The following is a 72,089-nucleotide window of genomic DNA, read 5'->3' on the forward strand; positions in this document are numbered from 1 at the left end:
GTCACGTGACCAGTGTTAGGAAAGGACCTCCCTGGTGCCTTCCCCACAGAGTTCTCTCTTGGTCCTGTGGGGGCATCAGTGTGGTGTGTAGAAAGTGCTCCAGGGGACTCTAAGGGGAGGCCTGGGTTAAGGATGTGGCTCCTGGTCCATCTGTGAGAGCTGAGGCCTGGCTTCAGGCTGAGGAAAGGCTGCAGGGTTGGTCTAGCTGGATTTGGACTGGGGAAGTCAGTCAGCTCACATCATCTGTGTGAGCAGAGGGTTAGGAGCTCTCTCTGAGGAGAGAACAATCAAGAAATAAGTTCACAGGCTGGTCTTCAGGTAGGAGGTGATTGTTTCTGAATCTTTCCTGAAACAGGACAGGAGAGGTGGGTCTTTTCAGGTTTTCAAGTCCTTCTGTCTGTAGGTGAAGTAATTGCAGGTTAAAGAGCTGTGCAGATGCCTTTGAAGGTATTTTCTCAAGATGCAGAGGTGTGTTTGCTACATAACATCCCCAGAGAAGACAGAGCAGGAGGAAGAAAAGGGGGAAATGGCAGCTTCTCAGGTCCATGTTCTGTTCCGGGCCTGGGGCTGTGTCTGGTTTTCCTCCTGAAATGCCTGGACTGAGAATCCGCAAACCTTTAGTTCTCTGTTTCTAATTTTTCTGCCTGGGGTGTTTGTTATCCACTTCTTCTTTTTTCCTTTTCTTCTTATCATAGTGAAGACCGGCTCTTTAGACCACCTCTCCCTTGTGTCCCAGATCCTGTTCTCCATTGTCTCTATCCTGGCTTTCTATAGAACATGATGAATTCCCAACCTGAATGAGTGACTTTCAGCTGGTGAACATATTCCCTTTGTGAGAGATCAACACGGAGAGGCACTGGTATCCGAGATTCCCACTGGGACGTGGTTCAGTGTTGGGATCTTCGGGAAGTAGGGGAAATGCCATGATGAGTTCACACATGGATATAATTCAGCTCTTTAGGAGTTAGAAAATGCCCTTATATATTGAATCAAGTCAGTGATCCAGAATTTTTCAGAAAATGCCCAGAAATGAAAAGAAAACTAGGAGACACTGTCCTCTGTAATGCTAAGGCTTACTAGTTAAACACACTGTTAGGATACAAAACAGAGGAAGTATATATAAAATGAATTTTGCATAAAATTGATATCTGTTTGTTAGGTTCAAGTTATAATTTCCTTATTTTTCCCTAAACGCCCAGGCTCTGATAGTGCATCTTCCGAGTGATCCATTTACACCATGACAGATGATGTCCACTGGCTCTGGTGATTTCTCTGAGATTATCAGGCTAGGAAGTTCATTTTTTCCCCTCTGTCTTTAAACAAGGCTGTGGAAAAATGGAGTGTGGAATGTGTGAAAACCCTCACAGTTAATGGAGAAATTCCACATCTTTTTCGTTTCTCTTTGCTTTGGAAAATGAACGCTCACTCTGTTGATGATAGACACTGGGTTTGGGGAGTGGGCATTTTCATCACTCAAGCCCAGGTGTGATGTTTCCAGTACACTCCACACTCATATCACACATAGTCTTCTTATTCACATTTTCTTTTCAAAATGTTTGCAATAATCATAGCGGTGCTAATCTGTTTTTACCTGTGTTGAATTTCTAAGATACAGCTCAACAAAATGATGCAATTTGTCAAGAAATTAAAGTTTCAGAACCAAGAGCTCTAATTTATCTTATACCGTTGTATATTTTTGCACCCTAGTGTATTTAAAATATACAAAGAATGTCATTCACAAGTAGATGTATATATTTTAACCCATTAAAAATGATCTTGATTTTATTGACATGAATCAGTTCAGTTCAGTTGCTCAGTCGTGTCCAACTCTTTGCGACCCCATGAACCACAGCACGCCAGGTCTCCCTGTCCATCACCAACTCCGAGAGTTTACCTAAACTCATGTCCATTGAGTCGGTGATGCCATCCAACCATCTCATCCTCTGTCGTCCCCTTCTCCTCCTGCCTTCAATCTTTCCCAACATCAGGGTCTTTTCAAATGAGTCAGCTTTTCGCATCAGATGGCCAGAATATTGGAATTTCAGCTTTAGCATCAGTCCTTCCAATGAACACCCTGGACTGATCTCCTTTAGGATGGACTGGTTGGATCTCCTTGCTGTCCAAGGGACTCTCAAGAGTCCTCTCCAACACCGCAGTTCAAAAGTATCAATTCTTCTGTGCTCAGCTTTCTTTATAGTCCAACTCTCACATCCACACAAGACCACTGGAAAAACCATAGCCTTGACTAGAGACCTTTGTGGACAAAGTAATGTCTCTGCTTTTTAATATGCTGTCTAGGTTGGTCAGAACTTTCCTTCCAAGGAGTAAGTATTTTTTTAATTTCATGGCTGCAATCACCATCTGCAGTGATTTTGGAGCCCCCCAAAATAAAGTCAGCCACTGTTTCCCCATCTATTTGCCATGAAGGGATGAGACTGGGTGCTGTGATCTTAGTTTTCTGACTGTTAGCTTTTCTTTAACACTCTTAATAAGTATATAGTCTCATTTCAATATATGTCTGTAGGCATTAAAATGTCAAAATTATAATTTTTTCTTGTTTTGGTATTCTCCCCAGTTATATAAAGTTCTTAACAAATACACATATTTTTGTGTTTGGCCAATTGTGTCTTGGTCATGGCCTGCAGACTCTTGGAGCCGTGTGGGAGGCTTTGTTGCAGCAGGCACACTTTAGCTGTGCTGTGTGGGATCTAGTTCTCTAACAAGGGGCTGAAGCCAGCCCCCTGGCTGGGGAGCTCGGACTACCAGGGAAGACCCTGTAAAAACTTGCATGAACTTTCTTTAGTGTTGTCTCTGTGTATTTGTGTTTTACTAGTTAAATTTTAGTTCATATAAACTGAAGCAAAATTCAAGATCTGTCATTTAATGGATGTTTGACAAAATATTTGCAAAAGGGGGAACAACAGTGTTGTTGATTTTATATTATTTATGCGGTGCATTCAAGATTCTGTCAAAACTGTTAGACAGACATATAGTATATACTAAATAGTTAAAGGATTATTGCTGCTATGGGTACTATTCTATCAGACCCATCAATTTTGTAAAACACTTAAAATTCAAAGTTAAGTATAAATTCTTACCTTCCTAGTCTACCTCTTTGCTATTCAGAATGGTCATTCATGCGTCAGAATTTTCAACATTACTAGTTAAAATAAGCTTGTTAAAAATGTGGCACATTGGCCCCACTCCAGAACTCTTAGATCAGAGGATGCTTTTAAAAAATATGTCCTGTTTCCTTGATAGGGGCCTTCCCTGGTGGCTCAGATGGTGAAGAGTCTGCCTGCAATGTGGGAGACCTGGGTCCGATCCCTTGGTGGGAAAGATTCCCCTAGAGAAGGAAATGGCAACTCACTCCAGTATTCTTGCCTGAAAAACCCCATGGACAGAGAAGCCTGGTGTGCTACAGTCCATGGGGTCAGAAAGAATCAGACATGACTGAGTGACTAACATACTTTCCTTGATAGACAGTTTATCCTGTGTCACACGAGTACAACTCTCCAAAATAGATAAGTCAGTGTTGATGTGACTCTTTTATAATTTCTCTTCCAGATCCGGACAGTTTCTATAGTGGTCTGTGGATCATATCTCATTCTCTTTTCCTGGGTTGGAAATACAATGGAAAATACAGCTGTATCAAAATTATATTTTTGTGTAACACCAGACATTCTAAATCAAAACCATTTCTCTTGCTGGTTTCCTCTTGGGTCACACTAGGAAGTCTTCCCATGTCCACATGGCTCATGTCCTTTGTATTTCAGGGACGGCTGACATTCGAGGATGTGGCCAAAGACTTCACCCAAGAGGAGTGGGAGTGCCTGGACCTCCGTCAGCGGGAATTGTATAGGGATATGATCTTAGAGAACTACGGGAACCTGGCCTCCTTGGGTGAGGATAACTGCCTTCCAGAATCCCTTAAGTACCTTCAGGGTTTTGGTTCATTCATTCTAGAATGTCTCCTGGAATTTTCTGCTTTGTCCAATAGAGGTTCAGATCCTGACTTCCTAGGGGGAAAAGGGTATTTGTGACATTTGAAAGAAAGACTTCATTATGGGTTATTATAACTCTAACCTTCTTCCTCGATGTAATCTGCCTTCTTGTTGTTCAGTCGCTAAGTCATGTCTAACTCTGCCATCCCATGGAATGCAGCAAACCAGGTTTCCCTATCCTTCGTTAACTCCCAGAGTTTGCTCAAATTCATATCCATTGAGTCAAGAACGCTATTCAATCATCTCATCCTCTGACGTCCCCTTCTCCTCCTGCCCTCAGTCTTTACCAGCATCAGTGTCTTTTCCAATGAGTTGGCTCTTCGCATCAGGTGGCCAAATTATTGGAGCTTCAGCATCAGTCCTTCCAATGAATATTCAGGGTTGATTTCTTTAGGATTGACTGGTGTGATCTCCTTGCTGACCAAGGGACTCTCAAGAGCCTTCTCCAGCACCACAGTTCGAAGGCATCAATTCTTTGGTGCTCAGCTTTCTCTGTGTTCCAAATATCACATCCGTATGTGACTACTGGAAAAACCATAGCTTTGACTAAATGGACCTTTGTTAGCAAAGTGATGTCTCTGCTTTGTAATATGCTGTCTAGGTTTGTCATAGCTTTTCTTCCAAGGGGCAAGCATCTTTTAATTTCATGGCTGCAGTCGCAATCTGCAGTGATTTTGGAGCCCCCCAAAATAAAGTCTGTCACTGTTTCCATTGTTTCCCCATCTACTTGCTGTGAAATGATGGAACTGGATGCCATGATCTTAGTTTTCTGAATGTTGAGTTAAACTAACTTTTTCACTCTCCTCTTCCACTTTCATCAAAAGGCTCTTTAGTTTTTCTTCACTTTCTGCCATAGGGGTGGTGTCATCTGCATATCTGAGGTATTGATATTTCTTCCGGCAATCTTGATTCCAGCTTGTGCTTCATCCCGCCCAGCATTTCTCATGATGTACTCTGCATATAAGTTAAATAAGCAGGGTGGCAATATACAGCCTTGATGTACTCCTTTCCCAATCCAGAACCAGTCAGTTGTTCCATGTACGGTTCTAACTATTGCTTCTTGACCTGCATATCCTTCATTCTAGGTGAGTGGTAATTCTATAAGTTCTGTGGTATAAAATAGTGCCACTCTCCTCTTCAAACCGGATTTCTACTACTTGCTTTTGCCTTAGTAGTACTTGAGCATAATATCAGAACCTGATTTTGATGCATTTGTCTTTTAAAGGTGCTTCCAATAAACTATTTGGTAAAATCACTTTTTAAGGCTATTTTAACTTTCTTCCTTGACTTCTCTCTCACCTGAACACATATTGGGTTGGGAGTTGATGAATATCTGTGAAGACACATATTCCTTTTTCTGATGAACAGGTCTTGTGGTCTCTAAGCCAGACCTGGTCACGTTTCTGGAGCAAATGAAGGATCCCTGGGATATACGGAGAATGGAGATGCCAGCCGTACACCCAGGTATGTGTCTCTGGATGGAGCAGATAACTCAGGTGAGAGGGACAGGCATCGTGGAGGAAGTCATACTTTGTCGTGTGGTTTGGGGAGATCGGCTTCAGTGGAAATGATTTTGGATTAGCCTGGGTTTATTTCTGTCACTGTCATAGAGGGTCATCTCCTGACCCATTCCTGATTTTTTTTTTATCATTTATGTATTTTTCTCCAGTGGTTAATTTTCACATTCACGGTGAGAACCAAAATACTTGTCTGGCCTGGGACAACCTGCGTGACCTGATAGCTCTTCCATTTTGGGGAGGTTTTAGAAAATCTGTTCATATTTCTGAGTAACTATATTAAGCCCTTTTAAAAGTTCTGATTCTGTCCCGAGTCAGAAGAGTGTGGGTGGAGTTGTGAACAAATTGCCACACTTCTAGGAATACTGAGGACAAATATTTTTTGTTTTCTACCCTATAATTTCCAACTCACTAGGAACTACACATATGACCTTATAAACTTCATACTCAAATTCTTTCTTCACTGCATAATACATTTTGCTAAAATGAGAAAATGCAAACCTGAATTTTACTTTAAAATTCTCTTTTTTTTATATGAACAGACATTAAATGTGTTAAGTATATTTACCCAAATGCCTTAATGCTAAAATACTTTAATATATTTAACTCATAGAGTTTTTAAATAAATTACTGACATGGGAATTTAGGACATTTCCCACAGTGTTTTTTTCTGATTGTTCTTCACTATTAAGCTTATAGATTATATAAAGAAATCTTTAAAAAGAAAATTTTCTGTTCCAATAATGCTATTTTACAATGTTGTTAGTTTTGCTGTACAGAAAGAATAAGTGGCATGGGGATGATCCAGAGAGACGATACAGTGTGGGAGGTGGGAGGGGGGTTCAGAATTGGGAACTCATGTACACCCGTGGCTGATTCATGTCAATATATCGCAAAACCAATACAGTATTGTAAAGCAAAATAAAGTAAAAATAAAAATTAAAAAAAGAATACGTGATACATATACATATTTCCCTTCTTGATTAGATTTCCTTCCTGTTTAGGTGACCACAGAGCATTGAGTAGAGTTCCCTATGCTCTCACCATATTTTTCAAGTCTCACTTCTTATTTTATTTCTTAAGAACTCTTATCTTATTAAATCTATCTTGTTTGTTATGAAACATCCCAGGACTTGATTGCTTATGTCACCTATTTCTGATTAGTTCTAGGTCAATATCATTTACGATTTTAGATTCTATTGAAACATGCTCAGATAACAACATGAGTGGTAAGAAGTGGGTTAAATAATTAGTAGGCATTAGTATTTGTGGAGAAGGAAATGGCAACCCACTCCAGTGTTCTTGCCTGGAGAATCCCAGGGATGGGGGAGCCTGGTGGGCTGTGGTCTCCGGGGTCACACAGAGTCAGACACGACTCAAGCGACTTAGCAGCAGCAGCGGCAGCAGTATTTGTGAAAATGTTTTGTTTGTAAATTTGATTACTTAAAGGTAAAATGAATCACTACATTGCCCAACTGCTCTTCATTTAGTTATTCCTGTAGGTTTCTATGTTGACTTCTCCTCAACACCGTACTCCTTTGTCATCTCATTTTGTCCAGTGTTCTGTGTTTGTGGTCTCTGTTCTGCAGGCTGCAGGTCCTAGTTCCTCTTGCTCTGGTGTCTGCCCACTGGTGGGTGAGGTGGTCCAGAGACTTATGCCCTTATCCCCTTGATAGGGAGTGGATTGTTATTATTGTGAGCAGAGCCTGCCTGAATATTGAGGGGATCTTTGTCTCTCCTCTGTGGCTGTCACTGCCCTGTCAGGGGTGGGGTCTGCTCCCTGATTAGTGGAGTAGAGTCCCCATATCTGTGTCTTAGCTGTGCTTAGCTTAGCTGATCTGTGGTGCTTCTGATCTAGTGGGACTGGAGCACACCCACTGGGAGAGAAGCCACTGAGGATTGCTCCTCTGGGGATGTGCAACTCGGAGCATGCTCTGTGGGTCATCTTTCATGTGTTGTGTGAGCTCTCATGTGACCCTGTGCTGGCATTGATCTTGGCCCCACCTGAACCATGGGCATGATGGCACTTGATCCTGGTATCTCTCAGATGATGTTTTCACCAGGTCACCAGCATAGATCCATTGTAGTCATGTCGCAGGTGTACATTGATTGTGGAGCTGGACCCCCTGCAGTGCTATGGGGGCAATTTAGACTGTGACCTGGCCCAACCGCCTCATGTGCATGCCTATAAAGTCTACAGTTGCTAAAGCCAGACTGATCTTGACTGCCAGAGCCTCGTTTCCATCCAGATGTTCTGTCGGGGCTGAGTTTATAAAGCCAGTTGTGGGGTGTAACACCATGGTTTGTACAGCTGCAAGGAGAGATCTCAGCTTTTCTTTCTTAGTGGCAGGGCCTGGGGCTCAGCTGTGGTTTCAGTGCCATCTATACTTTGGGACCACCCACAGGCATGTGCTCTGAAGGTGCCCCTGGAGCCCATGGGTCTACCCTGGTGGGGAGGGGGCTAGGGAGGAGGAAGCAGCTGTGGGGGTCATGAGATCACCCACCTAGGTGGGAGCCATTCCTTGTATCTGGAGAGGCAGGGACAGGCACAGGGGCAGGGAGGCTGCAAGGGGGTTCTTTCCTTCGAGTATCACTCAACAACACTGCTCTGCTTCTCTGGTGGTTCAGGCTTCCTCCACAAGCATCCTGTTTGCAGAGCTCCTCCCTCCCTCCTGTCCCCCCAGGATGTCTCCTCACAGCCAACCGCAGTCCTCTGCCTGGGTCTGCTCTCCAAACCCCACATTCCAGCACCCAGCCCTTGTGTGCAGCAGTGGACATCCTCTCAGGCTGGGTGGGCAACGCTGGGGTCAGCAGCCTGTGTACAGGTCTCACTCTGTCCTGCACACTGGTTGCCGTGTTCTCTTCCCACAGAGAATGAGTCTCTCCTTCTGTCCCAACTGGGCTCCCCGCAGTGAGGGGCTTCCCTGGATGTGGAGACCTCTCCTCTCTTCAGATCCTCCCAGGGTTTTGCGGGTCCCATCCCGCTTCTTTTCCTCCCTCATTCTTTTGTCCTACGTGGCTCAGCAGGAATCTTTCTTGTCGTTTCAGGTGTCCAAGTTCCTCTGCCCGTGTTCCACAGGGCTCTGTGAGAATTTTTCCACTTCAAGATGTCCTCCTGATGCTTTTGTGGAGAGAGATGAACTTCACGTCTTCCAAATCCTCTGCCATCTTGACTCCTTCTATCTCGGTTTGAGGCTGAATCTAGCCAGCGTATGCCAATGTTATGTAAATTGTAAAATATATGCCCCGAGAAAAGTAAGCAGAATAACTTATTATTTGGTATCTTTCAGCTGTGTCTTCTCACGACACCCAGGGTTTGAGGACCCAAAAGCCAGGCTTAGAAGATTTATTCCCAACAGCAAAGCTAGGAATATATGAAAGACTTCACCTTGGAAATTTACATTTAACCAAAGACTGGGAATATATGAGGGCATATAAAGAGCAGAGAGCATGTTATGATGAACAAAACCATATTAGTACAGTTTCCCATAATGTAAACATTACCGCCAAAAGAAATCAAGGATGTGAATCAAATAGGGAGAACCCAATTTCAGATGACCAATTTCAGTCATCAACATCTGCAGATAAGTGTTTATTTGTCCGCAAAGACCCATATCATCTCTTGTAACCTACACGTTCTCTGAAGGGAAATGTGGAAAATCTGGAAAGTCATCTAGTTTCTACTGCAAATACTCATTCAAACAACTCTGAGCATAGATGTCTATTAAATATACATCAAACATGTCTGGAAACCAGAAAATTAAAAATGAGGGGGAAAGTTCCCAATATAATCAAATTGAGGGATCCTTTAACAAGGGTTTATTGTTCTTCAACCAACAACTATTTTCTCCTTGTTCCAAAATCTGTAATGTTGATAATAATGGGAGAGACCTTATTCAACCATGGTTGTTCAATACATATGGAGGTATAATTAGTGTGGAACAACTTTACAAGCATAACAAAATCAGTAATGCCCTAAGCAGGAGCTCTACCCCCAATAATTACACGAGTATACATGATGGAATGAGAAGCTCTTCATGCAATGACACTGGGCATAATGTTGACCAAGACTCATATCTCATGAAACAACAGGGACATCAGTTTTCAGACAACAATTCTAAACATAATAGATATAAGAATATATTTTATCAAAGCTCAAATCTTACTATTAATATGTATAAGAGTATTGATATTGGAGAGAAGACTTCTAATTGTTATGATTATGGTAAAGTTTTTAAGCAGTCTTCAAAAGTTATTCAACAGCAGAATATTCAGACTAAGCAGAAATATTACATGTGTAATACACGTGGAAAAGTCTTTAGTAACTCACCAAATCTAAGTAGACATAGGAAAATTCATACAGGAAGGAAACGTTTCTAATGTACAGCATGTGGCAAAGCCTTTAATCAGAGTTCATATTTAACCGAACATCAGCGAATCTATGCTGGGGAGAAACCATACAAATGTACAGAATGTGGCTAAGCCTTTATCTGTTGTTCACGTGTTACTCAACATCAGCAGATTCATACTGGGGAGAGATCTTATAAATGTACAGCATGTGGCAAGGCTTTTAAGCAGAGTTCAACTTTAACTGAGCATCAGCAAATCCATACTGGGGAGAGACCTTATACATGTACAGAATGTGGCAAATCCTTTAACTGGCATCTGAGTCTTACTGTACATCAGCGAACTCATACTGGGGAGAAACCATACAAATGCAAAAAATGTGGCAAAGCCTTTATCCATTGTTCACATCTTACTGGACATCAATGAATCCACACTGGGGAGAGACTTGATAAATGTATAGACTGTGGCAAAGCCTTTCCCCAGAGTTCAGGTCTTTCTCGACATCAGAGAATTCATCCTGCAGAGAAACCCTAGAAATGAATCAGTGATAAAAAAGGTTCGTCCTAAATATACACTTTTGAAGCAACGAGTGTTTACTTTGGAAAGATACATGAATGAAATACAAAAATGTAGACAAGTGTTTAATCCAACTTCAAAGGTAAATCAATGCCAGAGAATTCATACTAGAAAGCATTTCATTCGTACCGCTTTTGTTGAATTACTCTAAACAGAAACACTGTAGCAAGTATTCCATATTTAAAACATGTACTAAGTTGATATGTTAGTATGGATCACAAGATGAAGGGGTGGATATTCACAGAGATATAATTATTAGTCATGTATCCTTGTTTATATTAACGTTATTTGAGATCATTAAGGATCCAAAACGCATGTCATTCAACTCTCAAGTAACTCTGCTGTGATTTGTTTCTACTGTATATATGAACATCTGTTTTTGATGTTGTTACTTCAATTGTAAGAGAAGCCCTTCTATATTAGGTGGGAATCATTTATATTTATTCTCCAATTTACAAGATTAAGAACACAGTAATGTTATATGCACACTAAACCTCTAAATGGAGGTATTTGTCACTGATGTCAAACATCTGTGTTGTCACCATGATGTAAGTGTTCAGGAAATAATTCAAAGTAAGACAGAAGTTTGCTCTAAGTTTTCAATAATTATGTCAATTGCTTTTAAAGCATAAACCAAGGATTGTTCATTAAAATCGAAAGTCTTTTTATAACATCAACATCAAGAAATCATGCATATTACCTGGCAGGCTTGAAGTAAGGACACCTTCTCTTCTACCTGTTGTAAGTATAGAAAACTCTTTCTGGAAAAGTCATATTAATATAATTACTGTCCATCCCTGTTTACTACATTAGCCTCCATTTTGTAAACCACATAAATCACATTCACAGATCATTTCATCAGAGAAACAGGAAAGTTTTTAGAAGCTTGTAATCTGTATTTTAATCAAGGATCAAACAACAGTTGTAAAAAGTTTTATTCCCTCTGTGTAAAATTAATGTATGTTCATTAATAAAAGTGAACGGTTTTTTCGTGTTACAGTTGACGTGGAATGAAGGAAGGGTGAACGCACCACCAGCATTAACCTCTCCCACCTGTTTAAGGTTGCAGGAAAGATAACGTTATAAGAAACTATTTGTAGCACAGGGGGATGGCATCTGTAGAAATTAGTTCCTTACTGGTGTTAAACTCTCATAAATTCATATATTTCCCACCATTTCTATGTTGTATCTCCTCTCCCATTTTGAAAGTACTCAGACATTGTGATGGTTCGAATAAGAAGGATCATGCAGAGTACTGTTGAGAGCTTCCCTGAGGGCTCCGTGCTGTTGCTGCCTCAGCGTCTGTCTAGGCAGTGTTAGGTAGGTAGAACAGGGAAAATGAATCCAAGATGGCGGTGGCTCCAAGACAAGGAAGGGAAAAGCCTGCGAAAATGACACAAAAGAAGGTCTGAGGACCGGAGTGAGGACCTCAGGTAAAACAAACAACACTCCTGGCTGGCCCAGTTTACATAGGACAGGCCCAGGGAGAGATAAACATATAAATAGAGGAGCCAGAGCCAGCTGTCTCTCTCTCTCCCGTGCGCTGGAGCGCTCTTCTTCTCGTGTCTTTAGATAGATGTGCCCTCACGCCTTGAAGACAGATTTTCCTGTTATCTTATAAATAAAATAAAGCTGTAACACTGAGCTGTAACACTGATTTGTCTAAGAGCTATAACATGGTCCATTCGAGACCGGAGAGCTATAACATGGTCTATCCAAGACCTGAGAGCTGTGACACGCTGAGGGGGCTTTAAGGTCCGTCAATTCAAATCTTCGTTGTGATGAGACAAAGAATCGAGGAACATACACGCGTGACAACAGCAGGCAGCCTGCAGGTCCTTGAACTCCCACCAGCCAGTCCTGTGAGCACCTCCACTAGATGACCCCCTTCCTTGAGACCTGCAGTCTTGCCAAACCCCAGGGTCTACTTCACAGGCCCCCCTTCAATGACAACCTCAGAGCTCACCAGACTCCTACTCCTCTGGTTTGAATGGACCGATCCACACTCAGCCTGGGAAGCCCACAGCACTTCACCCAGGGCCCCTTAGAAAGGCCTGAACCCCAAGTAGTGGACTTTTCTCTGCCTGGTTCTAGCCTTGACCTTCCTCAGGGGCCCTCAAGGCTTCCTGTGAATTCTCTCAGGACCTAGAGTCATAAACTCACCTGCTTCAATTGTCCTTTGTTCTTCTGTTAGCTAAAACTTCTCAGGGGCTCATTTAAGCAAATGTCAATTTAACAAAGTCACAAAAAGCATAATTAAAAGCCATGATGGGAAAGTTCTGAGCCAAGATTTATAAAATCTTCCCCTGTATAATTCTTAGCACAAGTTTCTTGTCTAGGCTTAAAGGAACTGTTTTCTCATGGCCTTGGCATACTTTGAATGCAATATATAAATATCTGAAGATATATACATCATATAATTTATATAACACACATTGAATACAATATATAAATATCTGAAGGTATACACGTTAGCACTGAGAAAACCAAGCAATATGTGAGTGTATGTGTATTCATACACATTTAACTTAGAGAATTTAGAAATGCTAGATCAAAACTGGTCATTTTAGAATTGCAGATGATTGACTAAAGACTGCAAAACTTGTCAATTTGTCAATTAATCTGTTTTGTCTATTTTTCATGGAATTCATTTCCTTAAATGTCAGGAGGTTACATTTTTTAGGGAACTTCCACACTGTGCTCCCCCCGTGACTGCCCCAGTTTGCATTCCCTCCAGCCGTGTAGGAGGTTCACTGATCTCCAAGCATCTTTATGATATTATTAGTGGGCTCTTTGCTAATTGTTATTCTGACTGGCATGAGGTGATGCATGATTGTAGCTTTGTTTTGCATTTCTATTGTTTAGCACTGGTGAGCATCTTTCATTTGCCTCTTGCCCATCTAAAACAGCAAGTTGCCCCACCCAGGCTCAGCAGTTGTGGGGCACAGGCTTAGTTGCCCCACATGTGGAGTATTCCTGGACCAGGGATCAAGCCCGTGTCCTCTGCACTGTCAGATGGATTCTCCACCACTGGGTGACCTGTCTGTTTAGCTTTGTTTCCTTTTGAGATGCATATATATTTTGTATTGGAATATAATTGCTTTACAATGTTGTGTTAGTTTCTGCTGTACGACATCATCAATCAGCCATAAGTACACATGAATCTGCTCCCTCTTGAACCTCCCTCCCGTGATCTCCATTTCACCTCTCTGGTCAGCACAGAGCACCAAGCTGAGCTCCCCGTGCTATCCAGCAGCTTCCCACTAGCTCCCTGTTTTAACCATCTGTTCAGTTCAGTTCACTTGCTCAGTCACGTCCAAGTCTTTGCGACCCCATGGACTGCAGCACGCCAGGCCCTCCGTCCATCACCAACTCGCAGAGTTTACTCAAACTGATGTCCACTGAGTTGGTGATGCCATCCAACCATCTCATCCTCTCTCTCCCCTTCTCCTCCCCACTTCAATCATTCCCAGCATCAGGGGCTTTTCAAATGAGTCAGCTTTTCGCATGAGGTGGCCAAAATACTGGAGTTTCAGCTTCAGCATCAGTCCTTCCAATGAACACCCAGGACTGATCTCCCTTAGGATGGGCTGCATGGATCTCTGTGCAGTCCAAGGGCCTCGCAAGAGTCTTCTCCAGCATTTCAGCTGCAGTGGTGTATGTGTGTCAGGGAGGCTCTTCAGTTTGTCCCCCTCTTCTTCTCCTGCCGTGTCCATACATCTGTTCTCTATATTTGTGCAAATGTTGTCTTAACAGATATATATGGAATCTAAAAAAATGGTGTTGATGAACTTATTTACTGAGCAGGAATATAGGCGCAGAGGTCGTTCTTAAGCTTTTGGATGTTAGGCTTTCAAGGCATAAAATACATGGACAATCATTCCATGCATTTTACGAAGTGAAAGAAGCCCATTCAAAATGCTACAGAAAGTAGGAATTTTACAATATGACACTTTGGTGTAGGTAAATGTTCATATGTGCTCAGTTGTGTCTGAATCTTTGTGATCCCAGGGGCTGTAGCCTTCCAGGCTCCTCTGTCCATCGATTTCCCAGGAAAGGATACTGGAGTGGGTTTCCATTTCTTCCTCCAGGGGATCTTCCTGACCCAAGGTTCGAACCTGCATCACCTGGATGTCCTGCATTGGCAGGTAGATTTCTTCCCACTCAGTCACCTGGGAATCTAGTAGGAAATATAGAAGAGATTAAAAAGGTCTGTGGTTGCCATGGGTTTCAAAGGAGGGACTATGAATATCCTAAATCTAGAGAACTTTCAGGACCGTGAAATAATTTGTGTTAAACTGTTGTGATGGACACATGTTATTATACATTTATCCAGAGGTATGCAGTGCACATCCCTAAAAGAGAAACATAAGGGTAAACTAAAGAGTTTGTCTATTTACTATCCTTGTAGATTCATCAGTGGTAGCAAATGCTCACTGTGGTGGGGAAAGGTAAGGAGGGAGATTGTCCACGTGTGGGAACAAGAGGTATATGGGAAACGTCTATACCTTATCATCAATTCTGCTGTGAAACTAAATCTTCTACAAAGTTGGTATTGGTGCATGCACACTGAATATTTTTTAGAATATATAATATTAGAAAGATGGACATGCTTCTAACTTTAATTTTTCCTTAGTCATTATACTTTAAAGATGTGAGAAAATAGAGCTCTCTAAATGGCGCAGACAACAAACTGCAGCAGTTGATTCATAAAACCTAGAAAAATGCACACAGAGGAAGTAGAACAAGGCTCTCACGTGTTAATTCATGTTAATGTAACTTAAACGACAACACCGATCATTATTTCCTTGGTTGGTCATCAGATAGCATTTAGGGCATCATTTTCAAAGGCATTTGTCTCTGCCCACACACACTTGTTAACCTAGCGTGTCCTGCTCAGTTCAGTTCAGTTCAGCTGCTCAGTCCTGTCCTACTCTTTGTGACCCCATGGACTGCAGCTCGCCAGGCCTCCTGCGGCCTCCGGTTTATTGTCAAAAGAAAGCTGTGTTGGAAACACCTCCAGGCTCCTGGTCTCTGAAGTTGGAGGTGCCACACCTGCAGAGAGGTGGTCACAATGCAAATCATTTTGTGAAAACCTGTGTCCCCAGGCTGCAGATGGGGGGTGAAAAAAACTAACGACATCTTAGGGAAGAATTCTGCAAGTAAAGCCTGGCAGGAACCCAAGACCCCCAGGTGATTCCCACCAAACACTCACCTCTCCCCTCCCCTCCCCCAAGGGCACAGACACAGGCCGAGGACTGCCACACCCATCCTAGAAAGAGCCCCTCCCCAGGGAATCAGGTTGACCTTTGCTTCTAGAAGTTCCCTCCCTAAATCCCTCCTTCCTGAGGTCTCAGATGTGCCAAATGTGAGGTTTCCCTCAGGGCCCTGAATGCAGGTCTTCCTCTTACATTTTTTTCAAGACCCTAGTAAGCTGGGTCAGGTAGCCCAGAAGTAGGGTCCATTGTTTCTGGTGAATTGTTCTGCGGCCTGCTCTCTGTAATGCAAAAATGAAGGAGAGGAACTAGCCGGGAAGATCTGCAAACAGAGTGGAGCAGCAGGATGTGATTAGCATATCAGGTTAGTCTTGATTGCCCACTACAGATCAGGAACACAGAAAGTTAGCAAAGAGCTCAGAAAAGGGTGAGAGAAACAAGAAAACATTTTCTTCTTTTTCACTGCAGCAGTTGCAGGTTAAACGGCTGTATGGATGCTTTTGAAGGTATTTTCTCAACATGCAGATGTGAGTTTGAGATGTCGGATTCCCACAGAAGACGCAGAGCAGGAGGAAGAGGAGGAAATGGCAGCTTCTCAGGTAATTGTCCTGTCCCGGGTGTGGGGCTGTGTCTGCTTTTCCTCCTGAAATGCCTGGACTGAGAATCTGCAGACCTTTAGTTCTCTGCTTCTAAGTTTTCTGCCTGGAGTGCTTGTTATCACCTTCTTATTTTTTTTTTTCCATTTTTTTTTTTTTAAATAGTGAAAATCAGCTCTTCAGGTTTCGTCTCCCTCATATTCCAGAGCCTTTTCTTCATTGTGTGTATCCTGGCTTTCTATAGAGCATGATGAATTCTCAACATGAAATAGTGACTTTCAATGTTGAATACATTCCCTTTGTGAGAGATGAGTACGGAGAGGCACTGGTATCTGAGAATCCCACTGGGATGTGGTTCAGTGTTAGGATCTTAGGGAAGTCGGGGAAATGCTGCGATGAATTTACATGTGAATGCAATTCAGCTCTCTAGAACAGGAGTAAGAAAATGCCCTTGTTAATAGAATGAACTCAGCATTCCAGAATTTTTCAGAAGTTAAAGTAGCAGAGACAATCCTCTATACCGATAAGAAAAATATACTAATTAGATGGACTATTAAGCTACAGATCATGGGAGGTATATAGGAGGTGGAATTTGAAGAAAACTGACATTTTTCATGATAGATTGAGATCATGGTTTTCCTAATATTGCCAAGACGCCTGGCAGTGATAATGCATTTTTCTATGTACTCTTACCCTGTGACCTCTGATGTTCACTGCTTCTGTGAGATTTCCACGCTATGAAATTCATTTTCTTTTTTTTCTCTTAAACAAGGATCCTGGTAAGAAAAAGTGATGGATATGCCTATCACAGTTAATGAGGAAATGCCGTATCTTCTTAGTTACTCTCTGCTTTGAGAAATGAACACTGTCAGCTAAAACAGATGCACAATTTGAGAGATGTGAATTAAATTTTATCTGGGGCAAAATGAGGACAGAAGCCCAGGAGACAGCATCTCAGAGAACTCTGAGAAACTGCTCCAAAGAGACAGTGGGGGAAGGTCAGTACGTGCCTTTGATGAAGGGGGAGTTCAGTGCAATGAAGCACTTACTTTACAAAAGGTTTCCTGCCAGTCGTGAGGAACTGAAGTCATCATTTAGTGGTTTAGTGCTTTTCTAGATATGAAGAGATGCAAGGATTGGGATCATGAAAGCAGTTCCTGAAAATATCGGACTCTAGAATTGATGCTTTTGAACTGTGGTGTTGGAGATGACCCTTGAGAGTCCCCTGGACTGCAAGGAGATCCAATCAGTCCATTCTGAAGAGATCAGCCCTGGGATTTCTTTGGAAGGAATGATGCTAAAGCTGAAACTCCAGTACTTTGGCCACTTCATGCGAAGTGTTGACTCATTGGAAAAGACTCTGATGCTGGGAGGGATTGGGGGCAGGAGGAGAAGGGGGCGACAGAGGATGAGATGGCTGGATGGCATCACAGACTCGATGGACATGAGTCTGAGTGAACTCCGGGAGTTGGTGATGGACAGGGAGGCCTGGCATGCTGCGATTGATGGGGTTGCAAAGAGTCAGACACAGCTGAGCGACTGAACTGAACTGAAAGACCTGTTCCACCAGATTCCCTGGAGCAGAGTGCCTCAATCCACCCTGAACTCCCTCGAGGGGATTGAAGTAAGTTGCAGCACCATAGGGTTCATTCTCCCCAGAGGCAGGTGGCAAACGCCCTTGTTGTTGCTCAGTTCAGTCACGATGTACTCTGCATTGAAGTTAAATAAGCAGGGTGACAATATACAGCCTTGACGTACTCCTTTTCCTATTTGAACCAGTCTGTTGTTCCATGTCCAGTTCTAATTGTTGGCTCCTGACCTGCATACAGATTTCTCAAGAGGCAGGTCAGGTGATCTGGTATTCCCATCTCTCACAATTTTCCACAGTTTATTGTGATCCCCACAGTCAAAGGCTTTGGCATAGTCAATAAAGCAGAAATAGATGTTTTTCTGGAACTCTCTTGTTTTTTCCATGATCCAGCAGATGTTGGCAATTTGATCTCTGGCTCCTCTGCCTTTTGGAAAACCAGCTTGAACATCAGGAAGTTCATGGTTCCTGTATTGTTGAAGTCTGGCTTGGAGAATTTTGAGCATTACTTTGCTAGTGTGTGAGATGAGTGCAATTGTGTGGTAGTTTGAGCATTCTTTGGCATTGCCTTTCTTTGGGATTGGAATGAAAACTGACCTTTTCCAGTCCTGTGGCCACTGCTGAGTTTTCCAAATTTGCTGGCATACTGAATACAGCACTTTCAGAGCCTCATCTTTCAGGATTTGAAATAGCTCTAATGGAATTCCATCACCTCCACTAGCTTTGTTCATAGTGATGCTTTCTAAGGCCCACTTGACTTCACATTCCAGGATGTCTGGCTCTAGGTGAGTGATCACACCATCATGATTATCTGGGTCGTGAAGATCTTTTTTGTACACTTCTGTGTATTCTTGCCATCTCTTCTTAATATCTTCTGCTTCTGTTAGGTGATACCATTTCTCTGTTTTATCGGGCCCATCTTTGCATGAAATGTTCCCTTGGTATCTCTCCTTTTCTTGAAGAGATCTCTAGTCTTTCCCATTCTGTTGTTTCCCTCTATTTCTTTGCATTGATCACTGAAGAAGGCTTTCTTATCTCTTCTTGCTATTCTTTGGAACTCTGCATTCAGATGCTTATGTCTTTCCTTTTCTCCTTTGCTTTTCACTTCTCTTTTCACAGCTATTTGTAAGGCCTCCCCAGACAGCCATTTTGCTTTTTTGCATTTGTTTTCCATGGGGATGGTCTTGATCCCTGTCTCCTGTACAATGTCACAAACCTCATCCCATAGTTCATCAGGCACTCTATCTATCAGATCTAGGCCCTTAAATCTATTTCTCACTTCCACTGTAAAATCATAAAGGATTTGATTTAGGTCATACCTGAATGGTCTAGCGGTTTCCCCTACTTTCTTCAATTTAAGTCTGAATTTGGTAATAAGGAGTTCATTCTCTGAGGCACAGTAAGATCCTGGTCTCGTTTTTATTGATTGTATACAGCTTCTCCATCTTTGACTGCATAGAATATAATCAATCTGATTTCGGTGTTGACCATCTGATGATGTTCATGTGTAGTCTTCTCTTGGGTTGTTGGAAGAGGGTGTTTGCTCTGACCAGTGCATTTTCTTGGCAAAACTCTATTAGTCTTTGCCCTGCTTCATTCTGCTTTCCAAGGCCAGATTTGCCTGTTACTGCAGGTGTTTCTTGACTTCCTACTTTTGCATTCCACTCCCCTATAATGAAGAGGACATCTTTTTTGGGCGTTAATTCTAAAAGGTCTTGTTTAATCACTGGCAATGCTCTTGGCAAATGCCGATATGTAGTTGACAACACTCCTGTGTGTTTAGTAGAGATGCTGGGATTTGGGAGTGGGGATTTTCATCACTCAAGCCCAGGTCTGATCATTTCCAGTACACTCCATGCTCACATCACAGATAGAGTCTCATCACATTTCTGTATTTTCCAAAATGTTTACAAGAATCATATTACTGCTAATCTATGTTCAACTGTGCTAAATTTTAAAATACAGTTCCATGCGAATGGTAGATTTTTCAGGAAATTAAAAAATTCAGAACCAGAGCTGTCTATTTTTTTAATCACTGTGTATGTCTGCACCCTAGTCTATTTTAAAAAATTAAAATAATATTATCACACGAGTGTATGTTCCTCGGTTCTTTGTCTCGTCACAACAAAGATTTGGAGCTACAGACATTAAAGCCCTCGGTGCATCACAGCTCTCGGGTCTTGGACAAACTGTGTTATAGCTCTTAGTCAAATCAGTGTTACAGCTCTATTTTATTTAGAAGATAGCAGGAGAATCCATCCTCAATGCGTGAGGGCATGCCAACCCAAAGACTTGAAGAGAGGAAATTGGAGGAGCTCATGGCGGAGGGAGAAAGAGAAAAAGAGCATAGACACGGGAGAGAAAAAGAGAAAAGGTTTTGGCTCCTCCTTTTATATGTTTTTTCCTCCACCTGGGCCTGCCCTATGCAAATTAGGCTTAGCCAGGAGTGCTGTTTGTTCTACCTGAAGTCTTCACTCTGGTCCTTGGACCTTCCTTGTCTTTAAGCCACCGCCATTTTGGACTCCTTTTCCCGATTCTACCTACCTAACAATATCATCCTCAAATATTTATGTACATTTTCAGTCAGTTAAAAATTATCTTGATTTTATTGACATGACCATTTTTCTCTTAATAAGTATACAGTCCCATTTTAGTGTATGTCTGTAGGCATGAACATGTTAACATCATTTGATTGATTTTTTCTTTTTCTTTTTTGAAGATTCCCTGAAGCAGGGAATAGCTACCCACTCCAGTATTCGTGCCTTGAGAATCCTGTGGACAGAGAAGCCTGGCAGGCTACAGTCCCTGGGGTTGCACACGACTGAGTGACTAACACTTTTCTTGTTTTTAGTATTATTTACAAATACAGAAATTTCTATAAACTTTCATTAGAGTTAGCTCTGTGCATTTGTCTGGGTTTGATTAAAGTCTAGAGTCACAAACTGAAGTAAAAGTTGCTGCTGCTGCTAAGTCGCTCCAGTTGTGTCTGACTCTGTGCGACCCCATAGACGGCAACCCACCAGGCTCCCCCGTCCCTTAAGCTGTCATTTAAAGAATGTTTGTTAAAATATTTGCCAAAAGATGCTACAGCAACATTATTGATTTTAAATTATTTCTGTTATACATTCAAGACTCTGAAAACTGTCAGAAAAAAAAGTAGTATATACCAGATCATTAAAATGATTCTTGTCGCCAAGGTTACTATCCTATCTGAACTCTAAAATCTATTAAGCACTTAAAGTTCAAAGTTAAATATGAATTCTTTGCTTACTATTCTACTTCGTTGCTGTTCACACATTGTCACTCATGGAACAGAACTTTCAACATTACTAGTTCAAATAAGCTTGTGAAAAATGTGGCACATTGAGCCCACTCCAGAACATTTGGATCAGGAAGTGCTTTGAAAAAATATTTCCTGTTTCTTTTCATAGTTTATTGTCTGTCAACTGAGTACAACACTCAAAAATAAATATGCCAGTGTTGATCTGATTATAATTTATCTTCCAAGTCAGAATAATTTCTGTAGTGGTTGATGGATCGTATCTCATCCTCTTTTCTTGGGGTTAAAAATGTGGTAGAAGATACTACTGTGTAAAAATTATATTCCTGTGTAACACCAGACATTCTCCTAAATCAAAACCATTTCTCTTGCTGGTTTCCTCTTGGGTCACATTAGGAAGTCTTCCCATGACCACATGGCACCTGTACTTTGTATTTCAGGGACGGCTGACATTCCAGGATGTGGCCATAGACTTCACTCAAGAGGAGTGGGAATGCCTGGACCTCGGTCAGCGAGAATTGTACAGGGACGTGATGTTAGAGAACTACAGGAACCTGGCCTCCTTGGGTGAGGATAACTGCCTTCCAGAATCCTTTATGTACCCACTGGGTTTTGGTTCCTGTATTTCTAGAATGTCTCCTAGAATCTTCTGCTCCTTTTAATAGTTTCAGATCCCTGCTTTCTATGGGAAAATGGATATTTATGAGTTGAGAAAGAAGACTTCATGATGATTCATTATGATTCTAACTTTTCCTTGATGGAATCTGCCTCCTTCTTCTAGGTTAGTGGTAATTCTGTAGGTTCTGTGGTATAAAAGGGTGCCACTCTCCTTTATAAATCAGATTTCTCCTACTTACTTACTTTGGACCTAGTAGTACTTGACTAGAATCTCAGATTTTTTCTTTAAGTATTTGTTACTTATAAAAGTGCTTCGATAAAGTATTTGGGGATATAATTTTCTAGGCTATATTCACATTCAACCATGCCTTCTCTAGAATGTTAATAATGTAATGAGCAAGATTCCAGTCATGTCTGACTCTTTGTGACCCTATGGAATAGTCCATGGAGTTCTCCAGGGCAGAATACTGGAGTGGGTAGCCGTTCCCTTCTCCAGAGGATCTTCCCAACCCAGGCATCAAACACAGGTCTCCCACAGTGCAGGTGGCTTCTTTACCAGCTGAGCCACCAGAGAATGTTCATACAGCTTAGGAAATTGTGTCCCCAAATATTTTAGTTCTAGGCTCTATTAACATTCTACCATGCCTTCTCTGGACTTCCCAGGTGGCACTCGTGGTAAAGAACCTGCCTGCCAATGCAGGAGACATAAAAAAAGTGGGTTTGACCCCTGGGTTGGGAAGAACTCCTGGAGGAGGACATGACAACCCACTCAGTATTTTTGCCTGGACACTCCCATAGACAGAGGAGCCTGGCGGGCTACAGTCCACAGGGTGGCAAAGAGTCAGACATGACTGGAGCGACTTAGCACATGTGCCTTCTCTTCTCACTTGAATACATATGAGATTGGAAACTGATGAATCTCTAGCAAAACAAATATTCCTTTTCCTGATAGCAGGTCTTGTGGTCTCTAAGCCAGACCTGGTCACCTTTCTGGAGCAGATGAAGACTCCCTGGGATGTAAGGAGACTGGAGATGCCAGCTCTATACACAGGTAGGTGTTAGTGAATGGAGCCGATGAGTCAATGACGGGTCCAAGGATTAGTGAGCAATTCATCCTTTGTCATGTGGTTTGGGAAGATCTGCTTCAATGGAAATGATTTTGGAGAAGTCTGGGTTTCTTTCTGTTGCTGTCATAGGCGGATATCACCTGCCCCATTCTGTCCCTTTAAATCATTCCTGAATTCATCTCCAGTGATTACTTTTCTCAGTCACAGTGAGAACTGAAATCCTTTTCTTGGCCTGTAACAACCTGCATGAATCGATTACTATTCCATTTCTTGGGTTGGGGTGGGGGTCCTAGGAAAACTGCACATTTCTGAAAAACTCTAAGACGCTCCTATTAAAATTTCTACCTCTAGATGGCAGTGTGTGAGTGGAATTGTAGACATACTGCCAAAGTGCTAGGAATACTGGGGACAGAGGTTTTTTGTTTTTTGTTTTTCTGAGTTATAATTTCTAAAACACTGGAAGCTTCAAATAGGATCTTGTAAATTTTAAATTCAAGTAATTTCTTCACTGCATAAACCAAAACCTCCCCAAAGAGAAAGAATGCCAATCTCAGGGTTACTTCAAAGTTTCTGTTTTCTTCCTATGAACTCATATGAAATGTTAAGTGTATTTGCCCCAATGCCTCAATGCTAAAAGACTTGAATATATTCAATTAACTCAAAAAATTTTCAAATAAATTGGCATAAGAGCTTAAAACATTTTCCAACATTTTTAATGGTTTCAAACTATTACAATGTTTAGATAATATAATCTTTTTAAAACATTTTTATTGGAGTATAACTGGTTTACAATGTTGTACAGCAAAGAGAATCCATCTTACGTATAGATATCTACTCTTTTTAAGATTTCCTTCCCAATTAGATCTCCACAGAGCATTGATAGTGTTCACACCATATTTTCAGTCTCATTTCTTAATTTCTCAAGAACTGCTTCTTTATTTAATTAATCTTGTTATCAGCTTCCTCAGACATTGTCCTACATGTCCTTGCTTTCTGATTAGACCTATGTCAGTATCATTTATGATTTTTATATTGAAATATATAGAACACGCTAAAATAAAAAGTGGGTGAAAGAATTAGAGGGCACCTAGTGGCATCTGCATTTAAGATGAGTTAGTTCGAAGAGTAAGCATTAGACTGCCTGTCTCGTCTTTATTTAGTGGTTCTTGTAGCTTTTTGTCTTGCTCCTTCCTCTACACCATACTTCTTTGTCCTCTCATTTTGTCACACTTTCTGGGTTTGTGGTCTGTTCTGCAGGCTGCAGGATCCTAGCTCCTCTTGCTCTGTTGTCTTCCCCCTAGAGGGTGAGGTTGGTCCCCAGGCTTGTATCCTTATCCCCTTGATTTGGGATTTGGTTGCTGTTATTGTGACGCGAGCCTCCCCTGGATATTGAGGGGAGCTTCCCCGTGGCTCTGTGGTTGTCACTGCCCTGTCAGGGGTGGGGTCTGCTCCCTGGTTGGTGGAGAAGAGCCCCCAGATCCGTTTCGTCACTGTGATTCTGATCTGCGGTCAAGGCAGGTAGGATTGGAGGACACCCACTGGGAGAGAAGCCACTAAGGATTGCTCCTCTGGGGATGTTCACCTTGGGTGTGCTCATGCACTGTGTGAGTCTCACGTGACCCCATGTTGGCACTGCTCTTGGCCCCCCTTCAATCATGGGCATGCTGGCACATGGCTCTGGTGTCTCTCAGATGTTGTTTTCACTGGAACACCAGCACAGATCCAATGAACTAAGATCCCAGAATTGTACTCATGGAGCTGGACCTGCTGCGGCGCTATGGGGGCAGCTCGGACTCTGGCCTGGCCCCACCCCCTAGTATACATCCCCACAAAGTCTACAGCTGCTAAAGCTACACCTTCCATGACTGGGGGAGCCCTGGTTGTCCATTCAGATGCTCTAGGGGCTGAGATGACAAAGCCAGTTGCAGGTATAAAAGCATGGTTTATGCAACCATGAGGAGATACTTCAGGTTTTCTTCCTTAAACCTGGGGCTCAGCTGAGCTTTCAGCTCCTTCTCTGTGTGTGGGCCACCCACAGGTGTCTGCTCCAGAGGCTGCCCCAGAGCACAGGAGTCTGCTGATTGTGGAGGAGGTACATGGCGGGAGACTGTGGCTGGAGCTCAATAGAGCCCACCCGGGTGGTGGCCCTTCCTAGTGCTGGGGGAGGAGGGGCCAGCACAGGGGAAGAGGGGCTGCAATGGTGGGTCTTCCCTTTGGGCATCACTCAACAATGGCGCTCTGCTCTCTGGTGGTTCAGGCTTCCTCCACAAGCATTCTTGTTTATAGAGCTCCTCCCTCACCCCTGTCCCCTCAGGATGTCTCCTCACAGTCCACAGCAGTCCTCTGCCTGGCTATGCTCTCCAGACCCCACATTTCAGCACCCAGCCTTTGTCTGCAGCAGCGGATACCCTCTCAGGCTGGGTGGGCAGGACAGGGGTCAGTACCCTGTGTACAGGTCTCACTCTGTCCTGCTGCCAAGACTGTTGCCGTGTTCTCTTCCCACAGAGAATGAGGCTCCCTTTCTGTCCCAGCTGAGCTCAAACCAGCCCCAGTAGATAAGAATAGTATATAAGAAAACTTTCATTTGGTATCTTTCAGCTGTGTCTTCTCACAACACCCGTGGTTTGATGTCAAAGAATCCAAGATTAGAAAATTTAATCCAAAAAGCAAACCTAGGAATATGTGAAAGAGCTCACCTTGGAAACGAACATTTAATGAAAGACCAGGAACATACGGGGGTATGTGAAAGACCTAGAAGATGTTTATATGGACAGAAAAAAACTGAGACAGTTTCACACAATGTGGACATTACTGCCCAAAGAAGTGAGCAATGTGAGTCAAACTGCAGAAAACACCCATTTCAGTTATCAACATCTGCAGAGAAGTGTATCTCTTCAAGCAAAGGCTTAAATCAGTTTTTGAAACATACACATTCTCTGAAGGGAAATGTGGAAAATCGGGAAAGTCATCCAGTCTCTACTGCAAATACTCATGCAAACCGCTCTGAACACAGGCTTCGATTACACATACATTCAAGCATGTCTGAAAACCAGAAAGTTAAAAATGATGGGGAAAACTCACAATATAATCAGTTTGAGGGATCTGTGAGCAAGGGGTCATTATTCTTCCACCAACAGACAGTTTCTGTCTGTTCCAAAATGTGTAATGTTGATAATAATGGAAGAGAGTTAATCCCACCATCATTGTTCAATACACATCATGATACGGTTAATACGGAACAACTTCTCACGTGTAATAACACGAGTCAGGCCTTAAGTAAGAGCTCTACCCCCAATGATTTCAAGAATATTTATGATGGAGTGAGAAGCCATTCATGCAATGAAACTGGGTGTAAAGCTGCACAAGACTCTCACCCTATGAAACATCAGGGACCTCAATCTTCAGAAAAAGATTCTGAAAATAGTACATGGAGGAACATCTTTTATCAAACATCAGGTTTTCCACTAAATGAGAATACACATACTGGAGAGAAGACTTACATTTGTGAATATGGTCATGTCTCTAATCAGCCTTCAAATCTCACTCAACAGCAGAGTATTCAGAATCTGCAGAAAAGTTATAAGTGTAAGCAATGTGAGAAAGCCTTTACTAACTCATCCAGTCTAAGTAGACACAGGAAAATTCATTCAGGATGGAAACCTTTCAAATGTACAGAGTGTGGCAACACCTTTAATCAGAATTCAGAGCTTAGTCAAGATCAGCAAGTCCACACTGGCAAGAAACCTTATGAATGTAAAGAATGTGGAAAAGCATTTGTGTCTCACTCAAACCTTAGTCAACATCAGCGAATTCACACTGGGGAGAAGCATTATAAGTGTACAAAGTGTGGCAAAGCCTTTAATCAGAAGGCACATCTTACTGAACACCAGAGAATTCATACTGGGGAGAAGCCTTATAAATGTAAGGATTGTGGCAAAGAATTTAACCGGTGCTCAGGGCTTACTTGCCATCAGAGAATTCACACTGGAGAGAAGCCTTATAAATGTAAAAAATGCGGAAAAGCCTTCAGTCACCACTCAAGTCTTATTCAACACCAGCGAATTCACACTGGGGAGAAGCATTATAAATGTACAAAGTGTGGCAAAGCCTTTACTCAGAAGTCACATCTTACTCAACACCAGAGAATTCATACTGGGGAGAAGCCTTATAAATGTAAGGATTGTGGCAAAGAATTTAACCAGTGCTCAAGTCTTACTTACCATCAGAGAATTCATACTGGAGAGAAACCTTATAAATGTACAGAATGTGGGAACTCCTTTAGACAGAACTCAACTCTTACAGAACACCAGCGAATTCATACTGGGGAGAAGCCTTATAAATGTAAGGATTGTGGCAAAGACTTTGTTAAGAACTCAGGTCTTACTTACCATCAGAGAATTCATACTGGAGAAAAACCTTATAAATGTAAAGAATGTGAAAAAGCCTTCAGGGACCAGTCAACTCTTACTCAACACCAGCGAATTCATACTGGAGAGAAACCTTACAAATGTAAAGAATGTGGAAAAGCCTTCATCAAGCACTCACATCTTACTCAACATCAGAGAATTCATACTGGAGGAAAAACCTTACAAATGTAAGGACAGTGCCAAAGGCTTTAATCAGAGCTCTCACCTTACTAGACATCAGAGAGCACGTTCTAGAGAGAAACCCTAGTAATAAGTGATGGAAGAGGTTTGTCCTAAACATACACTTCAGAAAATACGAGACCATTTATTTAAGAAAGACAAGGAACGACATAAAGAAAATGTAGAAAAGTATTTAATAAAAATTAAATCTAAATAAATACCAGAAGTTGCACACTAGAAAAAGTGAAAGTTGCTCAGTCGTATCCAGCTCTTTGCAACCCGATGGACTGTGTCCATGGAATTCTCCAGGCTGGAATACTGGGGTGGGAGGCAGATTCTTTACCAACTGAGCTATCAGGGAAGCCTGCACAATAGAAAGCATTTCATCAATCCTGTTTTTTGAAATTCCTCTTCAGGAGAAGTATTGTAGATAGTAATCCATAGTTAAAACAGATAGAAAATTGATATGTTATTATGGATCACAAGATGAAGGTTGGTATTTAGAAACGTACAATTATTAGCAATATGTCTTGGTTTATATTGACATGATTTGTGATTATTTGAAAACCAAAATAAATGTGATTCAACTCTCACATTACTCCATGCTGCTATGCTTCATTTCTAGTGTGTATGCAAAGTTATGTTTTTGATAGTTGCTGTCTCAAAGATGAGACAAGGCCTCCTATCCTAGGGAGAAAACATTTATATTTATTCTCCATTAGAAGATTAAGGACACAGTAATGTAACTTGTACATCTAAATGGAGGTGTTAGTCATTCATGTCAAACATTCCTATAGGTCACCAAGAGGTAAGCGTTCAGGGAGTAATTCCACATATTAAAGTAAGATGTACATTTTCAATAGTTATGTCACTTGCTTTTTAAGTAAAATACAATGACATTTCACTGAAATCTTGATGTATCTTTATAATATCAACAGAAGTCATGAATATTAGTTGACATGTTTCAAATAAAGACATCTCTGATCCCCTAGAAATGTATGGAAACTCCTCCCAGAAAAGTCATGTAATTAGTGTATGTTTTGTTTCATAAACGATTAACCTCCATTTTGTAACCATAGGAATCACAGTTCTCAGATCATTGTATCAGAGGAATGAATATCGGTGTTTATGCTTGTAATCTGTATTTTATTCAGTTACACAGCGGGTTGGAAAAGGTTTTATTCTGACTGTGTGATATCACATTTTAATAAAACTGGATGGTTTCTTGTGATGAAGTTGGTGTGTAATGAAGTGTCATCCTACCGCTTTAAGGTGGAAGGGAAAATTCCTAACAAACTCTTTGTTAGCACAGAGGGATGATATCTGTAACAATTAGTTTCCATCCTGCCTTTAAATCTCAACTAATTGGATATTTCACATCATTTCTCCATTGTACTTTTCCTCCCTGTCTGTAACTGCTGGGACATTGTGATGGTTCTAAGAACGATCATACAGAGTATTCTTGAGACTTTACCTGAACTACTCCGTGCTGTTGCTGCCTCAGCATCTGTCTGGGGAGCAAGCAGCCTGGAGGTCCTTGAACTCACACCAGCCAGTCCTGGGAACACCTGCACTAGATGACCACCCACCTTGAGAGCAGCAGTCTCGCTGAACCCCAGGGTCTACTGCACAGGCCCCCCTTCAGTGACACCCTCAGAGCTCACCAGATTCCTGCTCCTCTTGGTTTGAATGGACCCATCCACACTCAGCCTGGGGAGCCCACAGCCCTTCACCTAAGGTCTCTTATAAAGGCCTGAACCCCAAGTACTGGAGCTTTCTCTGCTTGGTCCTACCCTTGACCTAAGAAATTCCTGCCCTAGAACCTCCTCTCCTGAGAGGTCTCAGGTGTGCTGAGTGTGAGGGCTGAAGCTCAGGGCTCCTGAGTGTGGGTCTTGGGGGAGAAGCATCAAAATAAACAGGGAACTTGCTGAAGACTCATTTCATGGCCCCTCTTCAGACCTGCAGATTTATAACTTCTTAGAGTGGGGACCTGACCTCGAGGGGTTCATATTCACTGAAATGGTTCAGAAAGAACCTTGTAAGTGGTTTCAACCTGGTTTCCAATCAAGATCACCTGACCAGTGTTAAGCGATAACCTCCCCACCGAGTTCTCCCTTGGTCCTGTGGGAGCATCAGTGTGGTGTGTAGGAAGTGCTCCAGGGGACTCTTAGGGGAGGCCTGGGTTAAGGACGTGGCTCCTGGTCCATCTGTGAGAATTGAGGCCTGGCTTCAGTCTGAGGAGAGGCTGCAGGGATGGTCTAGCTGGATTTGGACCAGGGAAGTCAGTCAGCTCACATCTGTGTGAGCAGAGGGTTAGGAGCTCTCTCTGAGGAGAGAACAATCAAGAAATAAGTTGAAAGGCTGGTCTCCAGGTAGGAAGTAATTGTTCCTGAATCTCTCCTGAGACAGGACAGGAGAGGTGGGTCTTTTCAGCTTTTCAAGTCCTGTCTGTAGGTGAAGTAGTTGCAGGTTAAAGAGCTGTGCAGATGCCTTTGTAGGTATATTTTCAATATGCAGAGATGTGTTTGCTGCATAACATCCTCAGAGAAGACAGAGCAGGAGGAAGAAGAGGAGGAAATGACAGTTCTGTCCTGGGTCTGGGGCTATGTCTGCTTTGCCGCCTAAAATGCTTGAACGGAGGGAACCTGCAAAGCTTTAGTTCTCTGCTTCTAATTTTTCTGCCTGGGGAGTTGGTTATCAACTTCTTATTTTTTCCTTTTCTTAAAATAGTGAGGACCGGCTCTTTAGATCACTTCTCCCTTGTGTCCCAGAACCTTGTCTCCCTTGCTGTATCCTGGCTTTCTTTAGAGCATGATGAGTTCTCAACCTGAATGAGTGACATTCAACTGGTGAAAATATTCCCTTTGTGAGAGATCAACATAGGGAGGCATAGGTTCTGAGATTCTCATTGGCATGTGGTTCAGTCTTGGGACCTTAGAGAAGTAGGGGAAATTAGGGATCAATTTACATATATATGCAACTTGAGACATTTAGAACAGGATTGAGAAATTATCCTCATGAATAGAATTACTCAGTGGTCCAGAATTCCACAGGAAGTTTGGCGAATAGAAGAAGAAAAGTATGAGAGACCTTTCTCTATATTGGTAGGAAGGATTCACTCTTAAGTGCAGTCTTAGGATACAGAACATGGAAGTTGTATAAGAAGTGAATTTTGTATAAAACTGATCTTTTTCAAGATTCAGATCACTGCTAACATTTATCCCACTACACCTCACGTTCCCTGGTTCAGGTGCTTCTGCGATATTGTGATATTGTGAACTGTGATGTTCCTGCGTTTTGACTTTCATAAGGATTTTTGAAAGATTTAGTGAGGGATGTTTATAAGCTGCCAAAATTAATGTAGCAAACTTCGCCTTCTTAGTTCCCTTTGCTTTGGAAAATGAACACTCACCTGTGTTTAGTAAGGTTCTTACATTTTGGGAATGGAGTTTTTCATCACTCAAGCCCAGGTCTGATCATTTCCATTGGTAGTATACTCCGCACTCATTTTCCAGACAGAATTCTTATCACATCTTTGTATTTTCTACAATATTTACAAGAATGCTATTACTTATGAATCTTTAACTGTTATATCTAAAATATAATGCAACACAAATGATAGAGATTTTCAAAGGAATAAAAGATTCAGAACCAAGAGCTCTAATTTTTGTCATTATGTGTTTTTGCACCCTAGTGTATTCAAAAAGTACAGAATAGTGCCACAAATAAATTATAAGATTTAAGCACAGAAATGTATTCCTGATTATAAACATGAATAATTTTTCTCCCAACTAGTATATGTTTATGTGCATGAAAATATTAACAGTATATGACATTTTTTCCGTTTTTGATATTTTTGCCAGTTCCCTCAACTGGTAAAACACCCATTAGAGTGGTCTCTGCGTTCAGTTCAACTCAGTCGCTCAGTCACGTCTCTGTGTTGACTTAATTCTTTTTACATAAAATCGAGCTCAGATCCATTGAAGTAAATCCCGACCTCTACATTTCTGAATATTTGATCGAATATTCCAAACAATTTTGAACAGCAATATTGTTTAATCTAAAATTATTTATGTGGCTCATTCAAGATTACAAAGTAAAAAACTGTTAGAAAGTTATATAGTTCAGAAATGGTCAAAAGGATTGTTTTCTCTGCTTACTAATCTATTAAACCTGTAAAATCTGTGAAGCACATAAAGTTCAATAATAACTATGAGTTCATACCTGGTTCTTCTCAGTTCAGTTCAGTCGCTCGGTTGTGTCCAACTCTTTGCGACCCCATGGACTGCAGCACATCTGACAGTCACCAACTCCCAGAGCTTACTCAACCATGCATCCATTGAGTCCATGACACCATCCCACCATCTCAACCTTTGTTGTCCCCTTCTCCTCCTGCCTTCGACCTTTCCCAGCATCAGGCTCTTTTCCAATGAGTCAGTTCCTTGCATCAGGTGGCCAAAGTATTGGAGTTTCAGCTTCAGCATCAGTCCTTCCAATGAATATTCAGGACTGATTTCCTTTAGGATGGACTGGTTGGATCTTCTTGCAGTTCAAGGGACTCTCAAGAGTCTTCTCCAACACCACAGTTCAAAACCATCAATTCTATGGTGCTCAGTTTTCTTTATACTCCAACTCTCACATCCATACACGACTAGTGGAAAACCATAGCTTTGACTAGATGGAACTTTGTCGGCAAAATAATGTCTCTGCTTTTTAATATGTTGTCTAAGTTGGTCATAGTTTTTCTTCCAAGGAGCAATCGTCTTTTTATTTCATGGCTGCAGTCACCATCTGCAGTGACTTGGGAGCCCAAAACAATCAAGTCTCTCACTGTTTCCATTGTTCCCCCATCTATTTGCCCTGAAGTGATGGGACTGGATGCCATGGCTCTTTTATCTCCGCGTTATTCACACTGGCCATTTATCAACCAGACATTTAGTTAAAACTAAGCTTGTTCAAGATGAAAAACTGTGGCCCCACCCTAGAACTCTTGAATCATAATGTGTTGTTTAAAAATATTCCTGCTTTGTTTGATATTTATCCTGTGCAACACAGGGAAAACCCTCAAAACTAAATATGCCTCTGTTGATCACATTTAATAATTTTTCTCCCAGATAAATGAATGAATCATAGTCACTCAGTCACATCCCACTCTTTGTCACCCCATGGACTATAGCCTGCCAGGTTCCTCTCTCCATAAGATTCCCCAGGCAAGAATACTGGAGTAGGTTGCCATTCCCTTCTCCAGGGGATCTTCCCAACCTAGGGATTGAATCCAGGTCACCTGCATTGCAGACAGATGCTTTACCATCTGAGCCACCAGGGAAGCCCAAGTGGCTTTGTGGATCATATGTCATCCTGTTTTCTTTAGGTTAGAAATGCGCTAGAGCATCAGTTTAGTTCAGTTCAGACACTCAGTCGTGTCCGACTCTTTGCGACCCCATGAATCACAGCATGCCAGGCCTCCCTGTCCATCACCAACTCCTGGAGTTCACTCAGACTCACGCCCATCGAGTCAGTGATGCCATCCAGCCATCTCATCCTCGGTCATCCCCTTTTCCTCCTGCCCCCAATTCCTCCCAGCATCAGAGTCTTTTCCAATGAGTCAGCTCTTCGCATGAGGTGGCCAAAGTACTGGAGTTTCAGCTTTAGCATCATTCCTTCCAAAGAAATCCCAGGGCTGATCTCCTTCAGAATGGACTGGTTGGATCTCCTTTCAGTCTAAGGGACTGTCAAGAGTCTTCTCCAACACCACAGTTCAAAAGCATCAATTCTTCGGCGCTCAGCCTTCTTCACAGTCCATCTCTCACATCCATACATGACCACAGGAAAAACCATAGCCTTGACTAGATGGACTGTAGTCGGCAAAGTAATGTCTCTGCTTTTGAATATGCTATCTAGGTTGCTCATAACTTTTCTTCCAAGGAGTATGCGTCTTTTAATTTCATGGCTGCAGTCACCATGTGCAGTGATTTTGGAGGCTAGAAAAATGAAGTCTGACACTGTTTCCACTGTTTCCCCATCTATTTCCCATGAAGTGATGGGACCGGATGCCATGATCTTCGTTTTCTGAATGTTGAGCTTTAAGCCAACTTTTCACTCTCCTCTTTCACTTTCAGCAAGAGGCTTTTTAGCCCCTCTTCACTTTCTGCCATAAGGGTGGTGTCATCTGCATATCTGAGGTTATTGAGATTTCTCCCGGCAATCTTGATTCCAGCTTGTGTTTCTTCCAGTCCAGCGTTTCTCATGATGTATTCTGCATATACATTAAATAAGCAGGGTGACAATATACAGCCTTGATGTACTCCTTTTCCCATTTGGAAACAGTCTTTTGTTCCATGTCCCGTTCTAACTGTTGCTTCCTGACCTGCATACAGATTTCTCAAGAGGCAGGTCAGGTGGTATGGTATTCCCATCTCTCTCAGAATTTTCCACAGTTTCTTGTGATCCACACAGTCAAAGCCTTTGGCATAGTCAGTAAAGCAGAAATAGGTGTTTTTCTGGAACTCTCTTGTGAAATGGTCTGGACCTAACAGAAGCAGAAGATATTAAGAAGAGGTGGCAAGAATACACAGAAGAACTATACAAAAAAGATCCTCATGACCCAGATAATCATGATGTGATCACTAATCTAGAGCCAGATATCTTGGAATGTGAAGTCAAGTGGGCCTTAGAAAGCATCACTATGAACAAAACTAGTGGAGGTGATAGAATTCCAGTTGAGCTGTTTCAAATCCTGAAAGATGATGCTGTGAAAGTGCTGCACACAATATGCCAGCAAATTTGGAAAACTCAGCAGTGGCCACAGGACTGGAAAAGGTCCGTTTTCATTCCAATCCCAAAGAAAGGCAATGCCAAAGAATGCTCAAACTGCCACACAATTGCACTCATCTCACATGCTAGTACAGTAATGCTCAAAATTCTCCAAGCCAGGCTTCAGCAATATGTGAACCGTGAACTCCCTGATGTTCAAGCTGGTTTTAGAAAAGGCAGAGGAACCAGAGATCAAATTGCCAACATCCGCTGGATCATGGAAACAGCAAGAGAGTTCCAGAAAAACATCTATTTCTGCTTTATTGACTATGCCAAAGCCTTTGACTGTGTGGATCACAAGAAACTGTGGAAAATTCTGAAAGACATGGGAATACCAGACCACCTGACCTGCCTCTTGAGAAATCTGTGTGCAGGTCAGGAAGCAACAGTTAGAATGGGACATGGAACAACAGACTGGTTCCAAATAGGAAAAGGAGTGCGTCAAGGCTGTATATTGTCACCCTGCTTATTTAACTTCTATGCAGAGTACATCATGAGAAACGCTGGACTGGAAGAAACACAAGCTGGAATCAAGATTGCCGGGAGAAATATCAATAACTTCAGATATGCAGATGACACCACCCTTATGGCAGAAAGTGAAGAGGGGCTAAAAAGCCTCTTCCTGAAAGTGAAAGAGGAGAGTGAAAAGTTGGCTTAAAGCTCAACATTCAGAAAACGAAGATCATGGCATCCGGTCCCATCACTTCATGGGAAATAGGTGTGGAAACAGTGTCAGACTTTATTTTTCGGGGCTCGAAAATCACTGCAGATGGTGATTGCAGCCATGAAATTAAAAGACGCTTACTTCTTCGAAGAAAAGTTATGAGCAACCTAGATAGTATATTCAATAGCAGAGACATTACTTTTCCGAGTGAGTACCATCTAGTCAAGGCTATGGTTTTTCCTGTGGTCATGCATGAATGTTAGAGTTGGACTGTGAAGAAGGCTGAGCGCTGAAGAATTGATGCTTTTGAACTGTGGTGTTGGAGAAGACTCTTGAGAGTCCCTTGGACTGCAAGGAGAGCCAACCAGTCCATTCTGAAGGAGATCAGCCCTGGGATTTCTTTGGAAGGAAAGTTGTTAAAGCTGAAGCTCCAGTACTTTGGACACCTCATGCGAAGGGTTGATCATTGGAAAAGACTCTGATGCTGGGAGGGACTGGGGGCAGGAGAAGAAGGGGACGACAGAGGATGAGATGGCTGGATGGCATCTTCCTGACCTGTATACAGATTTCTCAAGAGGCAGGTCAGGTGATCTGGTATTCCCATGTCTTTCAGAATTTTCCACAGTTTCTTGTGATCCACACAGTCAAAGGCTTTGGCATAGTCAATAAAGCAGAAATAGATGTTTTTCTGGAACTGTCTTGCTGTTTCCATGATCCAGCGGATGTTGGCAATTTGATCTCTGATTCCTCTGCCTTTTCTAAAACCAGCTTGAACATCAGGGAGTTCACGGTTCACATATTGCTGAAGCCTGGCTTGGAGAATTTTGAGCATTACTGTACTAGCATGTGAGATGAGTGCAATTGTGTGGCAGTTTGAGCATTCTTTGGCATTGCCTTTCTTTGGGATTGGAATGAAAACTGACCTTTTCCAGTCCTGTGGCCACTGCTGAGTTTTCCAAATTTGCTGGCATATTGTGTGCAGCACTTTCACAGCATCATCTTTCAGGATTTGAAACAGCTCAACTGGAACTCCATCACCTCCACTAGCTTTGTTCATAGTGATGCTTTCTAAGGCCCACTCGACTTCACATTCCAAGATATCTGGCTCTAGATTAGTGATCACATCATCATGATTATCTGGGTCGTGAAGATCTTTTTTGTATAGTTTTTCCGTGTATTCTTGCCACCTCTTCTTAATATCTTCCGCTTCTGTTAGGTCCAGACCATTTCTGTCATTTATCCAGCCCATCTTTGCATGAGATATTCCCTTGGTATCTCTAATTTTCTTGAAGAGATCTCTAGTCTTTCCCATTCCTTTGTTTTCCTCTATTTCTTTGCCTTGATCGCTGAAGAAGGCTTTCTTATTTCTTCTTGCTATTCTTTGGAACTCTGCATTCAGATGCTTATATCTTTCCTTTTCTCCTTTGCTTTTCGCCTCTCTTCTTTTCACAGCTATTTGTAAGGCCTCCTCAGACAGCCATTTTGCTTTTTTGCATTTCTTTTCCATGGGGATGGTCTTGATCCCTGTCTCCTGTACAATGTCATGAACCTCATTCCATAGTTTATCAGGCACTCTATCTATCAGATCTAGGCCCTTAAATCTATTTCTCACTTCCACTGTAAAATCATAAGGGATTTGATTTAGGTCATACCTGAATGGTCCAGCGGTTTTCCCTTCTTTCTTCAATTTAAGTCTGAATTTGGCAATAAGGAGTTCATGATCTGAGCCACAGTCAGCTCCTGGTCTTGTTTTTGTTGACTGTATAGAGCTCTCCATCTTTGGCTGCATAGAATATAATCAATCTAATTTCGATGTTGACCATCTGGTGATATCCATGTGTAGAGTCTTTTCTTGTGTTGTTGGAAGGTGTTTGCTATGACCAGTGCATTTTCTTGGCAAAACTCTATTAGTCTTTGCCCTGCTTCATTCCGCATTCCAAGGCCGAATTTGCCTGTTACTGCAGGTGTTTCTTGACTTCCTACTTTTGCATTCCAGTCCCCTATAAGGAAAAGGACATCTTTTTTGGGTGTTAGTTCTAAAAGGTCTTGTAGGTCTTCATAAAACCGTTCAACTTCAGCTTCTTCAGTGTCATTGGTTGGGGCATAGACTTGGATAAGTGTGATATTGAATGGTTTGCCTTGGAGATGAACAGAGATCATTCTGTCATTTTTGAGATTGCATCCAAGTACTGCATTTCAAACTCTTTTGTTGACCATGATGACTACTCCATTTCTTCTGAGGGATTCCTGCCCGCAGTAGTAGATATAATGGTCATCTGAGTTAAATTCACTCATTCCAGTCCATTTTAGTTTACTGATTCCTAGAATGTCAATGTTCACCCTTGCCATCTCTTGTTTGACCACTTCCAATTTGCCTTGATTCACGGACCTGACATTCCAGGTTCCTATGCAATATTGGCCTTTACAGCATCGGATCTTGCTTCTATCACCAGTCACATCCACAACTGGGTATTGTTTTTGCTTTGGCTCAATCCCTTCATTCTTTCTGGAGTTATTTCTCCACTGATCTCCAGTAGCATATTGGGCACCTAATGACCCGGGGAGTTCCTCTTTTGGTATCCTATCGTTTTGCCTTTTCATACTGTTCATGGGGTTCTCAAGGCAAGAATACTGAAGTGGCTTGCCATTCCCTTCTCCAGTGGACCAGGTTCTGTCAGACCTCTCCACCATGACCCGCCCGTCTTGGGTTGCCCCACAGGCATGGCTTGGTTTCATTGAGTTAGACAGGGCTGTGGTCCTAGTGTGATTAGATTGACTAGTTTTCTGTGAGTATGGTTTCAGTGTGTCTGCCCTCTGATGCCCTCTTGCAACAGCTACCATCTTACTTGGGTTTCTCTTACCTTGGGCGTGGGGTATCTCTTCACGGCTGCTCCAGCAAAGCACAGCCACTGCTCTTTACCTTGGATGAGGGGTATCTCCTTACCGCTGCCATTCCTGACCTTCAACGTGGGATGATAATACTGATAATACATTATAAGTATATGTTAATCCAAACCTCTTAATGTCTCCCTCCCTGTACCTTTTTTTTTTTTTAATAACCATAAGTTGGTTTTCTAAGTCTGAGAGTCTGTTTGTCTTTATAAATTCTTTCATTTGTATGAATTTATAGATTCCACCCGTGATATATTTCTTTCCCTTCCTGACTGACTTCACTCACTATGATAAATCTCGGTCCATCCACGCTGCTGACAATGATATTTTTTCGCTCTTTTTGACAGCTGAGTGATTCCCGTGTGTAGATAGGTCAGTGACTTTATTCCTCTATTGATGGACATTTCGACTGATGCTCTTCATTGTGCTGGGCTTAGTCGCTCCATCATTTCTGACTCTCTGTGACCCCATGGACTATAACCCGCCAGGCTCTACTGTTCTTGGGGATTCTCCAGGCAAAAATACTGCAATGGGTTCCCACGCCTACCTCCAGGGGATCTTCCCAACCTAGGGATGGAACCCAGGTCTCCTGCATTGCAGGTGGATTCTTTACCAGGTGAGCCACTGGGGAAGCTCTCTATTAAATATTGTCAATATTTCTGCCTTGAAAATAGGGTTGCAAGCATCATTTTAAATGAGGTTTTCTCTGGACCTAAGGCAGTGGGTGGGCTTGCCCGATCATGCAGTAACTCTGTTTAATGTGTTTCAGCAATCTTCACACTGCTTTCTTTCATTGCCACCCCTGCCCATTTACATCCCTGCCCACAGTGTAGGAAGACTTCTTGTTTGCCTCTCCTTCCTCATCATTTAAACTTCGTAGAGCTTTTGAAAGATGGCCATTATGAGGGGTGTGCGTTCATACCACGCTGCAGCTTTGATGGGCATTTCTCTAACACTGATGTGAATCATCTTTTCATGTGCTTTATGGCCATCTGGATGCCAGCGGAAGACAAAGGCCTATTTAGATCTTTGGCCTATTTTTCTATTGATTGATTTTTGATGTTGAGCTGAATGAGCTGTTTGCATGTTTTGGTGATGAATAAATTGTTTTCATTTTTATTTTTAATATAAATTTATTTATTTTAATTGGTGGCTAATTACAATATTGTATTGGTTTTGCCATACATCAAAATGAATCTGCCACAGGTGTACACGTGTTCCAAATCAAGTGTAACCATTTTTCCCAATTTAAGTGTTGCCATTTTCTTTCATTTAGAGTTGCCCTTGCTGTGCTAAAGCTTTTGAGGTTAATGACGTTACTTTTGTTGAGGTTTTGTTGTTGTTGTTGTCCTAAGAGGGAAACCAAGAACTTGCTGTGATTTATTTCAAAACCTGTCTTGCCCATATTTTCCTCAAGAAGTATAGCGTATCCATCCCTCCATTTAGTTCTTTAATCGATTTGGAGCTTCTTTTCTGGATGAGGTTAGGGAGAGATGCAATTTCATTCACTTTTCACTTGTTTCAGGAGCCTCCACAGGATCCTCTGCTCTGGCTGTTAACAATGGACATTACTAGCATCAATGTAGGAGAATTTCTTTTTCTCCAAAACCCCTCCAGCATTTACTGTTTGTAGAGTTTTTGACACTAGCCATTCTGACTAGGACTAGCTCATTCCTAGTTGTAGTTTTTATTTGAATTTCTCTAAAATTACTTCATGTTGAAAGGTTTCCATTTGATTAAAAAAAAAAAAACAAACTGTGATTAAAACTGGCCTCTCAAGATTGGCCTCTTGACCGTCTGCCCTGTTTTGAATTCTTTTCCTCAGACCCTCCCGAGGACGTGAGTTGAGGAGAGGTGTGTTTTCCTTACGTCCCCTCGGTCCATCCTGCTGCTGCCAATGCCACTTTCTCCTCCTGTTGCTGGTTGAATGTATTCCAGTGTCTAGATGGACCAGTTACCTTCATTTCTGTACCAATGGACATTTTGTTGGACACTCTGTCTTCAATATAGTCAATAGTGCTGTCCTAAAAATAAGGGTACATGCACACATCATTTAAATTGTTTATTTTTTCCTGATCTAAGGCAAGGAGTTGGCTTCCAGGGCGTTAGTAACTCCATGTTTAGTGTTTTAAGGAATCTCCATGCCATTTTCCTTCTTGGCCACACCCATCCATTTACATCCCTGCCCTCAGGGTAGAATGATTCCTTTTTCCCCTGCTCCTGGCAGAGTTTAATCTTTGTAGATCTTTTGGAGGATAGTCACTCTCAGTGATTTTAGCTGATACCTCAGTGTCGTTTTGATTTGCATTTCTCCAATCATTAGGGACCCTGAGCATCTTTTCATGTGCCTTATAGCGATCTGGATACATTCTTTGCAAAAATATCCATTTAGATCTTTGGCCCATTTCTGTTGTGTGTGTGTGTGTGTGTGAGTGTGAGTGTATGTGTGTGTGAGTGTGTGTGTGTGTGTTGAGCGGCATGAGCCGTTTGCTTGTTTTGCAGATGAATTACTTGTTGATATATTTTCTTGCCAACTTTTTTTCCACTCTGAGGGTTGTCATTTTCTTTCCTTATGGTTTCCCTTGTTGTGTAAGTGCTTCTAAGGTTAATGAAGTCCCTTGCTGAGTTTTCCTTATTTCTATTTTTCATTATTCTAAGTGGTGGATCCAGAGGGAATTTGCTGTGATTTATGTCAAAGCCTGTTTTTCCTATGCTTTCCTCTAATGGTAGGGAGTAACTGTCTCTCCATTTAGTTCTTTAACTAATTTGGAGTTTTTCTTTAAATGGGTAAGGAGTGTTGTAATTTCATTCTCTTTTTGCTTGTTTAAGGACCCTCCTCCCTGTCCTCTGTCCTGGCTATTAACAAGTTACGTTGGCCTCTTGACCATCTGCCCTGTTTTGAATTCTTTTTCCAGGACCTATCCCAGGACATTTGTTGAGAACAGGTGTATTTTGGTCAGCACAGGGTTTTCAGTTATTGTTACCAAAAGCAGCCACAAGGCGGCAGCATTTTTCATCCTCCACTTTTTTGGGTAGTTTATTTTTTTCTAATGGAGTTGATTTCCGACTCTGTTTTAGGTGTACAGGAACTTGATTCAGTCATAAGTAGATGTACCGCTGTTCTTTTGGGGGATCTTTTCCCAGGAAGGTTATCACAGTGTGTTTCCTTCAACTTGCTGTGCCGTTCAGTTGGTCCTTTTAGATGACCTGTTTGATATGTAGTGATGTGAGCATTTTAATCCCTCTTAGAGTATCCCTCCTGCAACGTTTTAAAAAAATAATCATGAGTTGGTTTTCTAACTCTGAGTGTGTTTCAATTTGCAAATTATTTCATTTGCATGAATTTCTGGCTTCCACCTTTCAGTACTGTTTTAGGATGTTTGCCTTTGGTCTCATACCTCAGTGTGATAATCTCTCAGTACATCCATGCTGCTGCTCATGGTAGTGTTTTTTTTTTTTTTTTCTGAGTGTATTCCACTGTCTAGATGGGCCAGTTAGTCTTCATTTTTCTGTCGATTTTTGGTTAACTCTGACTTGGCTATTGTGAACAGTGCTGCCCTGAAAATAGAAATGTACACATTCTTTTGAATTAGGATTTTTTCCAGATCAAAGCAAGGAGAAGTATTGCTGGAAACGTGGTAACTTTCTATTTCGTGTTTCAAGGAGCTTCCAGATATTTTCCTTCGTGGCTGCACCCACCCATTTACAACCCTGCCCAAGGCGTAGGAGGGTTCCCTGTACCCATTGCCTTCAGCAGCACTTAAGCTTCGGAGATCTTTTGAGGATGGCCGTTCTGAGCCGTGTGAGTAGATGGCTCAGGGTAGTTTTAATTTGCATTTCTTTACTACTTACTGATGATGAGTATCTTTCCACGGGCTTTTTACCTTCTACGGGGGAGTACAGTTAACCTCCGGAAAGTGGCTTCTTGAAAGTCAGCCCTGTTTTGAATTCTCTTCATGTGGTTTACCCCGGAAGATTTCTTTAGGGCTGGTGTCATTTAGAGCCGAGCCCAATAGGCCCGGTTTTCAAGTGCTTCTTACGGGGAATAACCACAAGGTGGCAGCATTTCTTCATGCCCGCTCTGGTTACCTGGGCAACCAGAGCCTTAGGGCAAATCTGGTTTCTGGGTTGTCAGTAAGAATGCATCCCTGGATCTTCCCGACCCAGGGATTGAACCCGCTTCTCCTCCGTCTCCTGCATTGGCAGATGGATTCTTTACCACTAGCGCCACCTGGGAAGCCCTAAGGCTTGTGTCTCCTTACTTCTTCCCCCTTCCCCTTCATCCCCCAGGAGGTCCCAATGATTGCAACACCACTCTGCAGAGGGACCTGTCCTCTCAGTGGGGTGACCCTAAGGAAGGAGGCTGGAGGTGGGAACCCCACCACCAGGAGACATGGGGCCCGGGGCACTTTGCAAAGCTCTTCCAGCCCAGAGACCCCACCGTCCTTTGGGGGCACTAGATTTAGTGCTGCTGCAGGAGGGTCCCACAGGATCTGGAGATTGCGGACTCACGCAGAGGGGAACAGGAAGTCCATGTCCACCGGGCTGGGGGGCTGATTGGCTGGCATATCCTCCCCAGCGCCCTCAGCCCCAGGACAGCCCCGCCTGGGGACCCAGCCTGCTCAGGCCCCAGGGACGTGATGCCAGCCCAGGTCCCCAAGGCCCGAGGGGAGCAGAGTCAGCAGTTCTTTTGTTTTTCTTTCCTGTTCCGTTTATTCTGAATTTGAGTATATAGGTGATTTGCACTGTTTTGGGTTTTTTGTTTTTTAATGTGTAAGGCAACATTATTCATTTATACATAGATGTATATATGTTCTTTTGGGGTTCTTTTTCTCATATAGGTTATTTACAGTCAAAGTAGGGTTCCTTGTGCTCTACAGTGGGCCCTTATGGATTATTTTATAACTAGCAGTGTGTATATGTTATTCTCAACATATATTTCTCCCTGCAGCTGGCCTTTCCTTTTTGGTAACATGTTTCTTTCTTAAGTGTATGAAGCTGTTACTGTTTTGTAAAGAAGCTCATTTGTTTCCATGTTTGGATTCCACCTAGAAGTGATAACAGGTGATACTTGTCTCACTTAGTTCATCTAGTGTGATCGTCTCTGGCTCTTCCCTGTGACTGGAAGTGGCTTCCTTTCATCCTTTTATGTCTGGGTTTGTGTATCTGTACCCCGGCTGCTTTAACCATTCACCTGTCCTTTTACACTTAGGTTTCTTTTGTATCTTGGCGAGTGTATCCAGTGCTGCCATGATTGTTGGCGTGCAGTATCTTGAAATTTTGGTTTTCCCAGGATCCATGCCCAGGCGTGGGATGGCTGGGTCACATGGTACTTTGTTGCTGAGTGTCTGAAATCACCTCCGTACTGTTCTACAGAATGGATGCACTGACTTACATTCCCACCCGCAGTAGGAGGGTTCCCTTCTCTCCACACCCCCTTCAGCATTTATTGTTGTCGAATTTTTGAGATGGCCGTGCTGACTGGTGTGAAGTGATATCTCATTGAACTTTTGATTTGCATTCTCTAATGATTAGGGACGCTGAGCATTCTTTGTGTACTTTATGTCCACCTGGATGCCTTCTATGGAGAATCACCCATTTCGATCTTTGGCCCACTTTTCCTTTTTTTTTTTTTTTCAATAAATTGAGCTGCATGGACTGTTTGCATGTTTTGGAGATGAATTCCTTGTATCTCCATTTGCAGACACTTTTTTTACCCACCCATTCTGAGGGTTGTCTTTTTCTTTCATTTATAGTTTACCCTGCTGCTCAAATGCTCTTAAGGTTAATGAAGTCCCATTTGTTGATTTGATTGTATTATTCTAAGAATGAATCCAAAAAGAACTAGCTGCGATTTATATCTAGGCATGTTCTGTATATTTTCCTCAAGAGCTTTATAGTATCCATCCATCCATTTAGATCTCTGCTTTGGTGTATGTTTTTCTGCATGGGGTTAAGCAGTGTAGTAACTTCATCATCTTTTCACTAGTTTGAGGAACCTCCAGCCTGTTCCTCCATGCTGACGGTTAACAGCTTACCCTGCCAGCATCGGTGTAGGAGGGTTCCGGTTTTCCCACATCCTCTCCAGCATTTCTTGTTTGCAGACTTTTTACCAATGGCCATTCTGATCAGAGTGAAGTGATACCTTCATTGCAGTTTTGATTTGAATTTCTGTGAGTTTTAGTGTGGAGAAAGCAATGGCAACCCACTGCAGTATTCTTGCCTGGAGAATCCCAGGGGCGGGGGAGCCTGGTGGGCTGCCGTATATGGGGTCGCATAGAGTCCGACAGGACTGAAGCGACTTAGCAGCAGCAGCAGGAAGTTACAGTGATACCGAAATCTTTTCGTGTGATTATTTTGAAAGAGTGTGAGTAAAACTTACCTCCCAAGGTTGGCTTCTTGACCAATTGCCAGGTTTTGAATCCTTTTTCCAGGGTCTAACTAAGGTGGTTCGTTGACAACAGGTTTTTTCTCCTTGCATCCCTGAAGGCCTGGGGATATTACATGCCCATCTTCACAGGTTTTAAATTGTTGCTACCCAAAATGGCCACAAGGTGGCAACATTTCTTCATGCCCCATCTTATTATTTTGGTAATTTAAATTTTTATTGTCTAATAGAGTAGACGTGATTTCCGATGTGTGGTGTTTTTTTTTGTTGTTGTTGTTTTCAGGAACTTCATTCAGTTATACATAGATGTATATCTATTAGACACGTGCCTTGTATTACCTGGAGAAAAACTGTACTTTCGAAAAATACATGTTTTTAGAGGTTCTAAAATATGTTCTTGAGTTTGCTAATCAGAGACTGCCAATGCAACAAATAGTTCACAATTGCTTTCTTCTTGATTTTCACTAGGGGTTAATTTTTTAAAGAATAAAAATTATGGACTCAAGATCTACTAAAGTGACAAGGAAATTGTTTCAGTGTGTATGGCAAGTTGGATATGTGTTGTCAGTGAGAGAAGATATAAAGACTGGAAATATTTTTGTTGTAAAAAAGTAATGATAATTCTATTCTCTAGTCAGTCATTTACAAATGGAGGAAAGTAGAACAAATTAATAAATCTTGGCCTTGAGAGGCCTTTTGGGAATTTAGTCTAAGACTCCTGAGGAATTACAGCAGAGTCAGTGTAGAAGAAGTCTATGTGGTCAGCACACCAAACTTATTTCTTAAAACAATTAGTCTTGGCCGAGTTTAATGAAAATAGAGGCAACTTTAGAAAAAAAAATATGTTTCACTAAATATTAAATTCTGGTTTTGGTAATTAAGGTCTGTGTTTACTAAGAAAGTCTTATGACATAGTTCCTTGCGTTTATGTTATAATGCTGATGAGAGTTAAGTGAATTGTAAGGGGCTCTCTAAGTTTATTCCTAAAACTTGTCTCAGTAATCAGTCTTTGGATAAGGGTCAGGATCTGCATGGTCTGCAACCAGGAGATTAACACCAGGCTACAGTTATTTAACAAACTAAGTCAGGGCACCTGGGACATACTGACTGTGCTTAAAGCAGGTCCTCAGATTCCTGCTTGTGGTCCTACTGATCCTGCCAGCTGCACTATTTCCTCTTCTGCCTGCTTTGCACAATTGTTTCTTGCGTTGCCAAATGTGTGAGTGAGTCTCTGATAAAATGATGATATGCGAACAGTGAGGGTAATGGTAAAACTCTAGCTATGGGAAGAAGCAACAAGAGGGAACGTTGTCCCGGACCATAGAGGCTGGTGAGACAGGTGATCCAGCGTCTCTTGGCTCCTGTTTTTTGGGGTTAGTCCCGAAACTGCACACTGAGTGGCCTGTCAGCAGAATCTTTGCCAGATCTAGGCATGAGCATTCCTAGCACCATGGGAGAAAATGGACATGAAGCACCCCCGAAACCGTGGTCAGATTGCCACGAAGGGGCCGTGCCAGCTGAAAAGCGGCACTTGCCATCTGCCTCTGCTAGGACTCAATCAGGACCCGCTGCAGCGGCTGCCCTTCAGCAGCCCTGGAAGGCACTGAGCGGGGAGATTGGAAACGGGGCATCCGTGCTCTGGGGAAGCTGGCAGAACAGGCCTTCAGACAGTCAGATGCTCTCAGTAAAGCTTCTCATGAGCCCAGATTCTTGCCTCTTCTCACGCCTAGAGGAGCACTAGAGTCAGTAACAGTGACAACTGCTCTAACATGTGAATTAATGTGTGAATACCACGTCAGCGGCCTGAACCTACTTAGGCAAAACTGGACAACTGGCTACCGGTCTCCCTGAAGTGCCAGGTCTGGACTGGGAACCCAGCTTATTCTCCTGGGAAAAACTTGTGGTTGATTTTTACAGTACTGTTCAGGTTGTCACTCCTCCAACGACTTGAAACTGAGTCTGTCACACCTGCGTCAGTCACTCTGGGCTAATACAGAAGACATCCAAAGTGTGTAAGACCACAGCAAAAGGCTCCATGGCTTTGGAGAGGGTACCACCAGTGCTGACTCTATCTGGACAGGATCACAATTGCTAAAAAATGCAACCTGGTTCTTACTCCTGCTATAGCTCCTGCTCACAATAATTTGTGATCATTAATCACAGATCTTTGGCCCCTGACTTTTTAAATTCACTTGTTAGGATTTAAAAAGTTGTTTTCCCATAGCTAGAGTTTTACCATTACCCTCGCTGATCGCATATCATCATTTTATCAGAGACTCAGTCGCACATTTGGCAACGCAAGAAACAGCTGTGCAAAGCAGGCAGGAGAGGAAATAGTGCAGCTGGCAGGGCCTATGAGCCCCGTGCCAGCCTGAGGAAGCTACAGAAGACAGACCTTCGCCCTTCAGCCTCCCAATAAAGATTTTTGGGGTTCACGTCTCTCAGCAGGATTTGACATAGGAGATAGAGGGGCCTCTGGGCTGGACAGCTGGTATTTGTCAAGTGGAGTGAAACTGAAGCTGTGTTCTCACTCACACACTCCAAGGACAAATCTAGTGGCAGAAGCTGAAGTCTGCGAGAGTAAAGAGATAAGAGGCCCACTCCTGAGGTCAAGGAAGATTTCTCTGTACAAGGGCAGGAAGCCTCCTTCATGGCCGAAAAGGGAGGGGGCCCCATCCCATAATAAGTGTGGACATGCACCCACAGGCCTCTGTAGGGGGATCGATCTTAGCAAATGTCATGCCCACATCCTGGGGAGGGTGCAGGGACCAGTGAAAGGTTGTTTTTGAATTACGATGCCAGGATTCTTGGCCCCCGGAGGAGAAGAATTCAATCCAGCGCCAGAGACAAGGCTTGATGGCTCAGAGCTTTTGTGTAACAAAGTTTTATTAAAGTATAAAGGAGATAGAGAAAGCTTCTGACATAGGCATCAGAAGGGGGCAGAAAGAGTACCCCCCTGCTAGTCTTTAGCTGGATGTTATATAGTCACCAGCAGTCTGTTAATGAAGGAAAGGAATGTCTCAAAACTTAGAATGGCACCAGGCCCCTCACCCATAAGATGTATTTTGGGATAATCTTGGCTCCAAATGGTTCATCTTGGGCCATAAAAGGATTAACTTGAACCTTAAAGAAGGGCAGAGCACCATACAAATAGTGTCATTTACACAGATTAGAGGAACAATATCAGAGTATAACATACTGGTTTATCAAGTAAGTTCTGAGCCCAATAGGCGGAACCAACTTGAAGACAGAGTTTGGGGTAAATGCATAGGACATTAGCATAGCTGAAGATAAACATTTCCATAAGAAAAAGGCATTGCTTAACTTCAGGTGAAACCAGGTGTCATGGCAACACAGAATTTTAAGAGAAAACTCCTTTTAAATTTGTATAGAGAAGGAAAAAATATCGCGTTTGTTTCCTCCTGCCGCTTAAGGGAGATAAAATGTCTGACACTTGCAGGCTATTTCCTCCATTTGGAGACCCCTGGCCTTCCTGCCTGTTACCGTCTCATTCCCCTCTTTACTCTTAGAATTATGTTGCCTAGGGAAAACGGGTGTCGTTTTCGTTCCATAACTGCTTCCAAGCTGAGGAGGGGTGTTGTCCCTAAATTGACGAGGCAACATATTCTCCTAATCCTCGTATTGAGGATATCTGATCCAGGGGCCCCAAATACTAGTTGGAGGCAGCTGTAGAAGTAGCAGGAGTTTGAGCAACCATTTGTAACTTGAAAGCTTTCATGCGGCTAGAAACAAATCCAATTATACAGTTACAGATGCAGGGAGCAAATAGTAAAAACAAAACAATCAGAATTATTGTAATTAAGATAGTTTTCCACCATGGGGAATGAGTTAACGTCTCCCAAAGTGAGGCAATTGAGGCTTCAGGAGTATCCATGGCCTCAATCATCCTGTTCATGTGTTTAGTAAAATGAGTAACATTCGTGCTCATATCAGGTATATATGTACAGCATTGGGTATGAATAATAGAACACGTTCCTCCTTGCGCAGCTGTCAGAATATCTAAAGCCCATCTGTTTTGTAAAATCACCTTTCTAATTTGTGCTTGTTCAGCATTAAGAGCTGAAATAGCCTTTTGAGAATCTTGTAATGCCTGTTGAGTAAAATTAGTCAAAGCATCCACTCGTAGCATAACATCTGTAGTTCCCAAAAAGGGAACAAAGACTGCAGCCAAATAATCATACCAGTGAAATACAGACCTTGCCCACCGAGTTTTAAGGTGACGTAAATTAGCAGGCTTTTCTGGGAGCTCTGAAAATATAAAGCCGTGAGTAAAGGCTAGACCCAGGGTGCATCTCCCTATCCAACCAGGGGGAAGCCATGCCCATAGGTAAGAGCCACATATCCAATAAGTCCCGTTTGGAGCAAGCCAGCTGACTGAGATATCCAGGCCCAATAGTGCCTGGCCAGACAAAGGGAGGACCTGAACTGGGGTTGGAAAACACGGGAATGATTACGTTGCGTATTTCCTGAGGCAAAAATCCCAATTGTTTCCAATCATTGTAATTAAGTTGTTGGCTAACTTTGGGGATGGCTCTGTTTGTTCCCAGCATATAGGGGCAGTAGATATTAAACGTCCTTTTTCAGGAGGTAGCCACATAACCTCATCCCATATTTGATAAACGTCAGGTAAAAAAACCATTAGATCCAGACCTACTTGCCTTACGTGTAGCAAAATAGTCATTGAACCGAGACAATGTATAATCAAAATTAAAAGTCACATTATGTCCATAGGTAAAGTATAAAGTGCTGCACCAGTCCATTTTAGGGTTGGTAGATGTCATCAGATGAAGGAGAGGCATCGCATGTAATTGCTGTCGTAGGTATTTACACACTTGGCGAAAGTCTTTTCCTTGAAGTGAAGATGTCCACCATGGGAAGCCTTTTACTGATGAAGAGGGGAGTGTTTCACAGACCCAGCAGTTAGACTGATTGTGGAATGCAGCGTAGGAGTGAGCCCAGGACAGGAAGGCATTGTATTGAGGATCAAACGGCAGACTCAGGATATCTGGAGTCAGCAGAAGTAAGCTCACATAGGTTGTTAGGCCCATCTGGAAAGTACAAAGTCAGAGAATAGAAAGTAAAGACATATAAAGATGTCACTTAGTTTTGGTCAGGGTGCCACCTCTTAGCTCGAGTGTGATGTACCCACGAAGCAACCCCTGGTACCTTGACAGCTGTGGGAGAAGAAGGAATAACCTGGTAAGGGCCTTTCCAGAGGGGCTCGAGGGATGGGCCCCGAGATCCCAAAGTTTTTATGAGGACCTCAGTTCCTGGCTCAAATAGAGGCTTGCTTGACTCAGAGGCGGGGTCAGGAGTCGTCTCCCGGAGTTCTGTTAATGCCTGTTGAAAAGCTGAGAGCTGAGTTACATAACTAGTTAATTCCAAGGCTTCAGGGTCTATAACAATGTCTGTGCATAAGAAAGGCTTCCATAAATACATTCAAAGGGGGACAGGCCCTCCTTTCTGGGGGCAGTTTGGGCGCTCATTAAAGCTATGGGTAGGACTTTAATCCAATTGTCCTGCGTCTCTTGCCTTAATTTGCGCAGATGTCCTTTGATAATATCATTAGCTTTTTCAACCCTTCCTGAGGATTGGGGTCTCCAGGAACAGTGGAAGTGATGTTCTATTCCTAGAGCTTTAGATACCCCCTGAGGTACAGCAGCTTTAAAGGCGGAGCCATTGTCACTCTGAAGGCTTCCTGGCAACCCAAACCGGGGGATAATTTCAAGGATTAAAATCTTTATAACCTCCTTAGCCTGTTCACTATGACAGGGAAAAGCCTCCATCCATCCAGTAAAAGTATCTACCCAAACTTGTAAGCAAGAATATCCATTAGCTTTTGGCGTATGAGTAAAATCAACTTCCCAGTCCTCTCCAGGATACTTCCCACTTCTTTGTAATCCAGATTTTGCTAGTTTTTCAGTCTTTGGGTTATTTTTCTGACAAGCCTCACACCTTTTGATAATGTTCTTTAAAGTTTTCATTACATTTTTACCTTCAAACAAACGAGAAGCCATTTGGTAAGTACTCTGTGCACCCAAATGAAAACTCTGGTGTAAACCCTTAAGAATTTTCCATTGAGCATTTTCAGGAATTATTAATTGTCCATCCTCAGACTGTAACCATCCTTTATCAGTAATCTGTGCTTCTCTTTTTTCATATCTTTCTAATTCTTCCTCGTATATTGTGGTTTTTCCTGTTCCACAGGACCTGTCCAGATCAAAGGCATCTGCAGTGAAGGGGTTTCCTAAAGTGCCGCTTTTCTGGCTTGAGAGTCAGCCAGCTGATTACCTTCGGCTACTTTACTCCCATCCCTGCTGTGTGCCCTTTGCAATGCATAACAGCTACTTCTTTAGGACAATATATAGCATTTAAAGGTCTCTCGATCCCTCTGAAATGCTTAATAGGTTCTCCTGTTGCTGTTTTAAACTGTCTTTCTTTCCATATTGCAGCATCAGCATGTAAAGTCAAATAAGCATATTTAGAATCCGTGTAGATATTTACCCGCTGCCCTTTGCTTAACTCTAGAGCTCGGGTCAGAGCCACAAGCTCTGCTAACTGAGCACTGGTTCCCTGGGGGAGAGATTTTGCTTCCAAAACCTGTTCAGCAGTCACCACGGCATTACCTGCTTTACGCTTTCCATCCCGAACAAAGGAACTGCCATCTGTAAATATTTCCATGTCAGGATTGTCTAATGGCGTATCCATTAGATCTTCCCGAGCTGCATAGTTTAAAGTTAGGAACTGAGAACAATCATGATCAGGTGTTTCATTTTCCTTCTCAGGAAGGAAAGTGGCAGGATTTAAATTTCCACAGACTTTAAGCTTAGTTACTGGTCCTTCTAACAACAATGACTGATATTTAAGAAGCCTACTGTCTGTCATCCAAATATTAACCTTAGAATTTAAGATTCCACTCACATCATGAGAAGTCAGTACAGTAAGATTTTGTCCATTAATTATTTTTAAAACTTCAGGTGCTAATAAAGCCGTTGCCCCAATTACTCTTAGGCAGTGGGGCCACCCACGTGAAATTACATCTAATTCTCTGCTTAGATAAGCAATAGGTTGCTGGTGAGGCCCTCGGGGTTGTGTCAAAACTCCCAAGGCTATACCTTTCCTTTCGGTGACAAACAAATTAAATTCTGACCCTGTGGGCGAGCTCAGAGCTGGAGCTTGCAGGAGAGCAGTTTGAAGAACCTTAAAAGCCTTTTGAGTTTCTGGTGACCAAACCAGTTTGTCAGTTTGGGCCTGCTGAGTTTCAGGTATAAGTTTATATAAAGGCCGGGCAAGTTCCCCATAACCCGGAATCCAAATGCGACAATAACCTGTGATTCCCAAAAATCCTCTCAATTGTCTTAAAGTCATAGGTAGGGGATGATTTAGTATAGGCTTAATTCTCTCAGGGCCTATGGCCCTAGTCCCTTCTGATATGATTAGGCCCAGATATCTAACTGATTGTTGACAAAGCTGAGCCTTTTCTCTTGATGCCTTGTAACCACAGCCTGCCAGAAAGTTTAAGAAATCTGAGGCTTGTGAACAAGATTCCTCTGTCTCAGCACAGAGCAAAATATCCTCTACATATTCTAACACCACCGCTTCAGATCTATTAAAGTTTTGTAGATCCCGTGACAAACTTTGCCCAAATAAGTGAGGACTGTCACGAAATCCCTGGGGCAAAACTGTCCAGGTTAACTGAGAAGCTGGCTGCGTAGGGTCTTCAAAGGCAAATAAAAATTGACTTTTCTCTGCCAAAGGCACTGAATAGAAGGCATCTTTTAAATCAATTACTGAGAAATATTTGGCTCGTTCAGGAATTTCAGACAATAGAGTATAAGGATTAGGCACCATGAGGTGTAAAGGAACTACAGCCTCATTTATTATAGGTAAATCTTGAACTAGTCTCGATTTACCATTTGATTTCTTTATACCCAAAATAGGAGTGTTGCAAGGACTGTTACAGGGAATTAATAGTCCCTGTTCCTTTAAATTTTCAATGATGGGTTTTAACCCTTCCTTAACCTCAGGTTTCAGAGGATACTGCCTCTTATGTGGAAATAAGTGGGTCTTTGAGCTTGGCAACTACAGGAATAGCATTTTGTGCTCGACCCACAGATTTTCCATCAGCCCATACTCTAGGATTTACATTTTGTTCAACTAGAGGAAGAGAAAGGGAGGGCTCCGTATTCGTAAAAACAGAGGCATGGACCTTGCTCAGTATATCCCTCTCCAAAAGGGGTGAGGGAGATTCTGGCATGATCAGAAACTCGTGTGAAAATAGCACAGAATTGTTATCAGAAACTCGTGTGAAAATAGCACAGAATTGTTATGCACCGAGCCCGTATCTCCGAACCCACCGAGAGAGCGAACAAGTCCACCACAGTAATGCAAAGGCAAGAAGAGAATTTTATTTCCAGCCTGCTAGGGCTCAAGTCTCATTCGACACGGCAGAATCTGACGAAAGCCCCGAACAAAGGAGTATGGCTGCTTATATACAGGCAGTTCTTTGTCTCAGTTACAGGAGTAGCTGGCGTTACATGATTGGCTAGGCAGGATGAGCGCATGTCCTGTCTCTTTCTGGTTGGTGTGTACTGGAAGTCTTCCTAATTTGGTCAAGGAATGGATTGGACAGGCAGAATGAGCTCATACATTGCCTCCCTTATGTTATCACATATAGGAATTTTTCCCTATATGGTCAAGGACAGGAAACATGACTCAGGTCCCCGGTGATATGCACCTCACTGAGCCGTCCGGCCTGCCTGACAAGAATCCCAGTTGCAAAATAAAGAATTACTGAAATAATACCTTTTGGCTCGTCCAGACAGTCCCATTATGGAAGCGGATCGGGAAGAAAGTGGGCCAGGGTCTTCAGTAAGCACAGAGTAAGTTGCCCCAGTATCTAAAAGGAAATCGCCGGTTTGGCCCCCCACAATTATTAATACCCAGGGTTCCTCAGGTGTAATTAGGACGGGAGCTTGTGTGGGCACCCCTGGGCACCTTCAGTCATGATTGTCTTGAGAGTCTGACCCCAGAGTCCTACGCCTCTGAGGGCAGTCTCTCTTCCAGTGTGGTCCTTTGCAGACTGGACATGGAGCCGGGGGTGGATTAGATGCCTGAGGGCAATCCCGATTGAGGTGCCCCTCCTTTCCAGAATAATAGCAAGCTCATCCCTTTTCACCTGGGTTCCTCTGGGCATTTTTCTCTGGCTGCTTAAGAGCGTTTTTCATAGCCATTGCAAAGGCTTCCGCCTTTTCCTTTGTCTTTCTTTTCCTCATATTCCCTACCGTAATAGACCATCTGAGCCAGTTGTAACAGAGTATCTAATGACTGATTTGGTCCATACGCCCGTTTTTGTAGCTTATGGAGGATATCTGGAGCCGACTGAGTGATAAATCTATCTTTTAAGATCACTTTTCCTTCTTCACTCTCGGGATCAATCTCAGTGAATCTGCGAAGAGCTTCTCTTAGTCTGTCTAGGAGCTTCCTTCTCCTCCTGTTCTATGTCTGCCAATTTGCTATAGTTTAAAAGCTTAGAATGTGCCTGCCTGAGTCCTTCAAGAATACATCTGACAAAATGACTCTGATCCCATCTTCCTTTAGCTGAGTTGTAGTCCCAGTCTGGTACTATAATTGGGACTACCTGATTCCCAGTAGGGAGGGCCGCTATCTCGTCCTCTCTCTTCCCTACTGATTCATTACCAAGCCATTCATCTCCATAAGCAACCACTTTTCCCAAAACTCCAGTCTTTGAGTCGGGAGTCAGCGTTTGTCCCAAGATATATAAAACATCCTTCCAAGTAAGGTCATAAAGCAAAGTAACACCTTTAAAAGCTCTAATATATTTTTCTGGGTCCTCTAAATAGTCTCCCAGGTCCTCCTTGGCCTTCCTGCCTGTTACCCTCTCATAACAGCAGGGACATTGTGATGGTTCTAATAAGAAGGACCATACAGAGTACTGTTGAGAGCTTCCCTGACTGCTCCATGCTGTTGCTACCTCAGCGTCTGTCTGGGGAGCAGGCAGCCTGCAGATCCTTGAACTCACAGCAGCCAGTCCTGTGAGCACCTCCATTAGATGACCCCCTTCCTTGACACCAGCAGTCTTGCTAAACCCCAGGGTCTATTGCTCAGGCCCCCCTTCAATGACACCCTCAGAGCTCACCAGAATCCTGCTCCTCTGGTTTGAGTGGACCCATCCACGCTCAGCCTGGGGAGCCCACAGCACTTCACCCAGGGTCCCTTAGAAAGGCCTGAACCCCAAGAACTGGAGCTTTTTCTGCCTGGTTCTAGCCTAATCTCCCTCAGAAATTCCCACCCTAAACCCTCCCCTCCTGAGATGTCTCAGCTGTGCTGAGTGAGAAGACTCAAGCTCAGGGCTCCTGAGTGTGGGTCTTGGGGAAGAAGCATCAGAGCAGAGAACTTGCTAAAGATATATTTAATGGCCCCACCTCAGACCTGCAGATTCATAACTTCTTAGAGTTGGGACCAGACCTTGAGAGGTTCATAATCACTGAAATGGTTCAGAAAGAATCTGAACCATTGGCCAAGTGATTTCCAGCTGTTTCCCATCAGGGTCATGTGACCAGTGTTAGGACAGGACCTCCCTGGTGCCTTCCCCAGAGAGTTCTCTCTTGGTCCTGTGGGGGCATCAGTGTGGTGTGTAGGAAGTGCTCCAGGGGACTCTAACAGGAAGCCCGGGTTAAGGACGTGGCTCCTGGTCCATCTGTGAGAGCTGAGGCCTGGCTTCAGTCTGAGGAGAGGCTGCAGGGTGGGTCTAGCTGAATTTGGACCAGGGAAGTCAGTCAGCTCACATCATCTGTGTGAGCAGAGGGTTAGGAGCTCTCTCTGAGGAGAGAACAATCAAGAAATAAGTTCACAGGCTAGTCTCCAGGTAGGAGGTGATTGTTCCCGAATCTCTCCTGAGACAGGACAGGAGAGGTGGGTCTTTTCAGCTTTTCAAGTCCTTCTGTCTGTAGGTGAAGTAGTTGCAGGTTAAAGAGCTGTGCAGATGCCTTTGAAGGTATTTTCTCAAGATGCAGAGGTGTGTTTGCTACATAACATCCCCAGAGAAGACAGAGCAGGAGGAAGAAGAGGAGGAAATGGTAGCTTCTCAGGTACATGTTCTGTTCCGGGCCTGGGCTTGTCTGGTTTTCCTCCCGAAATGCCTAGACTGAGAATCTGCAAACCTTTAGTTCTCTGGTTCTGATTTTTCTGCCTGAGGTGTTTGTTATCCACTTCTTATTTTTTCCTTTTCTTCTTATCATAGTGAAGACCAGCTCTTTAGACCACCTCTCCCTTGTGTCCCAGATCCTGTTCTCCATCCTGTCTCTATCCTGGCTTTCTATAGAACATGATGAGTTCCCAACCTGAATGAGTGACTTTCAGCTGGTGAATATATTCCCTTTGTGAGAGCTCAACACGGAGAAGCACTGGTATCCGAGATTCCCACTGGGATGTGGTTCAGTGTTGGGATCTTCGGGAAGTAGGGGAAATGCCATGATGAGTTAACACGTGGATACAATTCAGATCCTTAGGCGTTAGAAAATGCCCTTATATATTGAATCAAGTCAGTGATCCAGAATTTTTCAAAAAATGCACCGAAATAAAAAGAAAACTAGGAGACACTCCTCTGTGATGCTAAGGCTTACTAGTTAAACACACTGTTAGGATACAAAACAGAGGAAGTATATATAGAATGAATTTGCATAAAACTGATATCTGTTTGTTAGGTTCAAGTTATAATTTCCTTATTTTTCCCTAAACGCCCAGGCTCTGATAGTGCATCTTCCGTGTGATCCATTTACACCATGACAGGTGATGTCCACTGGCTCTGGTGATTTCTCTGAGATTATCAGGTTAGGTAGTTCATTTTATCCTCTGTCTTTAAACAAGGCTGTGGAAAAATGGAGTGGGGAACGTGTGAAAACCCTCACAGTTAATGGAGAAATTCTGCGTCTTTTTGGTTTCTCATGGAAAATGAACGCTCACTGTGTTGATGATAGACACTGGGTTTTGGGAGTAGGCATTTTCATCACTCAAGCCCAGGTGTGATGTTTCCAGTACACTCCACACTCATATCACACATAGTCTTCTTATTCACATTTTTTTTCAAAATATTTGCAATAATCATATTGGTGCTAATCTGTTTTCACCTGTGTTGAATTTCTAAGATACAGCTCAACAAAATGATACAGTTTGTCAAGAAATTAAAGTTTCAGAACCAAGAGATCTAATTTATCTTATACTGTTGTATATGTTTCCCCTAGTGTATTTAAAATATACAAAGAATATCATTCACAAGTAGATGTATATATTTTAACCCATTAAAAATGATCTTGATTTTATTGACATGAATCAGTTCAGTTCAGTCGCTCAGTCGTGTCCAACTCTTTGCGACCCCATGAACCACAGCACGCCAGGTCTTCCTGTCCATCACCAACTCCTGCAGTTTACCCAAATGCATGTCCTTTGAGTCGGTCATGCCATCCAACCATCTCATACTCTGTCGTCCCCTTCTCCTCCTGCCTTCAATCTCTCCCATCATCAGGGTCTTTTCAAATGAGTCAGCTTTTCTCATCAGATGGCCAAAATATAAATGTATAGCATTTGGCAAGGCTTTTTAGCAGAGTTCAACTTTAACTGAACATCAGTGAATTCATACTGGGGAGAGACCTTATAAATGTAACGAATGTGGCAAATCTTTACCCATTATTCACTTCTTACCCAACATCAACGAATCCACACTGGGGAGAGACCTTGTAAAGGTACAGAATGTGGCAAAGCCTTTAACTGGCACCTGAGTCTTACTGTACAACAGCGAACTCATACTGGGGAGAAACCATACAAATGTAAAAAATGTGGCAAAGCCTTTATCCATTGTTCACATCTTACTCGACATCAACGAATCCATACTGGGGAGAGACTTGATAAATGTACAGACTGTGGCAAAGCCTTTCCCCAGAGTTCAGGCCTTTCTCGACATCAGAGAATTCATACTGCAGAGAAATGTTAGACATGTAAGGAATGTGGCAAAGGATTTCATCACAGCTATTACCTCACGCCCCATCAGAGAATACATACTGCAGAGAAACCCTAGAAATGAATCAGTGATAAAAAAGATAGATCCTACAATTTTCAAAAAATGAGTGTTTACTTTGGAAAGATGCATGAATGAAATACAAAATATAGACAAGTGTTTAATTAAACATCACAAGTAAATCAATGCCAGAGAATTCATACCAGAAACCATTTCATTAGGACCACTTTTGTTGAATTACTCTAAACAGAAACACTGTAGCAAGTATTCCATATTTAAAACATGCACTAAATTGATATGTTCATATGGATCACAAGATGAAGGGGTGGATATTTGCAGAGGTATAATTATTAGTCATGTATCCTTGTTTATATTAATGTTATTTGAGATCATCAAGGAACCCAAACGAATGTCATTCAACTCTCAAGTAACTCTGCTGTGATTTGTTTCTACTGTATATATGAACATCTGTTTTTGATGGTTGTTACCTCGATTGTAAGAGAAGCCCTTCTAGGTGGGAATCATTTATAATTTTTCCCCAATTTATAAGATTAAGAACACAGTAATGTTATATGCACACTAAACCTCTAGATGGAGGTATTTGTCACTGATGTCGAACATCTGTGTTGTCACCATGATGTAAGTGTTCAGGGAATAATTCAAAGTAAGAAGGAAGTTTGCTCTAAGTTTTCAATAATTATGTCAATTGCTTTTTAAGCATAAAACAAGGATTGTTCATTAAAATCGAAGGTCTTTTTATAACATCAACATCGAGAAATCATGCATATTAGCTGGCAGGCTTGAAGTAAGGACACCTTCTCTTCCACCTGATGTAAGTATAGAAAACTCTTTCTGGAAGAGTCATATTAATATAATTTATGTCCATCCCTGTTTACTACATTAGCCTCCATTTTGTAAACCACATAAATCACATTCACAGATCATTTCGTCAGAGAAACAGGAAAGTATTTAGAAGCTCGTAATCTGTATTTTAATCAAGGATCAAACAACAGTTCTAAAGTTTTATTCCCTCTGTGTAAAATTAATGTATGTTCATTAATAAAAGTGAATGGTTTTTTCATGTTACCGTTGATGTGGAATGAAGGAAGGGTAAACGCACCACCAGCATTAACGTCTCCCACCTATTTAAGATTTCAGGAAAGATAACGTTATAAGAAACTATTTGTAGCACAGGGGGATGGCATGTGTAGAAATTAGTTCCTTACTGGTGTTAAACTCTCATAAATTCATACATTTTCCACCATTTCTATGCTGTATCTCCTCTCCCATTTTGAACCTACTCGGACATTGTGATGGTTCGAATAAGAAGGATCATACAGAGTACTGTTGAGAGCTTCCCTGACTGCCCCGTGCTGTTGCTGCCTCAGGGTCTGTCTAGGCAGCAGGCAGCCTGCAGGTCCTTGAACTCCCACCAGCCAGTCCTGTGAGCACCTCCACTAGACGACCCCCTTCCTGGAGACCAGCAGTCTTGCCAAACCCCAGGGTCTACTGCACAGGCCCCCCTTCAGTGACACCCTCAGAGCTCACCAGACTCCTACTCCTCTGGATTGAATGGACCGATCCTTTTTCCTCGGCCTGGGCCTGCCCTATGCAAATTGGGTTTAGCTAGGAGTGCTGTTTGTTCTGCGTGAAGTCTCCACTCTGGTCCTCGGACCTTCCTTGTCTCTTAGCCACCGCCATTTTGGACTCCTTTTCCCTATTCTACCTACCTAACAATATCATCCTCAAATATTTATGTACATTTTCAATCAGTTAAAAATTATCCTGATTTTATTGACATGACAATTTTTCTCTTAGTAAGTATACAGTCCCATTTTAGTGTATGTCAGTATGCATGAACATGTTAACACCATTGGATTGATTTTTTCTTTTTTGAAGATTCCCTGAAGCAGGGAATAGCTAGCCACTCCAGTATTCGTGGCTTGAGAATCCCATGGACAAAGGAGCCTGGCAGGCTACAGTCCCTGGGGTTGCAAAGAGTAGGACACGACTGGGTGACTAACACTTTTCTTGTTTTTAGTATTATTACAAATAGAGAAATTTCTATAAACTTGCATTAGCGTTAGCTCTGTGCATTTGTCTGTGTTTTCTTAAAGTCTAGAGTCACAAACTGAAGTAAAAGTTGCTGCTGCTAAGTTGCTCCAGTAGTGTCTGACTCTGTGCAACCCCATAGATGGCAACCCAAGAGGCTACCCCGTTCCTTTAGCTGTCATTTAAAGAATGGTTGTTAAAATATTTGCCAAAAGATGCTACAGCAACATTATTGATTTTAAATTATTTCTGTTATACATTCAAGTCTCTGAAAACTGTCAGAAAGTAGTATTTACCAGATCGTTAAAATGATTCTTGTTGCCGAGGTTACTATGCTATCAGACCTGCAAAATCTGTAAAGCACTTAAACTTCAAAGTTAAATGTGAATTCTTTCCTTACTATTGTACTTCACTGCTATTCACACATTGTCACTCATGGAGCAGAATTTTCAACATTACTAGTTCAAAGAAGCCTGTGAAAAATGTGGCACACTGAGCCCACTCCAGAACATTTGGATCAGGAAGTGCTTTGAAAAAACATTTCCTGTTTCTTTTGATAGACAGTTCATCCTCTGTCAACTGAGTACAACACTCAAAAATATATATGCCAATGTTGATCTGATTATATAATTTCTCTTCGAAATCAGAATAATTGCTGTAGTGGTTGATGGATCATATCTCATCGTCTTTTCTTGGGGTTAAAAATGTGGTAGAAAATATTACTGTGTAAAAATTATATTCTTGTGTATAACACCAGACATTCTCCAAAATCAAAACCATTTCTTTTGCTGGTTTCCTCTTGGGTCACATTAGGAAGTCTTCCCATGGCGACATGGAACCTGTACTTTGTATTTCAGGGACGGCTGACATTCCAGGATGTGGCCCTAGACTTCACTCAAGAAGAGTGGGAATGCCTGGACCTCAGTCAGCGAGAATTGTACAGGGTCGTGATGTTAGAGAACTACAGGAACCTCGCCTGCTTGGGTGAGGATAACTGCCTTCCAGAATCCTTTCTCTACCCACTGGGTTTTGGTTCCTGTATTTCTAGAATGTCTCCTAGAATCTTCTGCTCCTGGGTGTTCATTGGAAGGACTGAAGCTGAAGCTGAAACTCCAGTACATTGGCCACCTCATGCGAAAAGCTGACTCATTTGAAAAGCCCCTGATGCTGGGAATGATTGAAGTGGGGAGGAGAAGGGAACGACAGAAGATGAGATGGTTGGATGGCATCACCGACTCAATGGACATGAGTTTGAGTAAACTCTGCGAGTTGGTAATGGACAGGGAGGCCTGGCGTGCTGCAGTCCATGGGGTCTCAAAGACTTGGACATGACGGAGCAAGTGAACTGAACTGAACTGAACTGATGGTTAAAACAAGTAGCTAGTGGGAAGCTGCTGGATAGCACGGGGAGCTCAGCTTGGTGCTCTGTGCTGACCAGAGGGGTGAAATGGAGATCACGGGAGGGAGGTTCAAGAGGGAGCAGATTCATGTATACTTATGGCTGATTGATGATGTCGTACAGCAGAAACTAACACAACACTGTAAAGCAATTATATTCTAATACAAAATATACATGCATCTCAAAAGGAAACAAAGCTAAACAGACGCGTCACCCAGTGGTGGAGAATCCATCTGACAGTGCAGGGGACACGGGCTTGATCCCTGGTCCAGGAATACTCCACATGCTTTGGGGCAACTAAGCCTGTGCCCCACAACTGCTGAGGCTGGGTGGGGCAACTTGCTCTTTTAGATGGGCAAGAGGCAAATGAAAGATGCTCACCAGTGCTAAACAATAAGAAATGCAAAACAAAGCTACAATGATGCATCACCTCATGCCAGTCAGAATAACAATTAGCAAAGAGCCCACTAATAATATCATAAACGCTGAAGAGGCTTGGAGATCAGGGAATCTCCTACATGGCTGGAGGGAATGTAAACTGGGGCAGTCACGGGGGGAGCACAGTGTGGAAGTTCCTTAAAAAGTGTAACCTCCTGACATTTAAGGAAATGAATTCCATGAAAAATAGACAAAAGAGATTAATTGACAAATTGACAAGTTTTGCTGTTTTTAGTCAATCATCTGCAAGTCTAAAATGACCAGTTTTGATCTAGCCTTTCTATATTCTCTAAGTTAAATGTGTACAAATACACATACACTCACATATTCCTTCTTGGTTTTCTCACTGCTAACGTACATACCTTCAGATATTTATATACTGTATTCAATGTGTGTTATATAAATTATATGATGTATATATCTTCAGATACTTATATCTTGCATTCAAAGTATGCCAAGGCCATGAGAAAACAGTTCCTTTAAGCCTAGACAAGAAACTTGTGCTAAGAATTATACAGGGGAAGATTTTATAAATCTTGGTTCAGAACTTTCCCATCATGGCTTTTAATTATGCTTTTTGTGACTTTGTTAAATTGACATTTGCTTAAATGAGCCCCTGAAAAGTTTTAGCTAACAGAAGAACAAAGGACGATTGAAGCAGGTGAGTTTATGACTCTAGGTCCTGAGAGAATTCACAGGAAGCTTGAGGGCCCCTGAGGAAGGTCAAGGCTAGAACCAGGCAGAGAAAGCTCCAGTACTTGGGGTTCAGGCCTTTCTAAGGGGCCCTGGGTGAAGTGCTGAGGGCTCCCCAGGCTGAGTGTGGATCGGTCCATTCAATCCAAGAGGAGCAGGAATCTAGAGCTCTGAGGGTGTCACTGAAGGGGGGCCTGTGCCGTAGACCCTGGGGTTTGGCAAGACAGCTGGTCTCAAGGAAGGGGGTCATCTAGTGGAGGTGCTCACAGGACTGGCTGGTGTGAGTTCAAGGACCTGCAGGCTGCCTGCTCCCCAGACAGATGCTGAGGCAGCAACAGCACGGGGCAGTCAGGGAAGCTCTCAACAGTACTCTGTATGATCTTTAGAACCATCACCATCTCCCTGCAGTTACAGAGAGGGGGAAAAAGTACAATGGAGAAATGATGGGAAATACATGATCAAATTATATGAGGCTGAAGGGCAGTAACAGATGTCATCCCACTGTGCTACCTAATAGTTCACTGTTATGCATTCTTCCCTGCAACCTGAAATAAGGTGGGAGAGGTTAATGTCGGTGGTAGGTAAACACTTCATTCATTACACAGCAACTGCATCACCAGAAACCATTCACTTTTATTGATTAACATGTATGAATATCACACGTAGTCAGAACAAAACCTTTTACAATCCACTGTGTGACCCTTGATTAGAATACAGATTACAAGCATAGACAACGATATTCATTTTTCTGATACAATGGTCTCAGAGTTGTGCTTTCTATGGTTACAAAAGGAAGGCTAATCATTTAATCAACAAGGCATAGATTAATTACATGATTTTTCTGGGAAGAGTTTCCCATACTTTTCCAGGGTATCAGAGAAGTCTTTATTTCAAACATGTCAATTAATATTCATGACTTCTGTTGATATTATAAAAAAATATCAAAATTTCAGTGAACTGTCATTGTATTATCCTTAAAAAGCCAGTGACATTGAAAATTTAGAACAAACCTCTGTCTGACTTTAATATGTGGAGTTAGTCCTTTACATCATGGTGACCTACAGGGTTGTTTGACACCAATGACAAACACCTTCATTTAGATGTTCAGTGTACACGTTATATGACTACGTCTGTAACGTCCTTAAAGGAGAATAAATTCCAATGGTTCCTACCTCAGATAGAAGGGATTATCTTATCACTGAGTCAGCAACCGTCAAAAACTTGAGTTCACATACACAGTAGAAACAAACCATAGCATGTAGTATTTTGAGAGTTGAGTTACTTTCGTTTGGTTTTCAAAAATCTCAAATATGTCAAAACAAGCAAGAATACATTGCTAATACTTGTACCACTCCACACACAACCCTTCATCCTGGGACCCATTCTAACATACAGTTTTCTCTGTGTTTTAAGTATGGATTGCTATCTATAGTAATTCTACTTCAGAGGAAATTCAAGAAAGAGGAACTGATGAAATGCTTCCTAGGATGAATTCTCTGATATTTATTTAGAGTTGATTTTTATTACAACTTTCCTACTTTTTTCTTTTTTTTACATCATCACATATCTTTCCTGCAGAAATGCTCTCGGGTTATCTAAAGTGTACATTTAGGACTAATCTCTTTCATCACTTATGACATTACTAGAATTTCTCTCCAGTATGTACTCTGCATATGCATTAAATAATCAGGGTGATGATATATACAGCCTTGACATACTCCTTTCCCGATCTGGAACCAGTCTGTTGTTCCATGTCTGGTTCTAACTGTTGCTTCTTGACCTGAATACAGGTTTTTCAGGGGGCAGTTAAGGTGCTTTGGTACTCTCATCTGTTTAAGAATTTTCCACAGTTTGTTGTGATCCACACAGTCAAAGGCTTTAGTGTGCTCAATAAAGCAGAAGTGGATGTTTTTCTGGAATTCCCTTTTCCTATGATCCAATGAATATTGGCAATTTAATCTCTGATTCCTCTGCATTTGCCAAATCCAGCTTGTACATCTGCAAGTTCACAGTTCATGTACAGTTGAAGGCTGGCTTGAAGGATTTTGAGCATTACCTTGCTAGCATGTGAAATGAGCACTATTGTGCAGCAGTTTGATCATTCTTTGGCATTGCCCTTCTTTGGGACTGGAATGAACACTTCACTTTTCCAGTCCTGTGGCCACTGCTGAGTTTTCCAAATTTGCTGGCATACCTAGCGCAGCACTTTCACAGCATCGTCTTTTAGGATTTGAAATAGCTCAGCTGGAATTCCATCACCTCCACGAGCTTTGTTGGTAGTGATTCCTCCTAAGGCCCACTTGACTTCACACTCCAGGATGTCTGGCTCTAGGTGAGTGACAACACCATTGTGGTTGTCCAGGTCATTAAGACCTTTGTTGTACAGTCCTGTGTATTCTGGCCACCTCTTCTTAATCTCTTCTGCTTCTGTTAGGTCCATGGCATTTCTGTCCTTTATCGAGCCCATCTTTGCATGAAATGTTCCCTTGGTATCTCTAATTTGCTTGAAGAGACCTCTAGTCTTTCCCATTCTATTGTTTTCTTCTCTTTCTTTGCATTGTTCACTTAAGAAGGCTTTCTTATCTCTCCTTGCCAGTCTTTGGAACCCTGCATTCAGATGGGTATATCTTTCCTTTTCTCCTTTGCCTTTTGCCTCTCTTCTTTTCTCAGCTCTTTGTAAGGCTTCCTCAGACAAACATTTTGCCTTTTTGCATTTCTTTTTCTTGGGGATGGTTTTGGTCCCTGCCTCGTGTACAATGTTACAAACCTCTGTCCATAGTTCATCAGGCACTCTGTCTATCGGATCGAATCCCTTGAATCTACTTCTCACTTCCACTGTATAATCATGTTGTTGTTCAGTCGCTCAGCTGTGTCTGATTTTGCAACCCCATGGATTATACCACACCAGGCTTCTCTGTCCATCACCAACTCTGGAGCTTGCTCAAACATGTCCGTTGAGTTGGTGATGCTATCCATTGTCTTGTTCTCTTTTGTCCCCTTCTCCTCCTGCCTTCAGTCTTTCCCAGCATCAGAGTCTTTTCCAATGAGCCAGCTCTTCACATCAGGTGGCCTAAGTATTGGAGTTTCAGCTTCAACATCAGTCCTTTCAGTGAATATTTGGCACTGATCTCCTTTCAGATGGACTGGTTGGATCTCCTTGCAGTCCAAGGGACTCTCAAGAGTCTTCTCCAACACCACAGTTCAAAAGCATCAGTTCTTCGGCACTCAGCTTTCTTTATAGTCCAACCCTCACATCCATACATGACTACTGGAAAAACCAAGGCTTTCGCTAGAAAGACCTTTGTTGGCAAAGTAATGTCTCTGATTTTTAATATGTTGTCTTGGTTGGTCATAAATTTTCTTCCAAGGAACAAGTGTCTTTTAATTTCATGGCTGCAGTCACCATCTGCAGTGATTCTGGAGCCCCAAAAAGTTTATTTTGTTTTTACTTCATTACTCTAAGAGGTGGATCCAAACAGAGTTGGGGTTTATATCAAAGCATGTTCTGTCTGTCTGTCCTACCTATATTTCCCTCAAGAGGTTGAGACTATCAGCCCTCTTTTGGGCTCTTTCACCAATTGGGAGTTTCTTTCTCTGTCTGGGTTCAGGCAGTGTGGGAATTTCATTCTCTTTTGACTTGAGAGACCTCCGCACTGTCCTGCCGTCTGGCTGTTAACAATCGACATTGCCAGCATCCAACACGTAGGAGGGCTCCCTTCTCTCTACAACCCTTCCCAGCGTTTATTGGTTTTAGACTTCTTGCCAATGTCCATTCTGACCTGTGTGAGTTTTGATTGGCATTTCTCTTAAGAGTTCACCATGTGGAAATATTTTCATATGATTTTTAAAAAACAGTGTGAGTAAAACTGACTTCTGTCCCCTTGACTGACAGCCCTGTTTCAAATTCTCTTTTTAGGATCTACCCGAGGACATTTGTTGAGAATAGATGTTTTTTTCCTTTCAGCTCCATGAATGCGGAGTCCCTCAGTCGTGTCTGACTCTTTGCGACCCCATGAACTGTAGCCTACCGGGCTCCTCCGTCCATGGGACTTTCCAGGCAGGAATACTGGACTGGTTTGCCATTTCCTTCTCCAGGGGATCTTCCCGACCCAGGGTTTAAACCCGGGTCTCCCGCATTGTAGGCAGACGCTTTACCGTCTGAGCTACAGAACTCAAAGCCCCATGCATGCATGCATGCATGCTAAGTTGCTTCATTCGTGTACGACTCTGTGCGACCCCATGGACAGCAGCCCACCAGGCTCCTCCGAACCCTGGAGTGGGTTGCCGTTTCCTTCTCCCTAAGCCCCTTGACCTGGTGAATATGAAGTGCCCGTGAGCACAGGTTTTTCCGTCGTTACCAAACGTGGCCACAAGGTGGCAGCATCTCTCCCTGCACCACTCTAGCGCTTTCTGTTGTTTGTTTTTTAGTGTTTATTTTCTGTTCGAGTAGAGTTGATTTCCGATGTGTTTGTTTTAAGTGTACAGGAACTTGGTTTAGTTATGCATGAACGGATCTCTATTCCCTTTTGGGTTCTTTTCCTATATTGGTTCTCTCGGTGTGTTCAGTGGACTTCCCTGTGCTATTCCGTTATTTTGGATTATCTATCTGATAAGAAGCAGTGAGTATGTTAATCCCAACCTCTTAATGTCTTCCTTCCCCTACCTTAAAAAAAAAAATAATCATACGTGAGACTAATCTAAGTCTGTGAGACTGATTGTTTATAAGTTAGTTCATTTTGATGAATTTATAGATGCCACCTGTAAGTGATATATTTCTCTTTCCTTCTCTAGTTGACTTCACTCCGTATAATAAATCTCTCGGTCCATCCATGCTGCTGCCGGTGGCATTTTTCCGTTCTGTTGATGGCTGAGTGTATTCGGTGTACAAATGAACCATTTTCTCTTCATTTCTCTATTGATGGACGTTTTGGTTGATGCTCTGTCTTGGATATTGTCAATAGTGCCGCCCTGAAGAGAGGGGTGCATGTATCATTTTAAATTCATGTTCTTTCCGGATCTAACCCAAGGAGTGGGCTTGCCGGATCATGTACTTAGTCTATAGTTAGTGTTTTAAGGAACGCCCATACTGTTTTCCTTCGTGGCTGCCCCCGCCCATTTCCATTCCTGCCCACAGTGTAGGAGGCGTGCCTGTTCCCCTCGCCCTCGGCAGCAGTTAATCCTTGTAGATCTTTTGGAGGATGGCTGTTCTGTGGGGTGTGAGGTGATACCATGGCCCAGTTTTGATTTGCATTTCTGCAATAGTTAGTGATGCTGAGCATCTTTTCAGGTGCTTTATATGGCTATCTGGATGTCTTCTTTGGACAAATGTCCATTTAGACCTTTGGTCCCTTTTTTCTAATGGGATGATTTTTTTTTTTATGTATATATTGAGCTGCATGAGCCGTTTGCATATTTTGGAGATAAATTTCTTGTTTCTAAATTCAGTTCCAAAGATTTTTTTTTCCCATTCCGAGGGTTTATTTTTCTTTTAGTTTGGTTTACAGTTTCCCTTGCAGTGCAAACGTTTTTGAGGTTAGAGAAACTCAAGTCTTTTGTTGAGTTTTGTTTAATTTTTCATTATTCTAAAAGTGGGTCCAAAAGGGTTTGCTATGGTTTCTGTCAAATCTTCTTCTTCCTATAATTTCCTCAAGGGGTTTAGAGTAATTGTCCCTCCATTAAGCTCTTTAATTGGTTTGGAGTAACTTTCTCTGTATGAGGATGGGGAATGTCACAATTTCATTCAGTTATCTTGTTGTTATCTTGTTACCCTCTGCTCTGTATGGACTCTTAACAATTTAACTTGGTAGCATCCGTGCAGGAGAATTAATTCCCTTTTCTCCAAAACCTTCCAGCATTTATTGTTTGTAGACTTTTTGACAAAGGTCATTTTGACCAGTGTGAGGCAATACCTCATAGTTTTGATTTGCATTTTGGTAAGATTGCAGGGTGTGGAGGCTTTTCATGCGATTAAAAAAAAAAAGTGTGAGTAAAACTAGTATATCGAGACTGGCCTCTTGACCGTCTGCCCTCTCTTTTGAACTCTTTTTCCAGGACGCACCCGAGGACATTTATTGACGACAGGTGTTTTTTCATTAAATCCCTGCAAGCCTGGTTAACAATGAAGTACCCATCCGCACAGGTTTTTCAGTTGCTCTTACCAGATGTGGCCACAAGGGGCAGCATTTCTTCATGCTTCGCTTTTTTTCGAATTTATGTTTTTTTTCTGTTGGAATAGAGTTGATTCCTGTTGGGCTTGTTTTAGGTTTACAGGAACTTGATTCAGTTATACATAAATGTATGTCTATTCTCTTATTTTTAGGGATCTTTTCCCATATAGGTTCTTTCAGTGTTTTCAGTACATTTCCTTGTGCTATTCAGTAAGTGTTTTTTGGATTATCTATCTGATAATAAGTAGTATGCATGTTCATTCCAACTTCTTAATGTCTCCCTACCCTTCCCTTTTTTGAAATAATCATAAGTGAGTTTTATTAGTCTATTTCTGTTTATAAATCTGTTCACTTGAAAGAACTTATAGATTCCACCTCTAAGTGATACAATATTTTTCTTTCCCTGACTTCTCTCAGGACGATAAATCTCTTGGTCCATCTACGCTGCTGTTAATGGCATTATTTTTGTTGTTGTTCTTTTTGATGGCTGAGTGTATTCCAGTGTCTAGGTGGACACAGTTACTCTTCATTTCTCTCTATTGATGGACATTTTGGCTGAAGCTTTCTCTTGGAATTTGTGAATAGTGCTGTCATGAAAACAGAGGAGCAAGTATCACTTTAAATTATGATTTTATCCAGATCTAAGGGAAGGAGTGGGCTTGCTTCATCAGGTGGTAACTATATTTAATGTTTTAAGGAATCTCCCTACTGTTTTTCTTGTGGCTGCACCCACCCGTTTCCATCCCCACCCACAGTGTAGGAGGCCTCCCTGGTCCCCTCGCCCTCTGAAGCACTGAATCTTTGTAGATCTCTTGGAGGATGGTCGTTCTGAGGCAGTGAGCTGATACCTTGTTGCAGTTTGATTGGCATTTCTCTACCAGCGATGCTGAGCATCTTTTCATAGGCTTTATGGCCATCTCGATGCCCTCTTTGAGGATACATCCGTTTAGATCTTTGGCCAATTTTTTCTCTTGGGTTGATTGTATTTTGATATTGATCTGCAGGAGCTGTTTGCATGTTTTGGAGATGAATACGTTGCTTTTAAATTCGGTTGCATTTTCCCCCTGATGTTCAGGGTTGTCTTTTTCTTCCGTTTTGGGTTTCCCTTGCTGTGCAAAAGCTTTTGAAGTTAACGAAGTCCCTTTTGTTGAGTCTTATATTTTATTATGCTAAAAGTGGGTCCAAAAACAATTTGCTGTGATTTGTGTCAAACCGTGTTCTGCCTATATTTTCCTTAAGAGGGTTAGAGCAATCGTCCCTCAGTTTAGTTCTTTAACAGATTTGAAACGTCTTTTTCTGTAATTGGTTAGGGACTGTCAGTTTCATCACTTTTCACTTGTTTAAGGAACTTCCGCCCTCTCCTCCACACTGGTTGTTAGCAGTTTATTTTGCCAGCATCAGTGTAGGAAGGTTCCCTTTACTCCACAACTGCTCCAGCATTTCCTGTTGGTAGACTTTTTGACAAAGGCCATTTAACCAATTGTAGTTTTGATCTGGGTTTCTATAAGATTTCAGGATGTGAAGGCCGTTCTTGTGATTTTTTTTTTAAACAGTGTGAGTAAAACTGACCTCTCAAGGTTGGCTTCTGGACCGTCTGCTCTGCTTTAAATTCTCTTTCCAGGACCTACTCGAGGGCATTAGCTGAGGACAGGTGTTTTTCCCTTACATCCCAGCAGAGCTTGTGAATGTGAAGTGCCCATCAGCGCAGGTTTTTCAGCTGATGTTACCAAAAGCGGCCACAAGACGGCAGCATTTCTTCATGCCCACCAGAGCCTTAGGGCAAGTCCTGTTCTGGGTTAATTAGAATGGATACACCCAAGGCTGTGTCTCCTTCCTTCTCTCTCAGCCTTTATCCCTGCCATATCTCAACGATCGCCACACCACTCTGCAGAGGAGCTGTCCTCTCAGTGGGGTGACCCTAAGGAAGGAGGCCGGAGGTGGGAACCCTGCCACCAGCAGACATGGAGCCCGGAGCACGTTGCAAAGCTCTTCCAGCCCAGAGACCCCACCATCCTTTGGGGGCACCAGGGTTGGCTCTGCTGCAGGAGGGTCCCCTGGATCTGGAGACTGTGGGCTCATGCAGAGGGGAACAGGGAGTTCAAGTCCATGGGGTGGGGGGGGGGGGGGGGGGGGCTGTTTGCCTGGCAAACCCTCCCCAGCGCCCTCAGCCCCAGGACAGTCCCTGCTGGGGACCCAAGCCTGCTCAGACTCCAGAAATGTGACACCAGCCCAGGTCGCCAAGGCCAGATGGGAACAGAGTCAGCAGTTCTTTTCCCTTTTTTAAAAAAATGTTTTTGAATTGTAGTTTATAGGTGACTTACTTACATTGTGGTGGCTTGCACAGATACTTGATTCATTTATTCATAGAAGTACATATATTCTTTATCATTTTCTTTTCCCATGGAGGTTATTACAGAGTTTTGAGAGGGTTTCTTGTGCTCTGTGGTGGGTCCTTGTGGATTATTTTAGAAGTATAAATAGTAGTGTGTTTATGTTCTTCTCAACCTGCTAATTTCTCCCTGCTCCACACATTTCACTTTGGGGAACCATGAATTTATTTTCTAAGCCTGTGATGCTGTTTCTGTTTTGTAAAGAAGTTCACTTGTATTTGTGTTTCGGTTCCACCTAGAAGTGGTCTTATAGGATATATGTTTTTTCCAAACGTATACAAAGGCCCAGAAGGGCGTCCTGTGTGAGTGGTATGAGTCCCCTCTCACTGGGCTCTCGCCAGGACTCCGGCACTCCTCACCCGGTGTGCGCTGCCTAGTCTTGGTCTTAAATAAATAAACTGCTTCTGTGTGCTTGCCCAGACATTCTGTGTGTCTCTAATAGTGACCTTTGTATCTGTTTCTATGGGCTGTGCCTCTTTGAGACATTCTTGCTTTCAAGCAGAGGAAAGACCCCGGTCACTTTGCTTCTCGCCCCTGGCCCCCGCTGGTCTGGGAGTGGGGACTCCTGGTTCTCATCCGGGCTCCCCACATTCAGTTCAGGACGGCTCACTGCTGCCAGCGAGAACACTTGGTGCTGAAACCAGAAATCTGGGAGTTCAAGGTTTGCATTAAAACAACATTGGGATGGACATGATCGAAAGGAGTATCAATGGACATGAGTTTGAGTAAACTCTGGCAGTTGGTGATGGACAGGGAGGCCGGGCGAGCTGCAGTCCATGGGGTCACAGAGTCGGACACCACTGAGCGACTGAACTGAACTGAAGATAGGGAAGATAATGTAATATGTGGTCAGGACTCTCTAAGACTACACTAAATTTGATTAGGTCAATAAATTTTGTGATTAACAGTAAGCTGTGACCAGACTGGAATTTGGTTTCTCTCCCTGTTAAGAGAATAAAGTTTTCTTGGAATGTGGCTTTTGATAACAGTCTATGTGAATTTCTTTGCCTTAAAGTGATTTATATTTGTTTTTAAAATATTTGGTTACTTTGGTGAAGTAAATATTATTTCACAATGACCTATGAAGATTGTGGTACATGTAGATAAAGTTAATTCTGCTTCTAGAAAGAATTAACCCCTTGTTGTCAGACTTTTGTTTTCCTGATGTCCTTAGGAGTTGGCAATAGTCTCCTAAAGCAAGGAATTTACACTGGTAAACACTAGCTGTAACTCAGTCAGGGCCACGGGAAATCCAAGACGGCCATTCAGCTCTTCCCAGCTCCCAGACAGACCTCATTTACATTTGATGGCTTACAGCCTTTCCTGGGTACCTGTTACAGGTCTGATGGCCTCACAATGGAAAAACATAGTTTAAAATGCATTTTCCACTTGGGGTACATTTGCCACAGTCTCCAGTGATCATGGCACCCACTTCACTGGAGAAACCATGCAAGCCTTAACAAAAACTCACAAACTTCTTACAGCTATCACCGTCATCATCATACTCAATCATCAGGCAAGGACAACAGAACAAAGATTAACTACGTGGGGTTAAATAAACTGCTAAATGTGATTATAATGTTCATGACCTTTGGGGTGACGTATTACTGGCTTCCACTCTTTCAGGTATAGAGAAGCTCTTCTCCTCAAGCTACTTAAGACTTACAACAGTTTGGTAATTTACACCTCTGGGTAAAATTCAAACATTTTTTCTTTTCTCTCTGCCTTGTCCCTCCAGAAATTA

General features: G+C 42.4%; 1 protein-coding gene across 1 annotated transcript; it reads left to right on the plus strand.

Annotated features, from left to right (window-relative positions):
- Nucleotides 1-3,758: 3,758 nt before the first annotated feature.
- LOC128064008 (zinc finger protein 345-like) lies at nucleotides 3,759-57,182 on the plus strand. Its single transcript, XM_052656830.1, has 6 exons — nucleotides 3,759-3,903; nucleotides 5,373-5,500; nucleotides 21,565-21,691; nucleotides 22,698-22,793; nucleotides 26,461-27,366; nucleotides 56,899-57,182. Exons 1-6 carry the CDS (start codon nucleotides 3,759-3,761, stop codon nucleotides 57,180-57,182), a joined length of 1,686 nt encoding a protein of 561 aa, XP_052512790.1.
- Nucleotides 57,183-72,089: the final 14,907 nt, after the last annotated feature.

The sequence above is a fragment of the Budorcas taxicolor genome, chromosome 18 (assembly GCF_023091745.1).
Source record: "Budorcas taxicolor isolate Tak-1 chromosome 18, Takin1.1, whole genome shotgun sequence".
In the NCBI taxonomy this organism is placed as follows: domain Eukaryota; kingdom Metazoa; phylum Chordata; class Mammalia; order Artiodactyla; family Bovidae; genus Budorcas; species Budorcas taxicolor.

Bases quoted from the DNA above. Each gene is read 5' to 3' on its own strand.
- LOC128064008 (XM_052656830.1), top strand. From the start codon at position 3,759: ATGTCCTTTGTATTTCAGGGACGGCTGACATTCGAGGATGTGGCCAAA. The intron at 21,692-22,697 runs GTGAGGATAACT...TCCTGATAGCAG, and splicing joins CAGGAACCTGGCCTCCTTGG to GTCTTGTGGTCTCTAAGCCA. The intron at 27,367-56,898 runs ATCAGAGAATTC...TTCTTACCCAAC, and splicing joins GCACTCACATCTTACTCAAC to ATCAACGAATCCACACTGGG.